Here is a 51,832-nt window from a genome sequence, read left to right as displayed (position 1 = left end):
ATCCAGTTTCTGCCCAGTGAGTTGAGTGTTTGTACAGTAGTACTCAGTGACGCATGTCATTGTCTTCGCCCTCAGCACCTGCAGTAGGTCCCAGCTGCAGCAGTGGACTCTGACTGAGGGAGGTTTTTGTGCGGCTCTAAATCACTGTGTGAACACAGTACCACTGTGGTAACTCTGACAGTAGTAAACTCCTGTATCCTCAGCCTGGACTTTACTGATGGTCAGAGTGAAGTCAATACCATTTCCTCTCCCACTGCCACTGAACCTGGTGGAAACTCCTGTGAACCTGTCTGATGTGTAATAGATCAGGAGTTTAGGAGCTTCTCCAAACGTCTGATGGTACCAGGCCAGGTAATACCGTGAGCCAGAGTACTGATTAACTTTACTACTGGCGCTACAGTCAATAGAGACAGTTTGACCCGGCTGGACTGATTGAGCTGCAGACTGAGTCAATACATACTGGCCCCAAGACCCTGCAGAGAGAAAGAAGGAAAATATCACATTTATGAAGGTAAAATATTTGGAAGATTATAACCGTAATTCCTCATTTACAACATGATGCTTGCATTCTGAAAATGTTCAAAATGTCTCTCACCTTGTGTGTAACAGACCAGAGTCCAGATGAAGATGGTGATGAAAGTCATGGTTGCCGTGGGTTCTGTTTAAATGAAACACAGCTCTCACATGAAGTGTTCAACTCACAGGGCTATAAACACTCCCAGAGCACTGAAGCATGTGATGCCAATGCAAAGTGTCTCTCTATGGAAATGTTCCTCCTGGGCAAATCACTGCACTGTCATTAAGAAAAGTTCTGAAATCCTCCTCCAAGTGTTGTCTGAAAGTCGTTACAAAAACATTTATACTGACACATTCCGTCATTGCTGTGTCAAGCTCTTCTTACGATTACTTGATACAATATGATTAACTATTATCAACATAGTGCACAGCAGTTTCCATACTGTTGAAAGTCCAATCTCCTGGAGTTCCAGAGTGTACCAGTAGGGGGCATCAGTGACAAAGTAAGATTCATTGATCAGTTCCATGTTGTGTTAATAATGTTCCCCTCTGTGTCTGTGGAGGTTTTTGTACAGCGAGTCAGTCAGACTCTATCACTGTGGTTGACTTTTGGTGGCGGGACCAAACTGAGTGTTGGTAGTAAGTATTCCATTTTCGATCTTGACCTCTGTTATCAAAATCCCAATTCATTTTCTTAAAACTATTACAACTACCTTAATTTGAAAGTGGAAATATGTATTTATTTTTGAAGAATTTGTGTTGCATTTATTAACCTTAGAAGTAAATTGAGTTAAATGAAAATGCCTATTCATGATGATATATAAATCAAGGTGCTTATAAAGTGTGTATTAATTTCCAACAATGGTGGTATTGTTGAAATCTGAGAGTAGTTTGGATAAATGTAGGTTTATAAAGAGCGAGAGCCTTGTCTCTATAGTATCAAAGGTTTTTGTATGGCCGTTGCATGAGTTTGTATCACTGTGGTACACTTTTGGTGGAGGCACAAGACTGGATGTTGGAAGTAAGTTAATCTACATCTAATTTCTTATTTTTTTTAATCTTAGTTTTACTATATTATTTGGAATTGTATTTGATATTTGCTATCTTTTGCAAAGTGCTGCTATCTTACAAAGTTCTGCTGTTCATAGTAATATACTTTTGGTAACACCAATGCTCACGAACCACCCTAATATAGTTCACCTGATTCTAATAATTACCTGGTTGATAAGCTGAATTAGGTTAATTACAAGTTGGGTTGGAGTGAAAACCTACAGGACAGTAGCTCTACAGGAACAGGGTTGGAGTGAAAACCTACAGGACAGTAGCTCTACAGGAACATGGGTTGGAGTGAAAACCTACAGGACAGTAGCTCTACGGGAACAGGGTTGGAGAGCCGTGCTCTTACACTATACTTGCTTGTTTTGTCACATAAACTGAAGTTAGGTGAACGATTAGAATTTTAGCAACCAGGAAATGTTTGATTTGATTGATTTGAATTGTGTGATTTCTGCATAATGCATCTTTAAATGTAATATTATTTTTACATGGCTACAGTCAACTGGAATTTACTTCATCAGCATTATTTTATACAGATCATCATTTAAGAATTGGTCATACATTCTGTGGAGTTTTCTTTAAAATAATAATAATAATGAATAATGAAATGCAGTTTGATTCCTAGGATTTATCCTATTACAAAAAGGGAGAGGAGTGCTGAAATATTTTCATTTAAATAGTAAAAGTTTTGAAGATAGTATAATGTTTTTTCAGTAATCTCATATAGTTATAATATGCTTCAGTAGCTACTCAAAGATAAGTGAAAGAGTGACAGAAAGACTGAGAAGCTGTGTGTTTGAGGGACAAAAACCTACTGAAAAAAAAACAACTTAGTTTAAAGCTAAGATGTAAAACTGCTGCATCATTATCGTCATATCAGTCTGGTGATTGATTGACAGCTCCCCTCTCTCTAACTTCCCACCTGTCTGCTAGGTGATGTTCGTCCCACCATGACGGTCCTGCCCCCCTCCAGTGTGGAGCTGCAGCAGGAGAAGGCCACTCTCATGTGCCTGGCAAACAAGGGCTTCCCCTCAGACTGGAAGCTGAGCTGGAAGGTGGATGGGAGCAGTAGCAGCACCTGGGAGGTGACAGGGAGCCCTGGGGTCCTGGAGAAGGACGGCCACTACAGCTGGAGCAGCACCCTGACCCTCCCTGTCGACCAGTGGAGGAAGGTGGGCTCTGTGACCTGTGAGGCCACCCAGGGCACCCAGACTCCACTCTCGGAGACACTGAGGAGAGACCAGTGTTCTGATTAATGAGCTCCTCCTCTGACTCCACTGTTTTTACTCTGTTCTGCACTCAGCGCCTCTCCGTCTTACTGATCCAGCACTACTAGCACCACAGGAGGTTGTTGGAACCTTAAATAGGGAGGATGGACTCATAGTTTTGGCTGAAATGGAATAGATGGAATGCTATCGAACTCATCAAACACATTGTTTCCATGTGATCCATACATTTCCATTCACTCCATTCTAGACATTATTATGAGCCGTCCTCCCCTCAGCAGCCTCCTGTGTCTAGCACACTTGTGTGGGAATCCATATCTCTCTGATTCTGATGTCATAGTTCTGCTTGGCTTTCATATCACATGTGTGATGCGCTTTATTGCTGTAATGCTGTTGGTTCTGACATGTTGTGAAAATAAAGACATTCAATCTTTAAAATTATTTGCCTGGATATCATTATTTAATGAGTTTTACTGTTAGACATTGAGACCTTTGTGATTTGTTTAGTTTTCATGAGGAATGGAGAGCTCTGCCATGGAAAATGATTTTACTAATACATTTCAGTTAAATAGCTTCGCTCAATGAATGCTTGGCTGATTGGCCCAAAGTTGGTACCAGTCAAAAGGATATCTACAGCACAGGGGGTTGGTGGCACCTTAATTGGGGAAGACTGGCTCATAGTGACGACTGGAACGGAATAAATGGAATAGTATTGAACTCATCAAACATATGGTTTCTATGTGTTTGATACCCTTCTATTCACTCCATTTCATCCATTATTATGAGCCGTCCTCCCCTCAGCAGCCTCCTGTGACCTACAGTGATACTAATACTGAGGACATGTGCTATAAACTCACTGGTCTTCATGATATTACTAATACTGAAACCTTTAGCTATAAACTCACTGGTCTTCATGATATTACTAATACTGAAACCATTAGCTATACACTCACTGGACTTCAAGATATTACTAATACTGAATCCATTTGCTATAAACTCACTGGTCTTTATGATATTACTAATACTGAAACCATTAGCTATAAACTCACTGGTCTTCATGATATTACTAATACTGAATCCATTTGCTATAAACTCACTGGTCTTTATGATATTACTAATACTGAAACCATTAGCTATAAACTCACTGGTCTTCATGATATTACTAATACTGAATCCATTAGCTATAAACTCACTGGTCTTCATGATATTACTAATACTGAATCCATTAGCTATAAACTCACTGGTCTTCATGATATTACTAATACTGAATCCATTATCTATAAACTCACTGGTCTTCATGCTATTACTAGTACTGAATCCATTGTCTATACAATAACTGGTCTTCATGATATTACTAGTAACTGAATCCATTAGCTATAAACTCACTTGTCTTCATGATATTACTAATACTGAATCCATTAGCTATAAACTCACTGGTCTTCATGATATTACTAATACTGAATCCATTAGCTATAAACTCACTTGTCTTCATGATATTTCCAATACTGAAGCCATGTGCTCTAAAATCACTGAAACTCTCTGGGGACAGGTGAACATCTGGCTATGGTGCTGCTCTATTCTGGGAGCGTGGCAGTTCCCTGCTCATGCAAATCTGAGTTTCAACCCGACCACAGCTCACAATCTCACAGCCTCAATCTTCTGGGACTGTGGCAGCTGTGTGTTTGACTAGAGAACTGAACATGGACTGGGGAAGCAGATATTACACTGGACTTTGCATAACCCTACTGCGGTCAACAGCACTGCACCCCCCACAGCTACTCACCCAAGCCTTCCCCATTTCTCCTTCTCCCAAATCCAGTCAGCTGATGTTCTGAAAGAGCTGCAAAATCTGGACCCCTACAAATCAGCCCAGCTAGACAATCTGGACCCTTTACTATCCTGTTCAACCTCTCTTTCGTGTCGTTTGAGATTCCAAAAGATTGGAAAGCAGCTGCTGTCATCCCCCTCTTCAAAGGAGGGGACACTCTTGACCCAAACTGCTACAGACCTATATCTATCCTACCCTGCCTTTCTAAGGTCTTCGAAAGCCAAGTCAACAAACAGATTACCGACCATTTCCAATCCCACTGTACCTTCTCCGCTATGCAATCTGGTTTCAGAGCTGGTTATGGGTGCACCTCAGCCACGATCAAGATCCTAAACGATATCGTAACCGCCATCAATAAGAAACAATACTGTGCTGCCATACTCATTGACCTGGCCAAGGCTTTCGACTCTGTCAATCACCACATCCTCATCGGCAGACTCAATAGCCTTGGTTTCTCAAATGATTACCTCGCCTGGTTCACCAACTATTTCTCTGACAGAGTTCAATGTGTCAAATCGGAGGGCCTGTTGTCCGGGCCTCTGGTAGTCTCTGTGGGGGTGCCACAGTGTTCAATTCTTGGGCCAACTCTTTTCTCTGTATACATCAATGATGTTTCTCTTGCTGCTGGTGAGTCTCTGATCCACCTCTACGCAGACGACACCATTCTGTATACTTCTGGCCCTTCTTTGGACACTGTGTTAACAACCCTCCAGACGAGCTTCAATGCCATACAACTCTCCATCCGAGGCCTCCAACTGCTCTTAAATACAAGTAAAACTAAATGCATGCTCTTCAACTGATCGCTGCCTGCACCTGCCCGCCCGTCCAGCATCACTACTCTTTAAGGTTCTGACTTAGAATATGTGGACAACTACAAATACCTAGGTGTCTGGTTAGACTGTAAACTCTCCTTCTAGACTCACATCAAACATCTCCAATCCAAAGTTAAATCTAGAATTGGCTTCCTATTTCGCAACAAAGCATCCTTCACTCATGCTGCCAAACATACCCTCATAAAACTGACCATACCACCGATCCTCGACTTCGGCGATGTCATTTACAAAATAGCCTCCAATACCCTACTCAATAAACTGGATGCAGTCTATCACAGTGCCACCCGTTTTGTCACCAAAGCCCCATATACTACCCACCACTGCGACCTGTACGCTCTCGTTGGCTGGCCCTCGCTTCATACTCGCCGCCAAAACCACTGGCTCACGGTCATCTACAAGACCCTGCTAGGTAAAGTCCCCCCTTATCTCCGCTCACTGGTCACCATAGCAGCACCCACCTGTAGCACGCGCTCCAACAGGTATATCTCTCTGGTCACCCCCAAAGCCAATTCATTCTTTGGCCGTCTCTCCTTCCAGTTCTCTGCTGTCAATGACTGGAACGAACTACAAAAATCTCTGAAACTGGAAACACTTATCTCCCTCACTAGCTTTAAGCACCAGCTGTCAGAGTAGCTCACAGATCACTGCACCTGTACATAGCCCATCTATAATTTAGTACATACAACTACCTTTTCCCCTACTGTATTTATTTATTTTGCTCCTTTGCACTCCATTATTTCTATTTCTACTTTGCACTTTCTTCCAATGCAAATCCACCATTCCAGTGTATTACTTGCTATATTGTATTTACTTTGCCACCATGGCCTTTTTTGCCTTTACCTCCCTTATCTCACCTCATGTCACGTCCTGACCAGTAAAAGGGGTTATTTGTTATAGTAGTTTGGTCAGGGCGTGGCAGGGTGTGTTTGTTTTGTGTGTTTTGGGGTTTTGATGTATGTTCTATATTTTCTATTTCTATGTTCATTCTATATTCCCTATCTATGTTTTGTATTTCTGTGTTTTGGCCTGGTATGGCTCTCAATCAGGGAAAGCTGTACATCGTTGTCGCTGATTGGGAGCCATACTTAGGTAGCCCTTTTTCCACCTGTCTGGTGTGGGAAGTTGTTTTTGCATTGCTGTGAGAAGCCTGTGAAATTGTTAGTTCGTTGTGTTGTTTCTTGTTTTGGTTTTGCTGGTTCACCGTTTATATTAAAGTATGATGAACCCAACCCACGCTGCGCCTTGGTCTCATTCCAACAACGGACGTTACAGAACTTCCCACCACAAGAAGACCAAGCAGCGGGGTAAGGAGCTGGAGAGGAGCTATCTAGAGTCATGGACTTGGGAAGAGATTCTAGACGGACAGGGACCATGGAGACAAGCGAGAGTATACCGTCGCCCGCCGGAGGAGATAGAGGCAGCGAAGGCAGTTACAACCCAGCCAGGACGGGTTGTGCAGGCTGTGCGCTCCAGACCTCCAGTACGTCTTCGAGACCCGGTCTATCCTGTGCCTGCGCCCAGAGCCAGGCCTCCTGCATGTCTCCCCAGCCTGGTGAATCCTGTGCCTGCGCCCAGAGCCAGGCCTACTGCAAGTCCCGCCAGTCCGGAGCCGCCAGAACCGCCCACCTGTCCGGCGCAGCCAGAGCCGCCTGCCTGTTCCCAACTATTCATCACCTACTCAACTTCTATACCTCTCCAACCCCGAAAGAGTGAATACAGTCATATTGATTCCATTCAAGAAGTACGACTTTGATATCACGATTAGTCATATCTGTCACAAATACAATTTGTTTAAATATACAAATTCATAAAAAGATCTTAGATTGAAGTCCCCTATTTGAACATTATTTATTTTATTTCACCTTTATTTAACCAGGTAAGCTAGTTGATAACAAGTTCTCATTTACAACTGCGACCTGGCCAAGATAAAGCAAAGCAGTGCGACACAAACAACAACACAGAGTTACACATGGAATAAACAAGCGTACAGTCAATAACACAATAGAAAAAAGAATGTCTATATACAGTGTGTGCAAATGGCGTGAGGAGGTAAGGCAATAAATAGGCCATAGTAGCAAAGTAATTACAATTTAGCAGATTAACACTGGAGTGATAGATGAGCAGATGATGATGTGCAAGTAGTGAAACAGGTGTGCAAAAGAGCAGAAAAGTGAATAAAAACAATATGGGGATCAGGTAGGTAGATTGGGTGGGCTATTTACAGATGGACTATGTACAGCTGCAGCCATCGGTTAGATGCTCAGATAGCTGGTGTTTAAAGTTAGTGAGGGAAATGTAAGTCTCCAGCTTCAGCAATTTTTGCAATTCATTCCAGTCACTGGCAGAAGAGAACTGGAAGGAAAGGCGGCCAAAGGAGGTGTTGGCTTTGGGGATGACCAGTGAGATATACCTGCTGGAGCGCGGGTGGGTGTTGTTATCGTGACCAGTGAGCTGAGATAAGGAGGAGCTTTACCTAGCATAGACGTATAGATGACCTGGAGCCAGTGGGTCTGGCTACGAATATGTAGCGAGGGCCAGCCGACTAGAGCATACAGGTCGCAGTGGTGGGTGGTATAAGGGGCTTTGGTAACAAAACGGGTGGCACTGTGATAGACTGCATCCAGTTTGCTGAGTAGAGTATTGGAAGCTATTTTGTAGATGACATCGCCGAAGTCGAGGATCGGTAGGATAGTCAGTTTTACTAGGGTAAGTTTGGCGGCATGAGTGAAGGAAGCTTTGTTGCGTAATAGAAAGCCGATTCTAGATTTGATTTTGCATTGGAGATGTTTGATATGAGTCTGGAAGGAGAGTTTACAGTCTAGCCAGACACCTAGGTATTTGTAGTTGTCCACGTATTCTAGGTCAGAACCGTCCAGAGTAAAAAAAAAAAAAATGTAAAATGTGATGCTAGTGGTGCGGGTGGGTGTGGGCAGCGAACGGTTGAAAAGCATGCATTTGGTTTACTAGCGTTTAAGAGCAGTTGGAGGCCACGGAAGGAGTGTTGTATGGCATTGAAGCTCGTTTGGAGGTTAGTTAACACAGTGTCCAAAGAAGGGCCAGATGTACACATAATGGTGTCGTCTGCATAGAGGGAATCACCCGCAGCAAGAGCGACATCGTTGATATATACAGAGAAAAGAGTCGGCCCGAGAATTTAACCCTGAGGTACCCCCATAGAGACTGCCATAGGTCCGGACAACAGGCCCTCCGATTTGAAACACTGAACTCTGTTTGCGAAGTAGTTGGTGAAGGCAGTCATTTGAGAAACCAAGGCTATTGAGTCTGCCGATAAGAATACGGTGATTGACAGAGTCAAAAGCCTTGGCCAGGTCCATAAAGACGGCTGCACAGTACTGTCTTTTGTCGATGGCGGTTATGATATCGTTTAGTACCTTGAGCGTGGCTGAGGTTCACCCATGACCAGCTCGGAAACCGTATTGCACAGCGGAGAAGGTACAGTGGGATTCGAAATGGTCAGTGATCTGTTTGTTAACTTGGCTTTCGAAGCGTTCAGAAAGGCAGGGCAGGATGGATATAGGTCTATAACAGTTTAGGTCTAGAGTGTCACCCCTTTTGAAGAGGGGGATGACTGCGGCAGCTTTCCAATCTTTAGGGATCTCGTACGATATGAAAGAGAGGTTGAACAGACTGGTAGTAGGGGTTGCAACAATGGCGGCGGATAATTTTAGAAAGAGAGGGTCCAGATTGTCTAGCCCAGCTGATTTGTATCTGCTGTTCAAAATGAAATATTCACTTACTTCTGATATGATTTCCTTGTAATTTGTTAACAATGCAATTAACTATCACTTAATTAATCAAACTGTGTACTGGCCAGCCAGCCATTTTTCTACCTGGCTGGCTGGCTGGCTACACACACAGTGTGTAGGTTATTTACAGTAAGAGATGGGCTTCTATCATCTTCAATCATTCTATTTGGGCTTCGATCTAAAAGGTAGCTAGCAAATGTGAAACGGATTAAAATTACAAGAGTTGACAGCTGTATGAGTTCACCATTTACACAACATATGCTGCAACCTTTTGTAATTTTAATAGTTTGTTTCATATTGGCTGGCTTCCAACAATAGCTGAATTTGCAAAGCTAGAGAGCACCAATTCAGTTTCAGTGGTGTTTGCTTTAATCTTTGCTACCCGGGTTAAATAAAGGTGAAATAAAATAAATAAATAAAAGTTCACTTGCGACAATTTAGCTTTTGCAACGAGACCATTAAATATATTTAAGACAATGGTAGAAGAGTGTAGTTCTGTTCAGTTTGGATTTCAGTTTATTGCTAACCTTATCATAGGGACTTTGAAGCACTAACTTACATCATCTACATGCTGATTCCATCTTTGACGACGCCACATAAATGGAATAGGTACTAGCTAGCTTAATAGTTCATATTTGCGCGCTAGCTCTGCATATTCAGCTAGTGTGTGTGCGCGATTGACTGGATTAACCTCACGTCAGTTACGTGCATTGAGTGCCTTTCAGACAGTAGATACGACCTCTCTGTTACCTAGCAAGCTAAGGAACTGGCAGTGGATCAAACCATTGTGAGGCAAAGGGTGGGGGGGTTGCAATCTTTTGAAACTTAAAAACGCGCTATTAAGTGTCTATAATCAGCACAATTGCTTTCATTGTGTATTATTAATATGATTTAAATTACATAGTTATGTTTCAGTGATATATTGGGGGGACAAATCATATTTTTCCTAGGATGGGGGGGTCGTGTCCCCCCCGTCCCCCCCGGGATTTCCGCCCCTGCCTCTCTGACTCTACAATATCAGGTTCATCATTTGAATGACAGAGAACATTTATAGTGAAGCTAAATGTTAGTTGTATTTGGTGGAAGGGGTTTCTTGCAGGTTTGCTTCAGATCTATAGATTTCATGTAGTACTGGCTACTAATGGCCCATAGTGTTTAGATGACTGTGTGTGAGGAGGCTTGTGTTTATAATGGGAGCACTAGTTGCACTGTCTGTCTATAGGCCTTTCACTGTATATTTACTGTACAAGATGGAGACCACAGTGGTGCTGTATCATACTATAGTGGGGTAATATCTGATACAATACTCCTGTGGTCACAGTGTATAATGAATGGTAGGTTCACACTGGGCACAGACAACAGTTCAACATCTAGTTGAGATTTACATTTGGTTGAGTTGTCAACTAACCGTGAATTCAACGTGAAATCAACAACAAATGTTACCATCTCATTGTATTTAGGTTAAAAGTTGGGTAAAAAAAGACAAAATGCTCTTATGCCGACGACTTTTTGCAAATCCAATTGGTTTTCCATGTTGATTCAACTTTATCACAAAGATTTGTTTGGTTTAATTGATGTGGAAACAGCCTTGATTCATCCAGTTTCTGCCCAGTGAGTTGAGTGTTTGTACAGTAGTTCTCAGTGACACATGTCATTGTCTTCGCCCTCAGCACCTGCAGTAGGTCCCAGCTGCAGCAGTGGACTCTGACTGAGGGAGGTTTTTGTGCGGCTCTAAATCACTGTGTGAACACAGGACCACCGTGGAGACTCTGACAGTAGTAAACTCCTGTATCCTCAGCCTGGAATTTACTGATGGTCAGAGTGAAGTCAACACCATTTCCTCTCCCACTGCCACTGAGCCTGGTGGAAACTCCTGTGAACCTGTCTGATGTGAGATAGATCAGGAGTTTAGGAGCTTCTCCAGACGTCTGATGGTACCAGGCCAGGTAATACTGTGAGCCAGAGTACTGAGTAACTGTACTACTGGCACTACAGTCAATAGAGATAGTTTGACCCGGCTGGACTGATTGAGCTGCAGACTGAGTCAATACATACTGGCCCCAAGACCCTGCAGAGAGAAAGAAGGAAAATATCACATTTAGGAAGGTAAAATATTTGGAAGATTATAACTGTAATTCCTCGTTTACAACATGATGCTTGCATTCTGAAAATGTTCAAAATGTCTCTCACCTTGTGTGTAACAGACCAGAGTCCAGATGAAGATGGTGATGAAAGTCATGGTTGCCGTGGGTTCTGTTTAAATGAAACACAGCTCTCACATGAAGTGTTCAACTCACAGGGCTATAAACACTCCCAGAGCACTGAAGCATGTGATGCCAATGCAAAGTGTCTCTCTATGGAAATGTTCCTCCTGGGCAAATCACTGCACTGTCATTAAGAAAAGTTCTGAAATCCTCCTCCATGTGTTGTCTGAAAGTCATTACAAAAACGTATTTATACTGACACATTCCGTCATTGCTGTGTCAAGCTCTTCTTACGATTACTTGATAAAAATATGATTAACTATTATCAACATAGTGCACAGCAGTTTCCATACTGTTGAAAGTCCAATCTCCTGGAGTTCCAGAGTGTACCAGTAGGGGGCATCAGTGACAAAGTAAGATTCATTGATCAGTTCCATGTTGTGTTAATAATGTCCCCCTCTGTGTCTGGAGGTTTTTGTATAGCGAGTCAGTCAGACTCTATCACTGTGGTTGACTTTTGGTGGAGGGACCAAACTGAGTGTTGGTAGTAAGTATTCCATTTTCGATCTTGACCTCTGTTATCAAAATCCCAATTCATTTTCTTAAAACTATTACAACTACCTTAAATTGAAAGTGGAAATATGTATTTATTTTTGAAGAATTTGTGTTGCATTTATTAACCTTAGAAGTAAATTGAGTTAAATGAAAATGCCTATTCATGATGATATATAAATCAAGGTGCTTATAAAGTGTGTATTAATTTCCAACAATGGTGGTATTGTTGAAATCTGAGAGTAGTTTGGATAAATGTAGGTTTATAAAGAGCGAGAGCCTTGTCTCTATAGTATCAAAGGTTTTTGTATGGCCGTTGCATGAGTTTGTATCACTGTGGTACACTTTTGGTGGAGGCACAAGACTGGATGTTGGAAGTAAGTTAATCTACATCTAATATCTTATTTTTTTAAATCTTAGTTTTACTATCTATTTGCTATATTGCTATCTTATTTTGCAATTGAATTTGATATTTGCTATCTTTTGCAAAGTGCTGCTAAGTTCTGATGTTCATAGTAACCATGTTCCTGGAGAGCTACCCTCCTGTAGGTTTTCACTCCAACCCAAGTTGTAATTAACCTAATTCAGCTTATCAACCAGGTAATTATTAGAATCAGGTGAACTATATTAGGGTTGGCGTGAAAACCTACAGGACAGTAGCTCTACAGGAACAGGGTTGGAGTGAAAACCTACAGGACAGTAGCTCTACAGGAACAGGGTTGGAGTGAAAACCTACAGGACAGTAGCTCTACAGGAACAGGGTTGGAGTGAAAACCTACAGGACAGTAGCTCTACAGGAACAGGGTTGGAGTGAAAACCTACAGGACAGTAGCTCTACAGGAACAGGGTTGGAGAGCCGTGCTCTTACACTATACTTGCTTGTTTTGTCACATAAACTGAAGTTAGGTGAACGATTTGAATTTTAGCAACCAGGAAATGTTTGATTTGATTGATTTGATTTGTGTGATTTCTGCATAATGCATCTTTAAATGTAATATTATTTTTACATGGCTACAGTCAACTGGAATTTACTTCCTCAGCATTATTTTAAACAGATCATCATTTAAGAATTGGTCATACATTCTGTGGAGTTTTCTTTAAAATAATAATAATAATGACTAATGAAATGCCGTTTGATTCCTAGGATTTTATCCTATTACAAAAAGGGAGGAGTGCTGAAATATTTTCATTTAAATAGTAAAAGTTTTGAAGATAGTTGAATGTATTTGAAGGTAATCTGATATAGTTATAATATGCTCCAGTAACTACTCAAAGATAAGTGAAAGAGTAACAGAAAGACTGAGAAGCTGTGTGTTTGAGGGACAGAAACCTGCTGAAAAAAAAACAACTTAGTTTAAAGCTAAGATGTAAAACTGCTGCATCATTATTGTCATATCAGTCTGGTGATTGATTGACAGCTCCCCTCTCTCTAACTTCCCACCTGTCTGCTAGGTGATGTTCGTCCCACCATGACGGTCCTGCCCCCCTCCAGTGTGGAGCTGCAGCAGGGGAAGGCCACTCTCATGTGCCTGGCAAACAAGGGCTTCCCCTCAGACTGGAAGCTGAACTGGAAGGTGGATGGGAGCAGTAGCAGCACCTGGGAGGTGACAGGGAGCCCTGGGGTCCTGGAGAAGGACGGCCACTACAGCTGGAGCAGCACCCTGACCCTCCCTGTCGACCAGTGGAGGAAGGTGGGCTCTGTGACCTGTGAGGCCACCCAGGGCTCCCAGACTCCACTCTCAGAGACACTGAGGAGAGACCAGTGTTCTGATTAATGAGCTCCTCCTCTGACTCCACTGTTTTTACTCTGTTCTGCACTCAGCGCCTCTCCGTCTTACTGATCCAGCACTACTAGCACCACAGGAGGTTGTTGGAACCTTAAATAGGGAGGATGGACTCATAGTTTTGGCTGAAATGGAATAGATGGAATGCTATCGAACTCATCAAACACATTGTTTCCATGTGATCCATACATTTCCATTCACTCCATTCTAGACATTATTATGAGCCGTCCTCCCCTCAGCAGCCTCCTGTGTCTAGCACACTTGTGTGGGAATCCATATCTCTCTGATTCTGATGTCATAGTTCTGCTTGGCTTTCATATCACATGTGTGATGCGCTTTATTGCTGTAATGCTGTTGGTTCTGACATGTTGTGAAAATAAAGACATTCAATCTTTAAAATTATTTGCCTGGATATCATTATTTAATGAGTTTTACTGTTAGACATTGAGACCTTTGTGATTTGTTTAGTTTTCATGAGGAATGGAGAGCTCTGCCATGGAAAATGATTTTACTAATACATTTCAGTTAAATAGCTTTGCTCAATGAATGCTTGGCTGATTGGCCCAAAGTTGGTACCAGTCAAAAGGATATCTACAGCACAGGGGGTTGGTGGCACCTTAATTGGGGAAGACTGGCTCATAGTGACGACTGGAACGGAATAAATGGAATAGTATTGAACTCATCAAACATATGGTTTCTATGTGTTTGATACCCTTCTATTCACTCCATTTCATCCATTATTATGAGCCGTCCTCCCTCAGCAGCCTCCTGTGACCTACAGTGATACTAATACTGAGGACATGTGCTATAAACTCACTGGTCTTCATGATATTACTAATACTGAAACCTTTAGCTATAAACTCACTGGTCTTCATGATATTACTAATACTGAAACCATTAGCTATAAACTCACTGGTCTTCATGATATTACTAATACTGAATCCATTTGCTATAAACTCACTGGTCTTTATGATATTACTAATACTGAAACCATTAGCTATAAACTCACTGGTCTTCATGATATTACTAATACTGAATCCATTAGCTATAAACTCACTGGTCTTCATGATATTACTAATACTGAATCCATTAGCTATAAACTCACTGGTCTTCATGATATTACTAATACTGAATCCATGTGCTATAAACTCACTGGTCTTCATGCTATTACTAGTAACTGAATCCATTATCTATAAAATCACTGGTCTTCATGATATTACTAATACTGAATCCATTATCTATAAAATCTCTGGTCTTCATGATATTACTAATACTGAATCCATTAGCTATAAACTCACTGGTCTTCATGATATTACTAATACTGAATCCATTAGCTATAAACTCACTTGTCTTCATGATATTTCCAATACTGAAGCCATGTGCTCTAAAATCACTGAAACTCTCTGGGGACAGGTGAACATCTGGCTATGGTGCTGCTCTATTCTGGGAGCGTGGCAGTTCCCTGCTCATGCAAATCTGAGTTTCAACCCGACCACAGCTCACAATCTCACAGCCTCAATCTTCTGGGACTGTGGCAGCTGTGTGTTTGACTAGAGAACTGAACATGGACTGGGGAAGCAGATATTACACTGGACTTTGCATAACCCTACTGCGGTCAACAGCACTGCACCCCCCACAGCTACTCACCCAAGCCTTCCCCATTTCTCCTTCTCCCAAATCCAGTCAGCTGATGTTCTGAAAGAGCTGCAAAATCTGGACCCCTACAAATCAGCCCAGCTAGACAATCTGGACCCTTTACTATCCTGTTCAACCTCTCTTTCGTGTCGTTTGAGATTCCAAAAGATTGGAAAGCAGCTGCTGTCATCCCCCTCTTCAAAGGAGGGGACACTCTTGACCCAAACTGCTACAGACCTATATCTATCCTACCCTGCCTTTCTAAGGTCTTCGAAAGCCAAGTCAACAAACAGATTACCGACCATTTCCAATCCCACTGTACCTTCTCCGCTATGCAATCTGGTTTCAGAGCTGGTTATGGGTGCACCTCAGCCACGATCAAGATCCTAAACGATATCGTAACCGCCATCAATAAGAAACAATACTGTGCTGCCATACTCATTGACCTGGCCAAGGCTTTCGACTCTGTCAATCACCACATCCTCATCGGCAGACTCAATAGCCTTGGTTTCTCAAATGATTACCTCGCCTGGTTCACCAACTATTTCTCTGACAGAGTTCAATGTGTCAAATCGGAGGGCCTGTTGTCCGGGCCTCTGGTAGTCTCTGTGGGGGTGCCACAGTGTTCAATTCTTGGGCCAACTCTTTTCTCTGTATACATCAATGATGTTTCTCTTGCTGCTGGTGAGTCTCTGATCCACCTCTACGCAGACGACACCATTCTGTATACTTCTGGCCCTTCTTTGGACACTGTGTTAACAACCCTCCAGACGAGCTTCAATGCCATACAACTCTCCATCCGAGGCCTCCAACTGCTCTTAAATACAAGTAAAACTAAATGCATGCTCTTCAACTGATCGCTGCCTGCACCTGCCCGCCCGTCCAGCATCACTACTCTTTAAGGTTCTGACTTAGAATATGTGGACAACTACAAATACCTAGGTGTCTGGTTAGACTGTAAACTCTCCTTCTAGACTCACATCAAACATCTCCAATCCAAAGTTAAATCTAGAATTGGCTTCCTATTTCGCAACAAAGCATCCTTCACTCATGCTGCCAAACATACCCTCGTAAAACTGACCATACCACCGATCCTCGACTTCGGCGATGTCATTTACAAAATAGCCTCCAATACCCTACTCAATAAACTGGATGCAGTCTATCACAGTGCCACCCGTTTTGTCACCAAAGCCCCATATACTACCCACCACTGCGACCTGTACGCTCTCGTTGGCTGGCCCTCGCTTCATACTCGCCGCCAAAACCACTGGCTCCAGGTCATCTACAAGACCCTGCTAGGTAAAGTCCCCCCTTATCTCCGCTCACTGGTCACCATAGCAGCACCCACCTGTAGCACGCGCTCCAACAGGTATATCTCTCTGGTCACCCCCAAAGCCAATTCATTCTTTGGCCGTCTCTCCTTCCAGTTCTCTGCTGTCAATGACTGGAACGAACTACAAAAATCTCTGAAACTGGAAACACTTATCTCCCTCACTAGCTTTAAGCACCAGCTGTCAGAGCAGCTCACAGATCACTGCACCTGTACATAGCCCATCTATAATTTAGTACATACAACTACCTTTTCCCCTACTGTATTTATTTATTTTGCTCCTTTGCACTCCATTATTTCTATTTCTACTTTGCACTTTCTTCCAATGCAAATCCACCATTCCAGTGTATTACTTGCTATATTGTATTTACTTTGCCACCATGGCCTTTTTTGCCTTTACCTCCCTTATCTCACCTCATGTCACGTCCTGACCAGTAAAAGGGGTTATTTGTTATAGTAGTTTGGTCAGGGCGTGGCAGGGTGTGTTTGTTTTGTGTGTTTTGGGGTTTTGATGTATGTTCTATATTTTCTTTTTCTATGTTCATTCTATATTCCCTATCTATGTTTTGTATTTCTGTGTTTTGGCCTGGTATGGCTCTCAATCAGGGAAAGCTGTACATCGTTGTCGCTGATTGGGAGCCATACTTAGGTAGCCCTTTTTCCACCTGTCTGGTGTGGGAAGTTGTTTTTGCATTGCTGTGAGAAGCCTGTGAAATTGTTAGTTCGTTGTGTTGTTTCTTGTTTTGGTTTTGCTGGTTCACCGTTTATATTAAAGTATGATGAACCCAACCCACGCTGCGCCTTGGTCTCATTCCAACAACGGACGTTACAGAACTTCCCACCACAAGAAGACCAAGCAGCGGGGTAAGGAGCTGGAGAGGAGCTATCTAGAGTCATGGACTTGGGAAGAGATTCTAGACGGACAGGGACCCTGGAGACAAGCGGGAGTATACCGTCGCCCGCCGGAGGAGATAGAGGCAGCGAAGGCAGTTACAACCCAGCCAGGACGGGTTGTGCAGGCTGTGCGCTCCAGACCTCCAGTACGTCTTCGAGACCCGGTCTATCCTGTGCCTGCGCCCAGAGCCAGGCCTCCTGCATGTCTCCCCAGCCTGGTGAATCCTGTGCCTGCGCCCAGAGCCAGGCCTACTGCAAGTCCCGCCAGTCCGGAGCCGCCAGAACCGCCCACCTGTCCGGCGCAGCCAGAGCCGCCTGCCTGTTCCCAACTATTCATCACCTACTCAACTTCTATACCTCTCCAACCCCGAAAGAGTGAATACAGTCATATTGATTCCATTCAAGAAGTACGACTTTGATATCACGATTAGTCATATCTGTCACAAATACAATTTGTTTAAATATACAAATTCATAAAAAGATCTTAGATTGAAGTCCCCTATTTGAACATTATTTATTTTATTTCACCTTTATTTAACCAGGTAAGCTAGTTGATAACAAGTTCTCATTTACAACTGCGACCTGGCCAAGATAAAGCAAAGCAGTGCGACACAAACAACAACACAGAGTTACACATGGAATAAACAAGCGTACAGTCAATAACACAATAGAAAAAAGAATGTCTATATACAGTGTGTGCAAATGGCGTGAGGAGGTAAGGCAATAAATAGGCCATAGTAGCAAAGTAATTACAATTTAGCAGATTAACACTGGAGTGATAGATGAGCAGATGATGATGTGCAAGTAGTGAAACAGGTGTGCAAAAGAGCAGAAAAGTGAATAAAAACAATATGGGGATCAGGTAGGTAGATTGGGTGGGCTATTTACAGATGGACTATGTACAGCTGCAGCCATCGGTTAGATGCTCAGATAGCTGGTGTTTAAAGTTAGTGAGGGAAATGTAAGTCTCCAGCTTCAGCAATTTTTGCAATTCATTCCAGTCACTGGCAGAAGAGAACTGGAAGGAAAGGCGACCAAAGGAGGTGTTGGCTTTGGGGATGACCAGTGAGATATACCTGCTGGAGCGCGGGTGGGTGTTGTTATCGTGACCAGTGAGCTGAGATAAGGAGGAGCTTTACCTAGCATAGACGTATAGATGACCTGGAGCCAGTGGGTCTGGCTACGAATATGTAGCGAGGGCCAGCCGACTAGAGCATACAGGTCGCAGTGGTGGGTGGTATAAGGGGCTTTGGTAACAAAACGGGTGGCACTGTGATAGACTGCATCCAGTTTGCTGAGTAGAGTATTGGAAGCTATTTTGTAGATGACATCGCCGAAGTCGAGGATCGGTAGGATAGTCAGTTTTACTAGGGTAAGTTTGGCGGCATGAGTGAAGGAAGCTTTGTTGCGTAATAGAAAGCCGATTCTAGATTTGATTTTGCATTGGAGATGTTTGATATGAGTCTGGAAGGAGAGTTTACAGTCTAGCCAGACACCTAGGTATTTGTAGTTGTCCACGTATTCTAGGTCAGAACCGTCCAGAGTAAAAATAAAAAAAATGTAAAATGTGATGCTAGTGGTGCGGGTGGGTGTGGGCAGCGAACGGTTGAAAAGCATGCATTTGGTTTACTAGCGTTTAAGAGCAGTTGGAGGCCACGGAAGGAGTGTTGTATGGCATTGAAGCTCGTTTGGAGGTTAGTTAACACAGTGTCCAAAGAAGGGCCAGATGTACACATAATGGTGTCGTCTGCATAGAGGGAATCACCCGCAGCAAGAGCGACATCGTTGATATATACAGAGAAAAGAGTCGGCCCGAGAATTTAACCCTGAGGTACCCCCATAGAGACTGCCATACGTCCGGACAACAGGCCCTCCGATTTGAAACACTGAACTCTGTTTGCGAAGTAGTTGGTGAAGGCAGTCATTTGAGAAACCAAGGCTATTGAGTCTGCCGATAAGAATACGGTGATTGACAGAGTCAAAAGCCTTGGCCAGGTCCATAAAGACGGCTGCACAGTACTGTCTTTTGTCGATGGCGGTTATGATATCGTTTAGTACCTTGAGCGTGGCTGAGGTTCACCCATGACCAGCTCGGAAACCGTATTGCACAGCGGAGAAGGTACAGTGGGATTCGAAATGGTCAGTGATCTGTTTGTTAACTTGGCTTTCGAAGCGTTCAGAAAGGCAGGGCAGGATGGATATAGGTCTATAACAGTTTAGGTCTAGAGTGTCACCCCTTTTGAAGAGGGGGATGACTGCGGCAGCTTTCCAATCTTTAGGGATCTCGTACGATATGAAAGAGAGGTTGAACAGACTGGTAGTAGGGGTTGCAACAATGGCGGCGGATAATTTTAGAAAGAGAGGGTCCAGATTGTCTAGCCCAGCTGATTTGTATCTGCTGTTCAAAATGAAATATTCACTTACTTCTGATATGATTTCCTTGTAATTTGTTAACAATGCAATTAACTATCACTTAATTAATCAAACTGCTAAAAAACGATAACTACCGAACCAAAATAATGTTGTGCCTGGTTAATGTATAACTGCTAAACACTGTACATTTCTATATTTTTACCTCGTAAATGTAGAAATTTGACATCAATTTATGTTGGAAGGTAAAACCAAATGATATATGAATGTGGCTGTAAATTCTACATCATTCTACATCAACCATTTTAATTTGCCCAAATTACGTTGGTAACCAGTTTATAACATCAACCTCAGGGGTTAAGGGCTGTATCCAGGCACTCCGAGTTGCGTAGTGCTTACGAACAGCCCTTAGCCGTGGTATATTGGCCATATACCACACACCCTCGTGCCTTATTGCTTAATTATAGTGTACTGTTGAAATACCTGGGTTGTATATAACAATATATTCCTGTCATTATCTGAATTTCATTGATACACTGCAAGCTGATGAATTTCAAGAAGAGAGACAGGCGATACTGTATCAGTAGAGAAGCTGATTTTGCACAATGTTGCATGGGGTAGAAATGGCATACAACATGACTGTGTAAAAAGGCTGCTATTGTGAACCACTAATCTAAATTAGGGTTGGTGAAGTCCTGTGGTTCGGGTGTGGAATGGGAACTGTTTGTCTTGTTCGGTCTCATGACTTGTTTTTCTGTCCATGTGTACCTGTTTTGTAGTACCGGATGCTGGAGTGAGTAGTCGTGCTGTACTTCGCTCCGCGGGTAATATTACATTTCATTACATTACATTACAACGGAACAACGGAACAATTTGATTAGTGTAATGTTAGCTAGCTAGCTACATAGTTGTCTTTGCATCAAGGACAAAGGTGTAGCTAAAGGTGTTGGTGTAGCTTTGAGAAACAAACTTTGAGAAACTAACAAGGTTAGCTAGCCAGCTGTATTCGTTCGTTCGCGCCGTTTTCCAAACGGCGTCAACACCACAGCCACAGCCACTGCTAGCTAGCCTGTTGGGGCTAGGGGGCAGTATTGAGAATTTTGAATATGTGCCCATTTTTAACTGCCTCCTACACCAACTCAGAAGCTAGATTATGCATATTATTAACAGATTTGGATAGAAAACACTCTGAATTTTCTAAAACCGTTTGAATGGTGTCTGTAAGTATAACAAAACTCATATGGCAGGCAAAAACCTGAGAAAAATACAAGCAGGAAATGAGAATTTTGTGGCTGTACTATTTTCGAGTCATTGCTAATAGATCACACAGTGACAAAGGATTCAGTTCGCACTTCCTACGGCTTCCACTAGATGTCAACGATCTTTATAAAGTTGTTTGAAGCGTCTATGATGAACAGAGAACGAATGAGAAGGAAGAGAAGTTGACGTCCCTGGGATGTCGTCACTTCATTATTGCGCGCACCTGCGCGTTCATGTGAGGCGAGACATTTTTCAAAATGTTTTTCAAGACACAGGAGAGGTCGGGTTGAAATATTACTGATGTTTCACGTTAAAAATGGCCCTAAAGATTGATGCTAAACAACGTTTGAATTTCCTGCCATGGTATCTTGTCAATAAATCCTGTTACCGGGATCAGAGCGGGAAGGGGTCCTCTAGAGGCTAGCCAACTTTACCAACTAGCAGTACTGTAGAAACGAAATACATTACAACGGAATGATTTGATTAGTGTAATGTTAGCTAGCTACATAGTTGTCTCTGTAACAAAGATAAAAGATAAAGGTAAACGCAGCCACTGCTAGCTAGCCAACTCTACCAGCTAGCAGTACTGTATCATTTTTAGTCAATAAGATTTTTGCAACGTAAGCTTAACTTTCTGAACTTTCGAGTTGTGTAGTCCACTTGTGTAGCTAGCAGGACTGACTTTGTGTTAGCTAGCCAACGTTTAATTACTTCTGCGTTATGAAAGGAACTAGACACGGACACGAATGATCCATTGGTAGCTTGTTGTAACCAAGTATTGGTGCTAACCATGTGTTATTGGATGCTAGCATGCTAGTTAGCTACGGCGTCATAGGATACGGTGCACTGGGTGGGTTTCACGGAAGAATACTGTACCAAGTTATCTAGCAGAATAAACTAAGTTTGAGCCTATTCCTGGAAACATTGAACCACTGTAGTTTACATCAATTATAATTTCTAAAGTGGAAGTTGGAAAAGTTATATTTGAGTGTTTCAGTGAATGGTTAGTGAGGGAGGCCCTGCTCTCTCGCTTCCCCAGTTGTTTAGTTGATTTTCATTCCAATCTCCTTTGCATTAGCGTAGCCTCTCCTGTAGCCTGTAAACTATGTGTCTGTCTATCCCTGTTCTCTCCTCTCTGCACAGGCCACACAAACGCTTCACACCGCATGGCCGCTGCCACTCTAACCTGGTGGTCCCAGCGCGCACGACCCACGTGGAATTCCAGCTCTCTTGCTATCTCTCTCAGAATGACCTTCTTGATCCAAATCAGTCAGGTTTCAAGACTGGTCATTCAACTGAGACTGCTCTTCTCTGTGTCACGGAGGCTCTCCGCACTGCTAAAGCTAACTCTCTCGCCTCTGCTCTCATCCTTCTAGATCTATCTGCTGCCTTTGATACTGTGAACCATCAGATCCTCCTCTCCACCCTCTCCGAGTTGGGCATCTCCAGCGCGGCTCACTCTTGGATTGCGTCCTACCTGACAGGTCGCTCCTACCAGGTGGCGTGGCGAGAATCCGTCTCCGCACCACGTGCTCTCACCACTGGTGTCCCCCAGGGCTCAGTTCTAGGCCCTTTCCTATTCTTTTTATACACCAAGTCACTTGGCTCTGTCATATCCTCACATGGTCTCTCCTATCATTGCTACGCAGATGACACACAATCAATCTTCTCCTTTCCCCCTTCTGATAACCAGGTGGCGAATCGCATCTCTGCATGTCTGGCAGACATATCAGTGTGGATGACGGATCACCACCTCAAGCTGAACCTCGGCAAGACAGAGCTGCTCTTCCTCCCGGGGAAGGACTGCCCGTTCCATGATCTCGCCATCACGGTTGACAACTCCATTGTGTCCTCCTCCCAGAGTGCTAAGAGCCTTGGCGTGAACCTGGACAACACCCTGTCGTTCTCCGCTAACATCAAGGCGGTGACCCGATCCTGTAGGTTCATGCTCTACAACATTCGCAGAGTACGACCCTGCCTCACACAGGAAGCGGCGCAGGTCCTAATCCAGGCACTTGTCATCTCCCGTCTGGATTACTGCAACTCGCTGTTGGCGGGGCTCCCTGTCTCTGCCATTAAACCCCTACAACTCAACCAGAACGCCGCAGCCCGTCTGGTGTTCAACCTTCCCAAGCTCTCTCACGTCACCCCGCTCCTCCGCACACTCCACTGGCTTCCAGTTGAAGCTCGCATCTGCTACAAGACCATGGTGCTTGCCTACGGAGCTGTGAGGGGAACGGCACCTCCGTACCTTCAGGCTCTGATCAGTCCCTACACCCAAAGAAGGGCACTGCGTTCATCCACCTCTGGCCTGCTCGCCTCCCTACCTCTGCGGAAGCACAGTTCCCGCTCAGCCCAGTCAAAACTGTTCGCTGCCCTGGCACCCCAATGGTGGAACAAGCTCCCTCATGACGCCAGGACAGCGGAGTCAATCACCACCTTCCGGAGACACCTGAAACCCCACCTCTTTAAGGAATACCTGGGATAGGATTAAGTAATCCTTCTAACCCCCCCCCCCACCCTCCCCCCCAAAAAGATATAGATGTACTATTGTAAAGTGGTTGTTCCACTGGATATCATAAGGTGAATGCACCAATTTGTAAGTCGCTCTGGATAAGAGCGTCTGCTAAATGACGTAAATGTAAATGTGTACCTTATTAAAAAGATACAACCATTTGAAATAATAATGGTATACAACACCGTGTTACAGTTTTACAGTAGCCAACTGCTTCACAATACCCCTATTTCTGATGCTTTATACGTACAGTATGTACTGTATAAGGATAATACTGACAACTGCTTCACAATACCCCTATTTCTGATGCTTTATACGTACAGTATGTACTGTATAAGGATAATACTGACATACAATAAGACTGACATACAGTGCGATTAGAAAGTATTCATACCCCTTGAATTATGCCACATTTTGTTGTGTTACAGCCTGAATTCAAAAATAAATTAAAATGATTAATGACCAAGTGAAAACATGTTTTGGAAAACCTTTGCAAATGTATTGAAAATGAAATATAGAACCAGCTAAATTACACAAGTATTCACAGCGCTGAGTCAATACTTTGTAGAACCACCTTTGGCAGTGATTACAGCTGTGAGTCTTTCTGGGTAAGTCTCTAAGAGCTTTCCACACTTGGATTGTGCAACATTTCCCCATTACTCTTTTGAAAATTCTTCAAGCTCTGTCAAATTGGTTGTTGATCATTGATAAATATAAATGTTTAGGTTTTGCCATAGATTATTTTAAGTCAAAACTGTAACTCGGCCACTCCGGAACATTCACTGTCTTCTTGGTATGCAACTCCAGTGTAGATTTGTCTCATTTTAGGTTATAGTCCTGCTGAAAGGTGAATTTGTTTCCCACTGTCTGGTAGAAAGCAGACTGAACCAGGTTTTACTCCAGGATTTTGCCTGTGCTTGGCTCCATTCCATTTATTTTTTTATCCTGAAAAACTCCCCGGTCCTTAACAATTACAAGCATACCCATAACATGAAGCAGTTAACACTATGTTTGAAAATGTGGAGAGTGGTACTCAGTAATGTGTTGTATTGGATTTGCCCCGAACATAACACTTCGTATTCAGGACAAAGAATGAATTGTCTCATTTTGTTTCAGTATTATTTTGGTGCCTTGTTGCAAACAGGATGCATTTTTTGAAATATTTTGTATTTTGTACAGGCTTCCTTCTTTTCACTCTGTAAACTAGATTAGTATTGTGGAGTAACTACAATGTTGTTGATCCATCCTCCGATTTCTCCTATCACAGCCATTAAACTCTGTGACTGTTTTAAAGTCACCATTTGGCCTCATGGTGAAATTCCTTCCTCTCTGGCAACTGAGTTAGGAAGGACGCTTGTATCTTTGTAATGACTGGGTGTATTGATGCACCATCCAAAGTGTAATTAATAACTTCAATAACTAAATGTTATATCCTGAACTCATTTAGGATGCCCATAACAAAAGGGTTGAATACTTGTTGACTCGAGACAATTCAGCTTTCACTTTTTATTAATTTGTAAACAGTTCTTAGGACATTATTTGTCTTTGACATTATGGGAGATTGTGTGTAGGCCAGTGACACAAAATATTAATTTAATCTATTTTAAATTCAGGCTGGAAAAAAACTGTGGAAAAGTCAAAGGGTGTGAATACTTTCTGAAGGCACTGTATTTCTGAACATGCTCACAACCTGCCATTGGATTCAAATGATTTAAAACATTGTGCGTGTCAAGTTATGGTCAAATACTCTGTGGAAAATGATATTTACCCTCTACTATAATTTGAAAATGATATTTACCATCTACTGTTCTTTCCATTCAGTACTTCAAAAAGAATAGCAAGTTAGATTTGATTTTGCTTGAATGACTCAAGAGTGACTCAAGAGTGAAAGGCCTGTGAAACCCCAATGAATGCACAATCAAAGTTCTGAACATAAGATAGAGGGCATTACAAGTGTTATGAATTTCAAGTTTTGTACTTAGAGTTTTGAAAATATACCACTTACATCTGAAAATGTGCAAGTTCCCCAGAACCGTATAAAAAGAAAGTTACCCATTAGATTTTGTTGGGAGCATATGCAGGGTGTGCAACGCATATCTATGTAGAGTGTACTACTTTCTATCTTTCTATTTATACAGTTAGTCAGCACCTCTACAATAAATGCTGGGTGTATGGAAGCTCATCATTTTTTCCACCTGATCATAATCCCTCAAAAACTGTTTATAGTTTCATAATATGTTTTAAACTACAGTATGTCAATCTCAAGCTTTTTTTCAAATTTTGAACCTCAAGGCATGTTCCTTTGGGTGCAGATAAAGTTGTTTGTCCGTTGTACCAAATGTGTTGTTACATCTGACATATGGCAAGTTCTACCTTCATTTGGTTCAGAATGATTTTTTGGGGGCGGTGTTGGCAAGTTGGCGCACTACTGTTGCGAGTTAGACTGAAACTAAAATGGTTAAACCCATTTTGGGCATCAGAGTGGTTTAAGGTTTGAAATGCATGCTTTAATTGATCTATTTAGGCAGAAATGTTGTTGCGTAGATCTAGTGTGTTTTTCCATTGTGCTCACTGCTCAAATACCTGATTTTGACATACAATGAGGCAACTTCACAAGTATGACGAAAATATTCCAACACAGCTCTTCCGCAACACAGCTCTTCTGAACCAAAGCAGAAGTACATGTACTGTAAGATAAACTTATTCATGGTAACCAAATATATGTATTTATTCATAGGGAAAGCTGACAGAAGCAACATAATTTAGGCTTTGACCAATGGAGGTCAAGCTTGAAGGGCGTTAGATCACCAAAATAACAAATCTAGGCTAACCTATGGATACCTAGAAAGTACAGCCTATACAGTCAGCAACCCAAATGTAGGTTTTGTTGAGGACAAAATAGCAGGGGCAATGGGCCTCTTATTTGGCTGCTCTAAAAACCAAGTCAAGAACACCTAAAAAAGCTATTTATTTTTGAGAGTACCCTGATTTGTTAAGGTTAGGGTTAGGGGGTTTGATTATGGGTAGGCTGAGGGTTAGAATTAGGGGTTGGCATTCCAGTCACATGCCTTTAGTCACACCAGCGGGGCACAGCTTCAGACATCAGATATTTGTGACCTGCATCCTGCTGTCGCCCCTCGATGACGACTTGGGCTGCTCACGGATCCTCCGCGAGGCGAAGGCGTACAGGAAGGGGTCCAGACAGCTGTTAAAAAACGTAAAGGTCCGGACGACACGCGCTGCGGCGCTTCTGTGTCTCAGCAGCGCTGCCGACGCCTCTGGCCAGGATGTCTGCAGCGCAATGCCGGCGATATCTACCACATTGACAATGTGCACAGGGATCCAGAGGATGAAGAAGGCGACCACCACACTGGTAACCAGCCGCGTCAACTTTGCACTGCTGAACAGCGCCGTCTGGTTCACCCGCCGGTGGAGGCAGCAGTAGGACGTGACCAGCACAGAGAAAGGAACCACGAACCCTAAAAGGGTCTCCAAGAGGAGGACAGCAACTCTTTCAGCATCGGAGCCCGTGTGTCGCTGGCACTTGAGCTCGCCATCGCGCACATCGCGAGTGGCAACGGCGGGGGCAGTCAGGGCACTGGCGAGCCCCCACAGGGCCAGGAGCAGCACTGCCTCCCCCTTGCGCCCCAGCCTGTTCCACATCTGCGGGTAGAGCACCTGGAGGTAGCGCTGGACACCGAGTAGAGTGACCGTTAGCACGTTAGCATACAGGCTGAGGTAGAGCAAGAAGGTAGCTAACTTGCATGCAGCACGGCCCAGAGTCCAGCGGTACAGGAGAGTATAGATCCACACGGGCACCGTGGCCAGGCACAGGACGTCGGAGGAAGCCAGGTTCAGCATGAGGCACAGGGTGAAGTTGGGGCGTTGGGACGAGCGGCACAGGATGACCACCAGGACAGCTATGTTACCAGGGAGGCCCAGCGCACAGCACAGCCCCAGGACGGTGCTCGAAATCAGGCGGCCCGAATTCAAGGATGTGGAGTCCAAGCTAGAGTTGCTGGAGGAGTTCATGTTCACCGTGGTCCGTGAAAGAATAAGAGCTATCTTGAAGACAGTAGACTTTAGACATCTAATTCTTTAGTTTCTCCTTCTTGAAATCCTCACAAGTTTGTTATCTTCTCTTGAACTCTTGTCATAGAGTGATAATAAGGAAACTGATGTGGGTAAACTTCCTCTGGTCAGCTTCCTCCTGAGAAAGCTGTGTGTGTGTGTGTGTGTGTGTGTGTGTGTGTGTGTGTGTGTGTGTGTGTGTGTGTGTGTGTGTGTGTGTGTGTGTGTGTGTGTGTGTGTGTGTGTGTGTGTGTGTGTGTGTGTGTGTGAGAGAGAGAGAGCGTCTGAGTGTGAGTCAGAGAGAGAGAGATATTTGTGTTTGTGGTTAACAAATAGATACTTACCATTTTGTTATTAAGGCTACAGACAACTTGATTCTCATCAATAGACACATGACACTGAGAAGATAGTTTTAAGCTATAGGCAAAACATATAAAGTAGATTGTAGGTGCGTCTAGGGGCAAGCCACACAGTTTTTATATATGTATCCCCCATTTAATAATTCATATTCTTATGTGATTTTATCTTGTGCAAAAAGTTTTAATGATTTTAACTTTTGACAGATAAATGGATGTGTAATGCGTTTAATCCATCTCTGGGTTGTTGGCTCTCTTTGAATGTATGGCCATAGTTTAATGCTTCCATTTAGTGGCAAAATAAGTCTAGAAAAACTACAATTCTTCCCTGCAACAGATTCTAGCATAAATCTACCATGACTGCTATCTTCTGTTATCTTAATTTGGGAAATTATTGACAACAACTGGACATTTGTATAAAGCACATTTACATGGAGATACACATATACTTCCATTATCGTGTTTCTTTAACTCACATCGTCGATCTTGTGCGTTTTTTAAATTATTATATTTTCTATATTATTATATATAATTAGTAGTAGTAGTATTATCATCGGGCAGGCTAACAGGCAGGTGAATCAAAACTAGGACTGAAGGCTGTAACTGGTTCTCACAAACGAGCTAGGAAAAGGCTTAGTAGAGTCAAAATGAACAATACCTCACAAAGGTACAAACAGAATGAACTGAACTAAATAAGGAGCTGATGAGACCAAGTGAGTAACTAACACAGGTGAAATCAATGAACAAAAATGAAAGACAGGGCTACGTTCAAGAACACAACGAATCAGAACACAAGGCTGACTAAGATAATAAGTATAGAACTTTACATCATGATTGAGTTAGTTTCATTTTCCAACTATTATCTTTTGTCAGTTAAAACCTCATCATTTTACCAGAACCGTTCTCTGTCACCATCTCAAACAGCCAGTCCATTCATTCCAACCACAATACACAATCCTTATCAAAAGTCACGGAGTCAGAAAGCGATCAGATCCAATGTGGACTAGGTGGGTCTTTCAATACCAGTCGAGGTCAATCGAGACCCGTCAATTCAGATGGGATGGAGTGCATAGAATCATTATGAACTAACAGCGCGGAAGACAGAAAAGAAAATGACTCTTGCGGTTCAGCGGTTGTCAGTCAATCAATCATCACTGTCAAACATCGTTGTCCTCTTCTGAGGAGGAGCGCATCATGCCGCCGCTGTCGTCACCAGGAGGCGGAGTTGCTCCAGGGACTCCTGGAAGTCGGTCAGCTCAGGCCCCTGGGAGAGGAAGCTGGGGGCGATGCGGCGGGGGTCCAGGGTGCTGGCACCGCGGTGCAGCTCTGACAGCCAAGGGCCCAGGGCCAGAGACGACTGCAGGGAGGTGAGCACGGGGACGGAGGGGACCGCTCTGTGGAAGAGAGGATAGGAAGAGGGAGATAAGGTTAGAGGGATGGACCTGACAATGACAAGCGAGACTGTTGGATACAAGCATATTGAGACATGTCTTTAGAGCAGAGTATAGGCATAGAATATTATAGTAGCATATACATGGAGGTTGAGATGTGACATTAGGTTAGAGAGATGGACCTGGCAATATTGAGAGTAACAATTAAATACAGACATAGGCATATATGTGAAAGAGAAAATTGAATAGACTTATTTACAGATAGATATCATCCTCTTCCGAGGAGGTGCGCATCGAGCCGGCGCTGTCATCGCGGTAACAGAAGGTCCAGGCGGACCAAACTGCCCTGAAGGTCATGGGTGTGAGGCAATATCCCTCCCTGCGGACTATTTTTGAATAGATAATTATCAGACAAGCTCAGAAAATTATTTCAGATCCCTCCCATGTCCTTTACTAGGGAACCCTCCTCCCCTCAGACAGACTCTATAGGGTCCCTCCTCCCCACAGACAGACGATATAGTGTCCCTCCTCCCCTCAGACAGACACTATAGGGTCCCTCATCCCCTCAGACAGACTCTATAGAGTCCCTCCTCCACTCAGACAGTCGATATAGTGTCCCTCCTCCCCTCAGACAGACACTATAGGGTCCCTACTCCATTCAGACAGACGCTATAGGGTCCCTCCTCCCCTCAGACAGACTCTATAGGGTCCCTCCTCCCCTCAGACAGACACTATAGGGTCCCTCCTCCCCTCAGACAGACACTATAGGGTCCCTCCTCCCCTCAGATTGACACTATAGGGTCGCTCCTCCACTCAGACAGTCGATATAGGGTCCCTCCTTCATTCAGACAGACGCTATAGGGTCCCTCCTTCATTCAGACAGACGCTATAGGGTCCCTCCTCCATTCAGACAGACGCTATAGGGTCCCTCCTCCATTTAGACAGACACTATAGGGTCCCTCCTCCCCTCAGACAGACACTATAGGGTCCCTCCTCCATTCAGACAGAATCTATAGGGTCCCTCCTCCCCTCCGAAAGTCGATATAGTGTCCCTCCTCCCCTCAGACAGACGCTTTAGTGTCCCTCCTCCCCTCAGACAGACTCTATAGTGTCCCTCCTCCCCTCAGACAGACTCTAAAGGGTCCTCCTCCACTCAGACAGTTGATATAGTGTCCCTCCTCCCCTCAGACAGACGCTATAGGGTCCCTCCTCCCCTCAGACAGACTCTATAGGGTCCCTCCTCCCCTCAGACAGACGCTATAGGGTCCCTCCTCCCCTCAGACAGACTCTATAGGGTCCCTCCTCCACTCAGACAGTGAATATAGTGTCCCTCCTCCCCTCAGACAGACGCTATAGTGTCCCTCCTCCCCTCAGACAGACTCTATAGGGTCCCTCCTCCCCTGAGACAGACACTATAGGGTCCCTCCTCCCCTCAGATAGACAGTATAGGGTCCCTCCTCCACTCAGACAGTCGATATAGTGTCCCTCCTCCATTCAGACAGACACTATTGGGTCCCTCCTCCATTCAGACAGACACTATAGGGTCAATTCTCCATTCAGACAGACGCTATAGGGTCCCTCCTCCATTCAGACAGACACTATAGGGTCCCTCCTCCCCTCAGACAGACACTATAGGGTTCCTCCTCCATTCAGACAGACTCTATAGTGTCCCTCCTCCCCTCAGACAGACTCTATAGGGTCCCTCCTCCCCTCTGACAGTCGATATAGTGTCCCTCCTCCCCTCAGACAGACGCTATAGTGTCCCTCCTCCCCTCAGACAGACTCTATAGTGTCCCTCCTCCCCTCAGACAGTCGATATAGTGTCCCTCCTCCCCTCAGACAGACGCTATAGGGTCCCTACTCCACTAAGACAGTCGATATAGTGTCCCTCCTCCCCTCAGACAGACGCTATAGGGTCCCTCCTGCCCTCAGACAGACTCTATAGGTTCCCTCCTCCCCTCAGACAGACGCTATAGGGTCCCTCCTCCCCTCAGACAGACTCTATAGGGTCCCTCCTCCACTGAGACAGTCGATACAGTGTCCCTCCTCCCCTCAGACAGACGCTATAGGGTCCCTCCTCCCCTCAGACAGACTCTATAGGGTCCCTCCTCCATTCAGACAGACAATATAGGGTCCCTCCTCCCCTCAGACAGACTCTAAAGGGTCCCTCCTCCCTCAGACAGACGCTATAGGGTCCCTCCTTCTCTCAGACAGACTCTATAGGGTCCTCCTCCACTCAGACAGTTGATATAGTGTCCCAACTCCACTAAGACAGTCGATATAGTGTCCCTCCTCCCCTCAGACAGACGCTATAGGGTCCCTCCTGCCCTCAGACAGACTCTATAGGTTCCCTCCTCCCCTCAGACAGTCGATATAGTGTCCCTCCTCCCCTCAGACAGACACTATAGGGTCCCTCCTCCATTCAGACAGACGCTATAGGGTCCCTCCTCCCCTCAGACAGACTCTATAGGGTCCCTCCTCCCCTCAGACAGACACTATAGGGTCCCTCCTCCCCTCAGACAGACACTATAGGGTCCCTCCTCCCCTCAGATTGACACTATAGGGTCCCTCCTCCACTCAGACAGTCGATATAGGGTCCCTCCTCCATTCAGACAGACGCTATAGGGTCCCTCCTCCATTCAGACAGACGCTATAGGGTCCCTCCTCCATTCAGACAGACGCTATAGGGTCCCTCCTCCATTTAGACAGACACTATAGGGTCCCTCCTCCCCTCAGACAGACACTATAGGGTCCCTCCTCCATTCAGACAGAATCTATAGGGTCCCTCCTCCCCCCCGAAAGTCGATATAGTGTCCCTCCTCCCCTCAGACAGACGCTTTAGTGTCCCTCCTCCCCTCAGACAGACTCTATAGTGTCCCTCCTCCCCTCAGACAGACTCTAAAGGGTCCTCCTCCACTCAGACAGTTGATATAGTGTCCCTCCTCCCCTCAGACAGACGCTATAGTGTCCCTCCTCCCCTCAGACAGACTCTATAGGGTCCCTCCTCCCCTGAGACAGACACTATAGGGTCCCTCCTCCCCTCAGATAGACAGTATAGGGTCCCTCCTCCACTCAGACAGTCGATATAGTGTCCCTCCTCCATTCAGACAGACACTAATGGGTCCCTCCTCCATTCAGACAGACACTATAGGGTCAATTCTCCATTCAGACAGACGCTATAGGGTCCCTCCTCCATTCAGACAGACACTATAGGGTCCCTCCTCCCCTCAGACAGACACTATAGGGTTCCTCCTCCATTCAGACAGACTCTATAGTGTCCCTCCTCCCCTCAGACAGACTCTATAGGGTCCCTCCTCCCCTCTGACAGTCGATATAGTGTCCCTCCTCCCCTCAGACAGACGCTATAGTGTCCCTCCTCCCCTCAGACAGACTCTATAGTGTCCCTCCTCCCCTCAGACAGTCGATATAGTGTCCCTCCTCCCCTCAGACAGACGCTATAGGGTCCCTACTCCACTAAGACAGTCGATATAGTGTCCCTCCTCCCCTCAGACAGACGCTATAGGGTCCCTCCTGCCCTCAGACAGACTCTATAGGTTCCCTCCTCCCCTCAGACAGACGCTATAGGGTCACTCCTCCCCTCAGACAGACTCTATAGGGTCCCTCCTCCATTCAGACAGACAATATAGGGTCCCTCCTCCCCTCAGACAGACTCTAAAGGGTCCCTCCTCCCTCAGACAGACGCTATAGGGTCCCTCCTCCTCTCAGACAGACTCTATAGGGTCCCTCCTCCACTCAGACAGTCGATATATTGTCCCTCCTCCCCTCAGACAGACGCTATAGGGTCCCTCCTCCATTCAGACAGACGCTATAGGGTCCCTCCTCCCTCAGACAGACGCTATAGTGTCCCTCCTCCCCTCAGACAGACGCTATAGGGTCCCTCCTCCCCTCAGACAGACTCTATAGGGTCCCTCCTCCCCTCAGATAGACACTATAGGGTCCCTCCTCCACTCAGACAGTCGATATAGTGTCCCTCCTCCATTCAGACAGACGCTATAGTGTCCCTCCTCCCCTCAGACAGACTCTATAGTGTCCCTCCTCCCCTCAGACAGTCGATATAGTGTCCCTCCTCCCCTCAGACAGACGCTATAGGGTCCCTTCTCCACTAAGACAGTCGATATAGTGTCCCTCCTCCCCTCAGACAGACGCTATAGGGTCCCTCCTGCCCTCAGACAGACTCTATAGGGTCCCTCCTCCCCTCAGACAGACGCTATAGGGTCCCTCCTCCCCTCAGACAGACTCTATAGGGTCCCTCCTCCACTGAGACAGTCGATACAGTGTCCCTCCTCCCCTCAGACAGACGCTATAGGGTCCCTCCTCCCCTCAGACAGACTCTATAGGGTCCCTCCTCCATTCAGACAGACAATATAGGGTCCCTCCTCCCCTCAGACAGACTCTAAAGGGTCCCTCCTCCCTCAGACAGACGCTATAGGGTCCCTCCTTCTCTCAGACAGACTCTATAGGGTCCCTCCTCCATTCAGACAGACGCTATAGGGTCCCTCCTCCCCTCAGACAGACGCTATAGTGTCCCTCCTCCCCTCAGACAGACGCTATAGGGTCCCTCCTCCCCTCAGACAGACTCTATAGGGTTCCTCCTCCCCTCAGATAGACACTATAGGGTCCCTCCTCCACTCAGACAGTCGATATAGTGTCCCTCCTCCATTCAGACAGACGCTATAGGGTCCCTCCTCCATTCAGACAGACACTATAGGGTCCCTCCTCAATTCAGACAGACGCTATAGGGTCCCGCCTCCCCTCAGACAGACTCTATAGGGTCCCTCCTCCCTCAGACAGACGCTATAGGGTCCCTCCTCCATTCAGACAGACAATATAGGGTCCCTCCTCCCCTCAGACAGACTCTAAAGGGTCCCTCCTCCCTCAGACAGACGCTATAGGGTCCCTCCTTCTCTCAGACAGACTCTATAGGGTCCCTCCTCCACTCAGACAGTCGATATAGTGTCCCTCCTCCCCTCAGACAGACGCTATAGGGTCCCTCCTCCATTCAGACAGACGCTATAGGGTCCCTCCTCCCCTCAGACAGACTCTATAGGGTCCCTCCTCCCCTCAGACAGACACTATAGGGTCCCTCCTCCCCTCAGACAGACACTATAGGGTCCCTCCTCCCCTCAGATTGACACTATAGGGTCCCTCCTCCACTCAGACAGTCGATATAGGGTCCCTCCTTCATTCAGACAGACGCTATAGGGTCCCTCCTTCATTCAGACAGACGCTATAGGGTCCCTCCTCCATTCAGACAGACGCTATAGGGTCCCTCCTCCATTTAGACAGACACTATAGGGTCCCTCCTCCCCTCAGACAGACACTATAGGGTCCCTCCTCCATTCAGACAGAATCTATAGGGTCCCTCCTCCCCTCCGAAAGTCGATATAGTGTCCCTCCTCCCCTCAGACAGACGCTTTAGTGTCCCTCCTCCCCTCAGACAGACTCTATAGTGTCCCTCCTCCCCTCAGACAGACTCTAAAGGGTCCTCCTCCACTCAGACAGTTGATATAGTGTCCCTCCTCCCCTCAGACAGACGCTATAGGGTCCCTCCTCCCCTCAGACAGACTCTATAGGGTCCCTCCTCCCCTCAGACAGACGCTATAGGGTCCCTCCTCCCCTCAGACAGACTCTATAGGGTCCCTCCTCCACTCAGACAGTGAATATAGTGTCCCTCCTCCCCTCAGACAGACGCTATAGTGTCCCTCCTCCCCTCAGACAGACTCTATAGGGTCCCTCCTCCCCTGAGACAGACACTATAGGGTCCCTCCTCCCCTCAGATAGACAGTATAGGGTCCCTCCTCCACTCAGACAGTCGATATAGTGTCCCTCCTCCATTCAGACAGACACTATTGGGTCCCTCCTCCATTCAGACAGACACTATAGGGTCAATTCTCCATTCAGACAGACGCTATAGGGTCCCTCCTCCATTCAGACAGACACTATAGGGTCCCTCCTCCCCTCAGACAGACACTATAGGGTTCCTCCTCCATTCAGACAGACTCTATAGTGTCCCTCCTCCCCTCAGACAGACTCTATAGGGTCCCTCCTCCCCTCTGACAGTCGATATAGTGTCCCTCCTCCCCTCAGACAGACGCTATAGTGTCCCTCCTCCCCTCAGACAGACTCTATAGTGTCCCTCCTCCCCTCAGACAGTCGATATAGTGTCCCTCCTCCCCTCAGACAGACGCTATAGGGTCCCTACTCCACTAAGACAGTCGATATAGTGTCCCTCCTCCCCTCAGACAGACGCTATAGGGTCCCTCCTGCCCTCAGACAGACTCTATAGGTTCCCTCCTCCCCTCAGACAGACGCTATAGGGTCCCTCCTCCCCTCAGACAGACTCTATAGGGTCCCTCCTCCACTGAGACAGTCGATACAGTGTCCCTCCTCCCCTCAGACAGACGCTATAGGGTCCCTCCTCCTCTCAGACAGACTCTATAGGGTCCCTCCTCCATTCAGACAGACAATATAGGGTCCCTCCTCCCCTCAGACAGACTCTAAAGGGTCCCTCCTCCCTCAGACAGACGCTATAGTGTCCCTCCTCCCCTCAGACAGACTCTATAGTGTCCCTCCTCCCATCAGACAGTCGATATAGTGTCCCTCCTCCCCTCAGACAGACGCTATAGGGTCCCTACTCCACTAAGACAGTCGATATAGTGTCCCTCCTCCCCTCAGACAGACGCTATAGGGTCCCTCCTGCCCTCAGACAGACTCTATAGGTTCCCTCCTCCCCTCAGACAGTCGATATAGTGTCCCTCCTCCCCTCAGACAGACACTATAGGGTCCCTCCTCCATTCAGACAGACGCTATAGGGTCCCTCCTCCCCTCAGACAGACTCTATAGGGTCCCTCCTCCCCTCAGACAGACACTATAGGGTCCCTCCTCCCCTCAGACAGACACTATAGGGTCCCTCCTCCCCTCAGATTGACACTATAGGGTCCCTCCTCCACTCAGACAGTCGATATAGGGTCCATCCTTCATTCAGACAGACGCTATAGGGTCCCTCCTTCATTCAGACAGACGCTATAGGGTCCCTCCTCCATTCAGACAGACGCTATAGGGTCCCTCCTCCATTTAGACAGACACTATAGGGTCCCTCCTCCCCTCAGACAGACACTATAGGGTCCCTCCTCCATTCAGACAGAATCTATAGGGTCCCTCCTCCCCCCCGAAAGTCGATATAGTGTCCCTCCTCCCCTCAGACAGACACTATAGGGTCCCTCCTCCCCTCAGATAGACAGTATAGGGTCCCTCCTCCACTCAGACAGTCGATATAGTGTCCCTCCTCCATTCAGACAGACACTATTGGGTCCCTCCTCCATTCAGACAGACACTATAGGGTCAATTCTCCATTCAGACAGACGCTATAGGGTCCCTCCTCCATTCAGACAGACACTATAGGGTCCCTCCTCCCCTCAGACAGACACTATAGGGTTCCTCCTCCATTCAGACAGACTCTATAGTGTCCCTCCTCCCCTCAGACAGACTCTATAGGGTCCCTCCTCCCCTCTGACAGTCGATATAGTGTCCCTCCTCCCCTCAGACAGACGCTATAGTGTCCCTCCTCCCCTCAGACAGACTCTATAGTGTCCCTCCTCCCCTCAGACAGTCGATATAGTGTCCCTCCTCCCCTCAGACAGACGCTATAGGGTCCCTACTCCACTAAGACAGTCGATATAGTGTCCCTCCTCCCCTCAGACAGACGCTATAGGGTCCCTCCTGCCCTCAGACAGACTCTATAGGTTCCCTCCTCCCCTCAGACAGACGCTATAGTGTCCCTCCTCCCCTCAGACAGACTCTATAGGGTCCCTCCTCCACTGAGACAGTCGATACAGTGTCCCTCCTCCCCTCAGACAGACGCTATAGGGTCCCTCCTCCTCTCAGACAGACTCTATAGGGTCCCTCCTCCATTCAGACAGACAATATAGGGTCCCTCCTCCCCTCAGACAGACTCTAAAGGGTCCCTCCTCCCTCAGACAGACGCTATAGGGTCCCTCCTCCCCTCAGACAGACTCTATAGTGTCCCTCCTCCCATCAGACAGTCGATATAGTGTCCCTCCTCCCCTCAGACAGACGCTATAGGGTCCCTACTCCACTAAGACAGTCGATATAGTGTCCCTCCTCCCCTCAGACAGACGCTATAGGGTCCCTCCTGCCCTCAGACAGACTCTATAGGTTCCCTCCTCCCCTCAGACAGTCGATATAGTGTCCCTCCTCCCCTCAGACAGACACTATAGGGTCCCTCCTCCATTCAGACAGACGCTATAGGGTCCCTCCTCCCCTCAGACAGACTCTATAGGGTCCCTCCTCCCCTCAGACAGACACTATAGGGTCCCTCCTCCCCTCAGACAGACACTATAGGGTCCCTCCTCCCCTCAGATTGACACTATAGGGTCCCTCCTCCACTCAGACAGTCGATATAGGGTCCATCCTTCATTCAGACAGACGCTATAGGGTCCCTCCTTCATTCAGACAGACGCTATAGGGTCCCTCCTCCATTCAGACAGACGCTATAGGGTCCCTCCTCCATTTAGACAGACACTATAGGGTCCCTCCTCCCCTCAGACAGACACTATAGGGTCCCTCCTCCATTCAGACAGAATCTATAGGGTCCCTCCTCCCCCCCGAAAGTCGATATAGTGTCCCTCCTCCCCTCAGACAGACGCTTTAGTGTCCCTCCTCCCCTCAGACAGACTCTATAGTGTCCCTCCTCCCCTCAGACAGACTCTAAAGGGTCCTCCTCCACTCAGACAGTTGATATAGTGTCCCTCCTCCCCTCAGACAGACGCTATAGGGTCCCTCCTCCCCTCAGACAGACTCTATAGGGTCCCTCCTCCCCTCAGACAGACGCTATAGGGTCCCTCCTCCCCTCAGACAGACTCTATAGGGTCCCTCCTCCACTAAGACAGTGAATATAGTGTCCCTCCTCCCCTCAGACAGACGCTATAGTGTCCCTCCTCCCCTCAGACAGACTCTATAGGGTCCCTCCTCCCCTGAGACAGACACTATAGGGTCCCTCCTCCCCTCAGATAGACAGTATAGGGTCCCTCCTCCACTCAGACAGTCGATATAGTGTCCCTCCTCCATTCAGACAGACACTATTGGGTCCCTCCTCCATTCAGACAGACACTATAGGGTCAATTCTCCATTCAGACAGACGCTATAGGGTCCCTCCTCCATTCAGACAGACACTATAGGGTCCCTCCTCCCCTCAGACAGACACTATAGGGTTCCTCCTCCATTCAGACAGACTCTATAGTGTCCCTCCTCCCCTCAGACAGACTCTATAGGGTCCCTCCTCCCCTCTGACAGTCGATATAGTGTCCCTCCTCCCCTCAGACAGACGCTATAGTGTCCCTCCTCCCCTCAGACAGACTCTATAGTGTCCCTCCTCCCCTCAGACAGTCGATATAGTGTCCCTCCTCCCCTCAGACAGACGCTATAGGGTCCCTACTCCACTAAGACAGTCGATATAGTGTCCCTCCTCCCCTCAGACAGACGCTATAGGGTCCCTCCTGCCCTCAGACAGACTCTATAGGTTCCCTCCTCCCCTCAGACAGACGCTATAGGGTCACTCCTCCCCTCAGACAGACTCTATAGGGTCCCTCCTCCATTCAGACAGACAATATAGGGTCCCTCCTCCCCTCAGACAGACTCTAAAGGGTCCCTCCTCCCTCAGACAGACGCTATAGGGTCCCTCCTCCTCTCAGACAGACTCTATAGGGTCCCTCCTCCACTCAGACAGTCGATATATTGTCCCTCCTCCCCTCAGACAGACGCTATAGGGTCCCTCCTCCATTCAGACAGACGCTATAGGGTCCCTCCTCCCTCAGACAGACGCTATAGTGTCCCTCCTCCCCTCAGACAGACGCTATAGGGTCCCTCCTCCCCTCAGACAGACTCTATAGGGTCCCTCCTCCCCTCAGATAGACACTATAGGGTCCCTCCTCCACTCAGACAGTCGATATAGTGTCCCTCCTCCATTCAGACAGACGCTATAGTGTCCCTCCTCCCCTCAGACAGACTCTATAGTGTCCCTCCTCCCCTCAGACAGTCGATATAGTGTCCCTCCTCCCCTCAGACAGACGCTATAGGGTCCTTTCTCCACTAAGACAGTCGATATAGTGTCCCTCCTCCCCTCAGACAGACGCTATAGGGTCCCTCCTGCCCTCAGACAGACTCTATAGGGTCCCTCATCCCCTCAGACAGACGCTATAGGGTCCCTCCTCCCCTCAGACAGACTCTATAGGGTCCCTCCTCCACTGAGACAGTCGATACAGTGTCCCTCCTCCCCTCAGACAGACGCTATAGGGTCCCTCCTCCCCTCAGACAGACTCTATAGGGTCCCTCCTTCTCTCAGACAGACTCTAAAGGGTCCCTCCTCCCTCAGACAGACGCTATAGGGTCCCTCCTTCTCTCAGACAGACTCTATAGGGTCCCTCCTCCATTCAGACAGACGCTATAGGGTCCCTCCTCCCCTCAGACAGACGCTATAGTGTCCCTCCTCCCCTCAGACAGACGCTATAGGGTCCCTCCTCCCCTCAGACAGACTCTATAGGGTTCCTCCTCCCCTCAGATAGACACTATAGGGTCCCTCCTCCACTCAGACAGTCGATATAGTGTCCCTCCTCCATTCAGACAGACGCTATAGGGTCCCTCCTCCATTCAGACAGACACTATAGGGTCCCTCCTCAATTCAGACAGACGCTATAGGGTCCCGCCTCCCCTCAGACAGACTCTATAGGGTCCCTCCTCCCTCAGACAGACGCTATAGGGTCCCTCCTCCATTCAGACAGACAATATAGGGTCCCTCCTCCCCTCAGACAGACTCTAAAGGGTCCCTCCTCCCTCAGACAGACGCTATAGGGTCCCTCCTTCTCTCAGACAGACTCTATAGGGTCCCTCCTCCACTCAGACAGTCGATATATTGTCCCTCCTCCCCTCAGACAGACGCTATAGGGTCCCTCCTCCATTCAGACAGACGCTATAGGGTCCCTCCTCCCCTCAGACAGACGCTATAGTGTCCCTCCTCCCCTCAGACAGACGCTATAGGGTCCCTCCTCCCCTCAGACAGACTCTATAGGGTTCCTCCTCCCCTCAGATAGACACTATAGGGTCCCTCCTCCACTCAGACAGTCGATATAGTGTCCCTCCTCCATTCAGACAGACGCTATAGGGTCCCTCCTCCATTCAGACAGACACTATAGGTTCCCTCCTCCCCTCAGACAGACACTATAGGGTCCCTCCTCCCCTCAGATAGACACCGTAGGGTCCCTCCTCCACTCAGACAGTCGATATAGTGTCCCTCCTCCATTCAGACAGACGCTATAGGGTCCCTCCTCCATTCAGACAGACACTATAGGGTCCCTCTTCAATTCAGACAGACGCTATAGGGTCCCTCCTCCATTCAGACAGACACTATAGGTTCCATCCTCCCCTCAGACAGACACTATAGGGTCCCTCCACCATTCAGACAGACTCTATCGTGTCCCTCCTCCCCTCAGACAGACTCTATAGGGTCCATCCTCCCCTCAGACAGACTCTAAAGGGTCCCTCCTCCCCTCAGACAGACTCTATTGTGTCCCTCCTCCCCTCAGACAGACTCTATAGGGTCCCTCCTCCATTCAGACAGACTCTATAGTGTCCCTCCTCCCCTCAGACAGACACTATAGGTTCCCTCCTCCCCTCAGACAGACACTATAGGGTCCCTCCTCCATTCAGACAGACTCTATAGTGTCCCTCCTCCCCTCAGACAGACTCTATAGGGTCCCTCATCCCCTCAGACAGACTCTATAGGGTCCCTCCTCCCCTCAGACAGACTCAATAGGGTCCCTCCTCCATTCAGACAGACGATATAGGGTCCCTCCTCCCCTCAGACAGACTCTATAGGGTCCCTCCTCCCTCAGACAGACGCTATAGGGTCCCTCCTCCACTCAGACAGACTCTATAGTGTCCCTCCTCCATTCAGACAGACGATATAGGGTCCCTCCTCCCCTCAGACAGACTCTATATGGTCCCTCCTCCACTCAGACAGACGCAATAGGGTCCCTCCTCCCCTCAGACAGACTCTATAAGGTCCCTCCTCCCTCAGACAGACGCTATAGGGTCCCTCCTCCCCTCAGACAGACTCTATAGGGTCCCTCCTCCACTCAGACAGACTCTATAGGGTCCATCCTCCCCTCCGACAGTCGATATAGTGTCCCTCCTCCCCTCAGACAGACGCTATAGGGTCCCTACTCCACTAAGACAGTCGATATAGTGTCCCTCCTCCCCTCAGACAGACGCTATAGGGTCCCTCCTGCCCTCAGACAGACTCTATAGGGTCCCTCCTCCCCTCAGACAGACGCTATAGGGTCCCTCCTCCCCTCAGACAGACTCTATAGGGTCCCTCCTCCACTGAGACAGTCGATACAGTGTCCCTCCTCCCCTCAGACAGACGCTATAGGGTCCCTCCTCCCCTCAGACAGACTCTATAGGGTCCCTCCTCCATTCAGACAGACAATATAGGGTCCCTCCTCCCCACAGATAGACACTATAGGGTCCCTCCTCCACTCAGACAGTCGATATAGTGTCCCTCCTCCATTCAGACAGACGCTATAGGGTCCCTCCTCCATTCAGACAGACACTATAGGGTCCCTCCTCAATTCAGACAGACGCTATAGGGTCCCGCCTCCCCTCAGACAGACTCTATAGGGTCCCTCCTCCCTCAGACAGACGCTATAGGGTCCCTCCTCCATTCAGACAGACAATATAGGGTCCCTCCTCCCCTCAGACAGACTCTAAAGGGTCCCTCCTCCCTCAGACAGACGCTATAGGGTCCCTCCTTCTCTCAGACAGACTCTATAGGGTCCCTCCTCCACTCAGACAGTCGATATATTGTCCCTCCTCCCCTCAGACAGACGCTATAGGGTCCCTCCTCCATTCAGACAGACGCTATAGGGTCCCTCCTCCCCTCAGACAGACGCTATAGTGTCCCTCCTCCCCTCAGACAGACGCTATAGGGTCCCTCCTCCCCTCAGACAGACTCTATAGGGTTCCTCCTCCCCTCAGATAGACACTATAGGGTCCCTCCTCCACTCAGACAGTCGATATAGTGTCCCTCCTCCATTCAGACAGACGCTATAGGGTCCCTCCTCCATTCAGACAGACACTATAGGTTCCCTCCTCCCCTCAGACAGACACTATAGGGTCCCTCCTCCCCTCAGATAGACACCGTAGGGTCCCTCCTCCACTCAGACAGTCGATATAGTGTCCCTCCTCCATTCAGACAGACGCTATAGGGTCCCTCCTCCATTCAGACAGACACTATAGGGTCCCTCTTCAATTCAGACAGACGCTATAGGGTCCCTCCTCCATTCAGACAGACACTATAGGTTCCATCCTCCCCTCAGACAGACACTATAGGGTCCCTCCACCATTCAGACAGACTCTATCGTGTCCCTCCTCCCCTCAGACAGACTCTATAGGGTCCCTCCTCCCCTCAGACAGACTCTAAAGGGTCCCTCCTCCCCTCAGACAGACTCTATTGTGTCCCTCCTCCCCTCAGACAGACTCTATAGGGTCCCTCCTCCATTCAGACAGACTCTATAGTGTCCCTCCTCCCCTCAGACAGACACTATAGGGTCCCTCCTCCCCTCAGACAGACGCTATAGGGTCCCTCCTCCACTCAGACAGACTCTATAGGGTCCCTCCTCCCCTCAGACAGACTCTATAGGGTCCCTCCTCCCCTCAGACAGACTCTATAGGGTCCCTCCTCCCCTCAGACAGACTCAATAGGGTCCCTCCTCCATTCAGACAGACGATATAGGGTCCCTCCTCCCCTCAGACAGACTCTATAGGGTCCCTCCTCCCTCAGACAGACTCTATAGGGTCCCTCCTCCACTCAGACAGACTCTATAGGGTCCCTCCTCCACTCAGACAGACGCTATAGGGTCCCTCCTCCCCTCAGACAGACTCTATAGGGTCCCTCCTCCACTCAGACAGACACTATAGGGTCCCTCCTCCCCTCAGACAGACTCTATAGGGTCCCTCCTCCCCTCAGACAGACGCTATAGGGTCCCTCCTCCCCTCAGACAGACACTATAGGGTCCCTCCTCCCTCAGACAGACTCTATAGGGTCCCTCCTCCCCTCAGACAGACGACTATAGTGTCCCTCCTCCCCTCAGACAGACGCTATAGGGTCCCTCTCCACTAAGACAGTCGATATAGTGTCCCTCCTCCCCTCAGACAGACGCTATAGGGTCCCTCCTCCCCTCAGACAGACTCTATAGGGTCCCTCCTCCCTTCAGAGCAGACGATATAGGGTCCCTCCTCCCCTCAGACAGACTCTATTTGGTCCCTCCTCCCCTCAGACAGACGCTATAGGGTCCCTCCTCCCCTCAGACAGACGCTATAGGGTCCCTCCTCCCCTCAGACAGACACTATAGGGTCCCTCCTCCCTCAGACAGACACTATAGGGTCCCTCCTCCCCTCAGACAGACGCTATAGGGTCCCTCCTCCACTCAGACAGACGCTATAGGGTCCCTCCTCCACTCAGACAGACACTATAGGGTCCCTCCTCCACTCAGACAGACACTATAGGGTCCCTCCTCCCTCAGACAGACACTATAGGGTCCCTCCTCCCCTCAGACAGACTCTATAGGGTCCCTCCTCCCCTCAGACAGACACTATAGGGTCCCTCCTCCCTCAGACAGACACTATAGGGTCCCTCCTCCCTCAGACAGACACTATAGGGTCCCTCCTCCCCTCAGACAGACACTATAGTGTCCCTCCTCCTCTCAGACCGACTCTATAGGGTCCCTCCTCCCCTCAGACAGACTCTTTAGGGTCCCTCCTTCCTTCAGAGCAGACGATATAGTGTCCCTCCTCCCCAGCAGCGCAGGGTCCCTCCTCCCCTCAGATAGACTCTATAGGGTCCCTCCTCCCCTCAGACAGACGACTATAGGGTCCCTCCTTCATTCAGACAGACGCTATAGGGTCCCTCCTCCCTCAGACAGACGCTATAGGGTCCCTCCCCATTCAGACAGACGCTATAGGGTCCCTCCTCCCCTCAGACAGACTCTATAGGGTCCCTCCTCCACTCAGACAGACTCTATTGGGTCCCTCCTCCCCTCAGACAGACTCTATAGGGTCCCTCTTCCACTCAGACATTCGATATAGTGTCCCTCCTCCCCTGAGACAGACGCTATAGGGTCCCTCCTCCACTCAGACAGACACTATAGGGTCCCTCCTGCCCTCAGACAGACTCTATAAGGTCCCTCCTCCCCTCAGACAGACGCTATAGGGTCCCTCCTCCCCTCAGACAGACTCTATAGGGTCCCTCCTCCACTCAGACAGACGCTATAGGGTCCCTCCTCCCCTCAGACAGACGCTATAGGGTCCCTCCTCCCCTCAGACAGACTCTATAGGGTCCCTCCTCCACTCAGACAGACAATATAGGGTCCCTCCTCCCCTCAGACAGACACTATAGGGTCCCTCCTCCACTCAGACAGACGATATAGGGTCCCTCCTCCCCTCAGACAGACGCTATAGGGTCCCTCCTCCACTCAGACAGACACTATAGGGTCCCTCCTCCCTTCAGACAGACGCTATAGGGTCCCTCCTCCCCTCAGACAGACGCTATAGGGTCCCTCCTCCCCTCAGACAGACGCTATAGGGTCCCTCCTCCCTTCAGACAGACACTATAGGGTCCCTCCTCCCTTCAGACAGACGCTATAGGGTCCCTCCTCCCCTCAGACAGACTCTATAGGGTCCCTCCTCCCTCAGACAGACGCTATAGGGTCCCTCCTCCTCTCAGACAGACTCTATAGGGTCCCTCCTCCACTCAGACAGTCGATATAGGGTCCCTCCTCCCCTCAGACAGACGCTATAGGGTCCCTCCTCCCCTCAGACAGACTCTATAGGGTCCCTCCTCCCCTCAGACAGACACTATAGGGTCCCTCCTCCCCTCAGACAGACACTATAGGGTCCCTCCTCCCCTCAGACAGACACTATAGGGTCCCTCCTCCCCTCAGACAGACACTATAGGGTCCCTCCTCCACTCAGACAGTCGACTATAGTGTCCCTCCTCCCTCAGACAGACTCTATAGGGTCCCTCCTCCCTCAGACAGACGCTATAGGGTCCCTCCTCCATTCAGACAGACGATATAGGGTCCCTCCTCCCCTCAGACCGACTATAAAGGGTCCCTCCTCCACTCAGACAGACTCTATTGTGTCCCTCCTCCCCTCAGACAGACTCTATAGGGTCCCTCTTCCACTCAGACATTCGATATAGTGTCCCTCCTCCCCTGAGACAGACGCTATAGGGTCCCTCCTCCACTCAGACAGACACTATAGGGTCCCTCCTCCCCTCAGACAGACTCTATAGGGTCCCTCCTCCACTCACACAGTCGATATATTGTCCCTCCTCCCCTCAGACAGACGCTATAGGGTCCCTCCTCCCCTCAGACAGACTCAATAGGGTCCCTCCTCCATTCAGACAGACGATATAGGGTCCCTCCTCCCTCAGACAGACACTATAGGGTCCCTCCTCCCCTCAGACAGACGATATAGTGTCCCTCCTCCCCTCAGACAGACGCTATAGGGTCCCTCCTCCCCTCAGACAGACGCTATAGGGTCCCTCCTCCCCTCAGACAGACACTATAGGGTCCCTCCTCCCTCAGACAGACACTATAGGGTCCCTCCTCCCCTCAGACAGACGCTATAGGGTCCCTCCTCCACTCAGACAGACGCTATAGGGTCCCTCCTCCACTCAGACAGACACTATAGGGTCCCTCCTCCACTCAGACAGACACTATAGGGTCCCTCCTCCCTCAGACAGACACTATAGGGTCCCTCCTCCCCTCAGACAGACTCTATAGGGTCCCTCCTCCCCTCAGACAGACACTATAGGGTCCCTCCTCCCTCAGACAGACACTATAGGATCCCTCCTCCCTCAGACAGACACTATAGGGTCCCTCCTCCCCTCAGACAGACACTATAGTGTCCCTCCTCCTCTCAGACCGACTCTATAGGGTCCCTCCTCCCCTCAGACAGACTCTTTAGGGTCCCTCCTTCCTTCAAGCAGACGATATAGTGTCCCTCCTCCCCACAGGCAGGTCCCTCCTCCCCTCAGATAGACTCTATAGTGTTCCTCCTACCCTCAGACAGACGATATAGTGTCCCTCCTCCCCTCAGACAGACACTATAGGGTCCCTCCTCCCTCAGACAGACACTATAGGGTCCCTCCTCCCCTCAGACAGACGATATAGTGTCCCTCCTCCCCTCAGACAGAAGCTATAGGGTCCCTCCTCCTTCAAGCAGACGCTATAGTGTCCCTCCTCCCCTCAGACAGACGCTATGGGGTCCCTCCTCCCCTCAGACAGACGCTATGGGGTCCCTCCTCCCCTCAGACAGACTCTATAGTGTCCCTCCTCCCTTCAGACAGACACTATAGGGTCCCTCCTCCCCTCAGACAGACACTATAGTGTCCCTAATCCTAATAGTTTCAAAGGTATTTGTATGGCCGTTGCATGAGTTTGTATCAATGTGGTTCACTTTTAGTTGAGGCACAAGACTGGATGTTGGAAGTAAATTAATCTACATCTAATTTCTTATTTTTTTTATCTTAGTTTTACTGTCTTTTTGCTATATTGCTATCTTATTTGGAAATTTATTAGAGTTTTGCTATCTTTTGCAAAGGGCTGCTATGTTACTAAGTTCTGATGTTCATAGTAATATACTTTTGGTTACACAAGGGCTCACCAACCATGTTCCTGGAGAGCTACCCTCCTGTAGGTTTTCACTCCAACCATGTTCCTGGAGAGCTACCCTCCTGTAGGTTTTCACTCCAACCCAAGCTGTAATTAACCTAATTCAGCTTATCAACCAGGTAATTATTAGAATCAGGTGCTCTTGAATGGGGTTGGAGTGAAAACCTACAGGACAGTAGCTCTACAGGAACAGAGTTGGAGTGAAAACCTACAGGACAGTAGCTCTACAGGAACAGGGTTGGAGAGCCGTGCTCTTACACTATACTGGCTTGTTTTGTCACATAAACTGAAGTTAGGTGAATGATTAGAATTTTAGCAACCAGGAAATGGTGTAGTGATTTCTGCATAATGGATCTTTAAATGTAATATTATTTTTACATGGCTACAGTCAACTGGAATTTACTTCCTCAGCATTATTTTAAACAGATCTTCATTTAAGAATTGGTCATGCATTCTTTGGAATTTTCTTTAAAATAATAGTAATAATGAATTATGAAATAAATTTTGATTCCTAGGATTTTACCCCATTACAAAAAGCGAGAGGAGTGCTGAAATATTTTCATTTTAAATAGTAAAAGTTTTGAAGATAGTATAATGTTTTTTCAGTAATCTCATATAGTTATAATATGCTTCAGTAGCTACTGAAAGATAAGTCAAAGAGTAACAGAAAGACTGAGAAGCTGTTTGTTTGAGGGACAGAAACCTACTGAAAAAAACCAACTTAGTTTAAAGCTAAGATCACTGCTGCATCATTATTGTCATATCAGTCTGGTGATTGATTGACAGCTCCCCTCTCTCTAACTTCCCACCTGTCTGCTAGGTGATGTTCGTCCCACCATGGCGGTCCTGCCCCCTCCAGTGTGGAGCTGCAGCAGGGGAAGGCCACTCTCATGTGCCTGGCAAACAAGGGCTTCCCCTCAGACTGGAAGCTGAACTGGAAGGTGGATGGGAGCAGTAGCAGCACCTGGGAGGTGACAGGGAGCCCTGGGGTCCTGGAGAAGGACGGCCACTACAGCTGGAGCAGCACCCTGACCCTCCCTGTCGACCAGTGGAGGAAGGTGGGCTCTGTGACCTGTGAGGCCACCCAGGGCTCCCAGACTCCACTCTCAGAGACACTGAGGAGAGACCAGTGTTCTGATTAATGAGCTCCTCCTCTGACTCCACTGTTTTTACTCTGTTCTGCACTCAGCGCCTCTCCGTCTTACTGATCCAGCACTACTAGCACCACAGGAGGTTGGTGGAACCTTAAATAGGGAGGATGGGCTCATGGTTATGACTGAAATGGAATACATGGAATGCTATCGAACACATCAAACACATTGTTTCCATGTGATCCATACATTTCCATTCACTCCATTCTAGACATTATTATGAGCCGTCCTCCCCTCAGCAGCCTCCTGTGTCTAGCAAACTTGTGTGGGAATCCATATCTCTCTGATTATTATCTCAACATGTCAGAACCAACAGCATTACAGCAATAAAGCGCATCACACATGTGATATGAAAGCCAAGCAGAACTATGACATCAGAAAGACATTTAATCTTTAAAATTGTTTGCCTGGATATCATTATTTAATGAGTTTTACTGTTAGACATTGAGACCTTTGTGATTTGTTTAGTTTTCATGAGGAATAGAGAGCTCTGCCATGGAAAATGATTTTACTAATACATTTCAGTTAAATAGCTTTGCTCAATGAATGCTTGGCTGATTGGCCCAAAGTTGGTACCAGTCAAAAGGATATCTACAGCACAGGGGGTTGGTGGCACCTTAATTGGGGAGGACTGGCTCATAGTGACGACTGGAACGGAATAAATGGAATAGTTTTGAACTCATCAAACATATGGTTTCTATGTGTTTGATACCCTTCTATTCACTCCATTTCAGCCATTATTATGAGCCGTCCTCCCCTCAGCAGCCTCCTGTGACCTACAGTGATACAGTCTTCCCTGTGGCTCAGTTGGTAGAGCATGGTGTTTGCAACGCCAGCATGGTGTGTGCAACACCAGGGTTGTGGGTTCAATTCCCACGGGGGGGCCAGTACAAAAAAAAAAAGAATAATAATAATAATATTAATAATAATACATGTATGAAATGTATGCATTCACTACTGTAAGTCGCTCTGGATAAGAGCGTCTGCTAAATGACTAAAATATAGACTAATACTGAGAACATGTGCTATAAACTCACTGGTCTTAATGATATTACTAATACTGAATCCATTTGCTATAAACTCACTGGTCTTTATGATATTACTAATACTGAATCCATTAGCTATAAACTCACTGGTCTTTATAATATTACTAATACTGAATCCATTAGCTATAAACTCACTGGTCTTCATGATATTACTAATACTGAATCCATTAGCTATAAACTCACTGGTCTTCATGATATTACTAGTACTGAAGCCATGTGCTTTAAACCCACTGATCTTCACTACAGCGCTGCTCTATTCTGGGAGCGTGGCAGTTCCCTGCCCATAAAAGTCTGAGTTTCAACCCGACCACAGCTCACAATCTCTCAGCCTCAATCTTCTGGGACTGTGGCAGCTGTGTGTTTGACTAGAGAACTGAACATGGGCTGGGGAAGCAGATATTACACTGGGCTTTGCACAATGTTCAAATAGAGGACTTCACTTAAAGGTCTTTTTATGTTTTTCTATATGTAAACTAAATGTATTTGTGACATATACAGTTGAAGTCGGAAGTTTACATACACTTAGTTTGGAGTAAACTGTTTGGAGTGTTCTGTCTCCTAGAGATAAACATACTTTGGTGCGAAAAGTGCAAATCAATCCCAAAACAACAGCAAAGGACCTTGTGAAGATGCTGGAGGAAACAGGTACAAAAGTATCTATATCCACTGTAAAACTAGTCCTATATCGACAAAAAACGCCATATAAAAGCCAGACTATGGTTTGCAATTGCACATGGGGACAAAGATCGTACTTTCTGGTGAAATGTCCTCTGGCCTGATGAAACAAAAATAGAACTGTTTGGCCATAATGACCGTCGTTATGTTTGGAGGAAAAAGTGGGATCGTTGCAAGCCGAAGAACACCATCCCAACTGTGAAGCACGGGGTGGCAGCATCATTACATTTACATTTACGTCATTTAGCAGACGCTCTTATCCAGAGCAACTTACAAATTGGTGCATTCACCTTATGATATCCAGTGGAACAACCACTTTACAATAGTACATCTATATCTTTTTTTGGGGGGGGGGGGGGTGTAGAAGGATTACTTTATCCTATCCCAGGTATTCCTTAAAGAGGTGGGGTTTCAGGTGTCTCCGGAAGGTGGTGATTGACTCCGCTGTCCTGGCGTCGTGAGGGAGCTTGTTCCACCATTGGGGTGCCAGGGCAGTGAACAGTTTTGACTGGGCTGAGCGGGAACTGTGCTTCCGCAGAGGTAGGGAGGCGAGCAGGCCAGAGGTGGATGAACGCAGTGCCCTTCTTTGGGTGTAGGGACTGATCAGAGCCGGAAGGTACGGAGGTGCCGTTCCCCTCACAGCTCCGTAGGCAAGCACCATGGTATTGTAGCAGATGAGTGCTTCAACTGGAAGCCAGTGGAGTGTGCGGAGGAGCGGGGTGACGTGAGAGAACTTGGGAAGGTTGAACACCAGACGGGCTGCGGCGTTCTGGATGAGTTGTAGGGATTTAATGACACAGGCAGGGAGCCCCGCCAGCAGCGAGTTGCAGTAATCCAGACGGGAGATGACAAGTGCCTGGATTAGGACCTGTGCCGCTTCCTGTGTAAGGCAGGGTCGTACTCTGCGAATGTTGTAGAGCATGAACCTACAGGATCGGGTCACCGCCTTGATGTTAGCGAAGAACGACAGGGTGTTGTCCAGGGTCACGCCAAGGCTCTTAGCACTCTGGGAGGAGGACACAATGGAGTTGTCAACCGTAGAGCAGCTCCGTCTTGCCGAGATTCAGCTTGAGGTGGTGATCCGTCATCCACACTGATATGTCCGCCAGACATGCAGAGATGCTATTCACCACCTGGTTATCAGAAAGGGGAAAGGAGAAGTTTCATTGTGTTTCGTCTGCGTAGCAATGATAGGAGAGACCATGTGAGGATATGACAGAGCCAAGTGACTTGGTGTATAGCGAGAATAGGAGAGGGCCTAGAACTGAGCCCTGGGGGACACCAGTGGTGAGAGCACGTGGTGCGGAGACAGATTCTCGCCACGCCACCTGGTAGGAGCGACCTGTCAGGTAGGACGCAATCCAAGAGTGAGCCGCGCTGGAGATGCCCAACTCGGAGAGGGTGGAGAGGAGGATCTGATGGTTCACAGTATCAAAGGCAGCAGATAAGTCTAGAAGGATGAGAGCAGAGGAGAGAGAGTTAGCTTTAGCAGTGCGGAGAGCCTCCGTGACACAGAGAAGAGCAGTCTCAGTTGAATGACCAGTCTTGTGGGGGTGCTTTGCTGCAGGAGGGACTGGTGCACTTCACAAAATAGATGGCAT

At 47.3% G+C, this 51,832-nt stretch overlaps 1 protein-coding gene, 1 long non-coding RNA gene, 1 pseudogene and 2 gene segments (V, D, J or C); 3 read left to right on the top strand and 2 right to left on the bottom strand.

The window, feature by feature from the left end:
- Positions 1-1,033: 1,033 nt before the first annotated feature.
- LOC106570152 (Ig kappa-b4 chain C region-like) lies at positions 1,034-3,236 on the top strand. The segment is given in 2 exon segments: positions 1,034-1,155; positions 2,506-3,236. Coding segments are annotated over 2 exon segments (423 nt in total).
- Positions 3,237-10,665: 7,429 nt separating this feature from the next.
- On the bottom strand, positions 10,666-11,568 carry LOC106597757 (uncharacterized). The gene is made up of 2 exons (XR_006758903.2): positions 11,417-11,568; positions 10,666-11,294 (listed from the first exon to the last, which is right to left on the bottom strand). It is a non-coding gene; the product is annotated as an uncharacterized LOC106597757 (long non-coding RNA).
- A 429-nt stretch (positions 11,569-11,997) lies between these two features.
- Positions 11,998-14,165, top strand: LOC106597727 (Ig kappa-b4 chain C region-like). The segment is given in 2 exon segments: positions 11,998-12,359; positions 13,435-14,165. Coding segments are annotated over 2 exon segments (483 nt in total).
- Positions 14,166-26,480: 12,315 nt separating this feature from the next.
- Positions 26,481-27,954, bottom strand: LOC106570155 (leukotriene B4 receptor 1). The gene has a single exon (XM_014142185.3). The coding sequence runs from the start codon at positions 27,800-27,802 to the stop codon at positions 26,873-26,875; it is 930 nt and encodes a 309-aa protein (XP_013997660.3). The 5' UTR covers positions 27,803-27,954; the 3' UTR covers positions 26,481-26,872.
- Positions 27,955-29,943: 1,989 nt separating this feature from the next.
- On the top strand, positions 29,944-48,787 carry LOC106570156 (Ig kappa-b4 chain C region pseudogene; annotated as a pseudogene).
- The last annotated feature ends 3,045 nt before the right edge of the window (positions 48,788-51,832 follow it).

Source organism: Salmo salar, chromosome 14, assembly GCF_965601325.2.
Source record: "Salmo salar chromosome 14, fSalSal1, whole genome shotgun sequence".
Taxonomy (NCBI): domain Eukaryota; kingdom Metazoa; phylum Chordata; class Actinopteri; order Salmoniformes; family Salmonidae; genus Salmo; species Salmo salar.
This window is presented reverse-complemented; position numbering and strand designations above follow the sequence as displayed.

Excerpts from the sequence above, each read along its gene's own strand:
- LOC106570155 (XM_014142185.3), bottom strand. The coding sequence starts at position 27,802 with ATGAACTCCTCCAGCAACTCTAGCTTGGACTCCACATCCTTGAATTCG.